At 38.3% G+C, this 72,089-nt stretch overlaps 1 protein-coding gene and 1 long non-coding RNA gene across 12 annotated transcripts; both read left to right on the top strand.

Moving 5' to 3' along the window:
• Positions 1-21,278: 21,278 nt before the first annotated feature.
• Positions 21,279-36,514, top strand: LOC133807257 (uncharacterized). Of its 11 annotated transcripts, XR_009879235.1 has the most exons (12): positions 21,283-21,646; positions 22,290-22,358; positions 22,524-22,619; positions 22,758-22,911; positions 23,712-24,103; positions 24,384-24,418; positions 34,584-34,720; positions 34,814-34,889; positions 35,161-35,267; positions 35,356-35,456; positions 35,635-36,097; positions 36,179-36,514. It is a non-coding gene; the product is annotated as an uncharacterized LOC133807257 (long non-coding RNA). The 11 variants fall into 11 exon arrangements; XR_009879232.1 differs by having other exon boundaries at positions 21,281-21,646; positions 34,814-35,267; XR_009879236.1 differs by having other exon boundaries at positions 21,282-21,646; positions 34,814-35,456; positions 35,635-35,771; positions 36,023-36,097.
• LOC133804952 (uncharacterized) lies at positions 28,040-29,599 on the top strand. Its single transcript, XM_062243059.1, has 2 exons — positions 28,040-28,741; positions 28,841-29,599. Exons 1-2 carry the CDS (start codon positions 28,211-28,213, stop codon positions 29,105-29,107), a joined length of 798 nt encoding a protein of 265 aa, XP_062099043.1. The 5' UTR covers positions 28,040-28,210; the 3' UTR covers positions 29,108-29,599.
• Positions 36,515-72,089: the final 35,575 nt, after the last annotated feature.

Raw genomic sequence — 72,089 nt, forward strand, 5'->3', positions numbered from 1 at the left:
CTGGCTCCAATCAAATGAGTGACTGCTGGGTAAGTCACTCGGGCTCAACACCCATAGCCATGTGACTAAACAGTCACTGAGGCTCTCTCTGGCCCTGGCTCTAAGTAACTAGCCTTTGGCTAAAAAAGCGCTTATAATTTTCATCGAACCTGAGGTTGGTCCGGCATTAATGCTCATTTGAGTCATTCAATGCAGATGTCGATTAGATCTAATCTTTTATCGGCTCTACATTCATGACGCTTATGCCGTTCTTGACTTTTAGTCAATACCAGGTGACTAGTGCTCAGTACTACTGCGAGCTTGACAAGTAGGTCACAACTTCACAGCTAATACTGACACCATTGCCAATTCTGACTACTTAGTCAGTGCCAAGCACAAGTAAGCAATGCTACCAGGCATATATCATATGTCAAATATCCAAATGTAGGGCATTCAACATGCTTACTTAATAGTTGCTAGCATAATTATGATCATGCACAAACACGGAGACTCAAGCTTTAATCAGTCTCAAATTCAATATTCATGGCATGCCCTAATCACATGTTTCTCGTGCATCACATTTAAACACTCGGCATGCCTCAATAATAACCATACACAAGTGAGCAAGGTTGCTAAGCATTCAAAATGATATCAATGTCCACATTTAAACATCCAACATGCATCAAGAATAACCATACATGTCACATATGGGGTGCAGCTTTCTTACCTTTGGTCCAAGCACAGGTTACCAATAAATGAGCCACAAGCATGATCCTGATTCCAAGCCGCTAGTGATAACCTAATCACAACCATAATATAAAACCTCATCAAAATGAGTAAATAAATACCTCCAAACCCAACCCAAGCCTCAGGGAGTTCCCACGACCAAAAACCAAATCTGGCATTTTTTTCCCTTAAGGGTTGCGGCCCTCCAAACACCATGCCGCGGCCCGCCCCCCAGACAGAGCCTCCTCCTCCTTCTTCAAGCTTGGGCTGCGGCGCCCTAGAACAGGGTCGCAGCCCAACCGCGAACCAGCCCAAAAACCATGTTTTTACCATTTTAAAACCTTCCAAAAACCTATCCAAACATCTCCAAATCCCAAAATTAAAGTTCCCAAATATCCCCATGATCCAAAATCATTAAACCCAAAGTCTCAAATCATCCAAAAACTTAAGTAGCCTCAACAAATCCTAACGCTCGGGGTCCCAAAAATGTCCCCGGGGCAAAATAGTCAAAACCTCCAGAATTTCCCCCTGATCTTACTAACTCCCAATTTATTATCAAATTCTTATTCCCAATACCCAATAACCCGGTAATGCTCTAAATACCCCTTAACTCACTCCAAGTCAAGTATAAATCCCGTTGTGACTTTCCCACTAGCTTACCTCCTAGGATCGTCTCGTGCTGAGTAACCCTGGCATAACCAAATAATAATAAAGCACCACACACATATCATATATATATGCCAATTATGCCCGAAATGGCCAAAATATGAAAATCACCCAATTAATCAGAAATGGGTTCACATGCATATTTAATACACCTAAAGATGCATATAATCATTTAATAACATAATAAATCAATTATGGCCTTCCTGGCCTCCTAATCAAGGTCCTAAACCTTATTAGGAAATTTTTGGCATTACAACTGTTTTGACATCCATTTGCCAAATCTCATAATCCATGCACGCAGCAATGGACAAGAGTATACGAATGGATTTTAGCATGGCTACAAGAGAAAAGGCTTCTTCATAGTCAACCCCTTCTTTCTGTGTGTAACCTTTGGCTACAAGCCTTGCTTTGAAAGTCTCTACTTTCCCATCCACTCCTCTTTTCTTCTTGAATATCCTCTTGCAACCAATGGGTTTGATATTCTCAGGTGGATCTTCAAGAACCCAGACAAAATTGGAATACATTGATTCCATTTCTTGGTTCATGGCTTCTTGCCATTTGTCCTTGTTAGAATCATTCATTGCATCTTTAAATGTCAATGGATCGTATTTGTTTGTGTCAGACACAAGCATTTGAACTTTGTGTTCATAGCTTGTGGGTTGCTTACTAACCTTCCCACTACGACGAGGCTCTCTACTATTCTGACTAGAACTAGCAGTTTCCTCTTGCCGTTTTTCATTGGTTGTTGCTGGTGACTTTGCAACTTCATTCGAGACCATCTCCTCCAGTACAACCTTACTGCGAGGTTTGTGGTTATTAACATAGTCATGTTCAAGAAAAGTTGCATTTGTCGATACAAATGTTTTATTTTCTTTTGTACTATAGAAAATTCCACCTCTAGTCTCTTTGGAATATCCCACAAACATGCACACTTCAGAGCGCGATTCCAACTTCTCGGTCTTTCCTTTAAGCACGTGTGTATGACACCCCCAAATTCAAAAATGGTGTGAACTAGGTTTACAACCATTCCATAATTCTATGGGTGTCTTTTGGATAGACTTAGATGGAACAACATTCAATATGTATAGAGCACATTGAATTGCATAGCCCCAGAATGATAGTGGTAATGATGAGTAACTCATCATTGATCTAACCATATCTAATAATGTTCTATTCCGTCTTTCTGAAACACCATTTTGCTGTGGCGTTCCAGGTGCTGTGAGTTGGGATTGAATACCATACTCACGTAGATGGTCCTCGAATTTAAAATCCAAGTACTCTCCTCCTCGATCAGATCGAAGAGCTTTTAGTGATTTACCTAATTGCTTTTCAGCCTCTGATTAAAATTCTTTGAACTTTCCAAAAGTTTCAGATTTTCTTTGCATTAAGTATAGGTAACCATATCTTGAATAATCGTCAATAAAAGTGACGACGTATTCATAACCTCCTCTTGCTTGTACATTAAGTGGACCGCAAACTTCCGTATGTACTAGCTGAAGTGGTTCTGTGGCTCTTGAACCTTTAGCAGAGAAATGTCCCTTGGTCATCTTGCCTTCTAGACAGGATTCACAACAGGGAAAGATCCAATAGATAGTTCTCTTAAAGGACCATCCTTTACAAGCCTATTAATTCTGGCTAGACCAATATGGTCCAATCTCAAGTGCCACAGATATGTTTCACTATCAGAATCAATCTTTTGTCGTTTAATAGATCTAGGATTAACTGTTTTAAATAATTCAGAATTTTAAAAAATTTGTCATTCATTATAAGTATGTAAATTTTGTTTATCCCAAAGCATTTGCATAACAAGTAAATAGATAATTTCTTTAAATAATAACTACTTTATTAATAAAAGAAATAAATGTTATTCAAAAATAGAAATAAGTTTCCAAACATTAATAATCAAAATTATTAATAACAAACTAAATTTCTAGATTGTAGTTTTCTTTGTTCAAAGAAATCTAAAATTGCTAAAAAAACAAACTAAAGGAATTTAAATTGTTCAACTAACAATAAAATTACTAAATAAAACTACTCTCCAACTCCTCTAGCTCTTTACTCGCTATCATAATCGTCATTAGTCTCTTCCTCCTTTTTAGGGTTCTGATTCTGTAAAAGGAAAAACAAAAGAAAAATAGATTAGTGGCTTTTTGAATCTACTATCCAAAAATTTGAATATGCTATTCATAGTATTTGAATCTACTATTCAAAATTGAAAAAATATATGTAAATCTTATTTACCTTTTTCATTTAATTCAAACGATGACACTCAGCAAAGACTTCCTCTATCATTGCTCGCCACATCTCATGTGCTGAGTCATAGTGTATATATTTTTCCTTTGTTTCGTCAGGCATGATTGAAAGCATGCAATAACGTGCCAACCGATCCGATTTCATCCAATTTGCATATTTTTCTTCTACTTCATTGCTAGTAGCAAAAGGTGGTTCTGTAACGCCCTAAACTCTAGGGACCGTTACGGTGCGCATTTTAAACAGTGCTAAACTCGCTAACCGAGTCATTTGGCCATAATCGTGTAACTAAGTATGATTAGCGGTTTAGGGATTACAAATTTTGGTTAAGATATAACGATTCACTAGAACATTTACTATATACATTGGGATCCCAAAAATATAATTTAAAGGTCTATTACAAGAAAATATTTACAACCAGCCGATCTAAGCGGCAAAATAGGGTTTAACCCTAGTTCCTCTTTCAACCCTCGGCTGTGATGGTCGAGCAGCCGCATATGTACACATCGCCACCTAAGCTCTCCAACTCAAGGATGGTGCAGCTTTCTTTTGCCTTTACCTACACCACATAGCACCCGTGAACCGAAGCCCAACAAGAAAACTCAATATGCTCATGAAAAGTAATAACATGTCATCAAATCATAAGGTGCATGCCTAAAAAATATAACCCTATTCAAGCAGGCAAATAAGTTCACGTAATGATGGGTATCCATGATAAGGAATCTTGCCCTTCTGAGTGAATGACTATCAAGTTAATCCTAATCAGATAAGTAATTTAACACTGGTTGTTCTGGTAACCATACTGGTCTTATAGCCCTAAATAGAAGAGTGACAGTTGTAAAAGTCACTAAGGTGGGTTCCGTTCCCTTTATAAATAAGTGATCCTTTCACTAGCTTAAACAAGATTGGTATCTGGTGAAACAGTCACCAGCATAAACCTACCGAGTGACCACAGGGTCACTAACATGGGATCCACTCCCTTAGCCATGTGACAAAATAGTCACCTAGGCCTTTGGCCCTGGCCCTGAGTAACTAGTCCTAGACTAGTCAAGCGCTTATAATTTTCATCGACCTTCAGGTCGGTCCAGCATTAATGCTCCTAGAGTCATTCAACGCTGATATTGATTAGATCTAATATTTTATCGGCTTTGCATTCATGACGCTCATGCCGTTTCTGACTCTCAGGTCAGTAAAACGTGACCAGTGCCGATTCTGAATTGTCAGTGCCATACACAAGTAAGCAATGCTACCAAGCATATATCACATGTCAAATATCTGAATACAGGGCATTCAACATGCTTACTTAACAATTGCTAGCATAACTAATATCATGCATAAACACAGAGACTCAAGCTCTGATCAATCTCATATTCAATATTCATGGCATGCCCTATTCACATGTTTCTCGTGTATCACATGCATCACATTTAAACATCCAACATGCATCAAGAATAACCATGCATATCACATATACACAGGGTGCATTTTTCTTACCTTTGGTCCAAGCATAGGCTACCAATAAACGAGCCACAAGCACGATCCTTATTCCAAGCCTCTAGTGATAACCTAGTCACAACCATAAACGGTGATCCAATGAGTTCAAGTTCTAAAACCAATCCCGGAACTAGGACCTAGCCTCCGAGACATCAAACCCCACTAAACCGGGTAGTAAGAATGATCCCGAGGCCTAAGGTTTGAGTTCCCATGCCCAAAACATCACTTAAGCCATAAAAACCCTCAAGCGTCGCGACCCCAACTCACTGAGTCGCGACCCCCAGCCAAAACAGAGCTGCCAACATCAAGCATCAGTACCAAGCATTGCGGTGCCACTATTCAAGCGCCGTGGCCCCCAGACCCCTTTAGCAACCTACACCTGCTTCATCGAGCCTGGGCCGCGGCGCCCAAGAACAGGGCCGCGGCCCAACCTCGAACCAGCCATTTTTCCTCGATTTCTCCATTTTAAAACCTTCCAAAAACATATCCAAACATCTTCAAACTCAAAAATCAAAGTTCACAAACATCCCCATGATCCAAAACCCATAAAACCCAAGCTTCAATTCAATCAAAAACTCATCAAAACACAAAATCCAATTCAAGCTTAAAAACTTTAAAAACTTAGAACTTAAAACCTGAATTACCTCTGATTGAGTTGTTTCCAACTAAATCCTTTGGCTAATAAGCTTCTAATATTTCCTAGGATCGCTATGCCTCGATCCTCGCTTGAATCCGAGTCCAAGAACTCAAGTTTCCTTCGAAAATGCGATCGGGTGTCGAAAATGGAACTTAGAGGGAGAGAGAACTTTCTGAATGTTCTTTTTATTTCTTAAAAGGTTACTTCAAGCTTAAGTAGCCTCAAACAAAAACCTAACGCTCGGGGTCCCGAAAACACCCCTGGGGACAAAATAGTCAAAACCTCCAGAATTTCCCCCTGATCTTACTAACTCTCAATTTATCATCAAATATTTATTCTCATTACCCAATAACCCGGTAATGCTCTAAATACCCCTTTACTCACTCCGATTCAAGAATAAATCCCATTGTGACTTTCCCACTAGCTTACCTCCTAGGATCGTCTTGTGCTGAGTAACCCTAGCATAACCAAACAATAATAAAGCACCACACACATATCACATATATGCCAAATATGTCCAAAATGGCCAAAATATGAAAATCGCCCAATTAATCATAAATGGGTTCACATGCATATTTAATACACCTAAACATGCATATTATCATTTAATCACATAAAAATCAATTATGGCCCTCCCGGCTTCCTAATCAAGGTCCTAAACCTTATTAGGAAATTTGGGGCATTACAAGTTCCGTTGGAGGTTTGTTACAGACGGTTGACATCATCTTTTTATAAGAAAAAATTGTCAACATGCCTCGAAACCAGTGTTGCATGTTTTCAGGTTCAAAAACCAAGGATTTGAGAAAGGCATCGGTGTGTAATTCACCAATAGACAGATTTGCTAAGAATAAATAAATAAACTAAAATGAATTTATGCATATAATAAATATCAGTAATTTTCGGAATAGTAAACGTGATGCATGAATGCAACAATTAAAGAGCACATAAAAAATAATTACTAATTCTACGATTAATTCATTTGAACATTAATGGACCAGCCTTAAGGTAGGTCAGACTAATTCCAAATTAATTTTGATACAAGTTCTCAAATTTATAAGTGAAAACTTAAATCAATATTTCTCTTTTGACATATAAACAACCGCTTGTTTGGTCAAGAATACACTAGTCCGCTCGAAAGCCTAAAGTACCTTGTGAGTGTAACTCATTATTTTAGATCAATGACTTAACTCAAGAGTGTGCCTTAGAGTCAGTCAAACTTGAAATACATCATTAAATCCTATTTTTGAAAAAGAAGTTTGCCTTGAGAATAACACAGTCAGAAGCCTTCCTTAGGGGGACACAAGCAATGGTGCCACGAGGCCCTCCATGCTACCTCAGTGCCAACTAATAATGGAGACCATGGGACTTATTGTCATAACTCCCTCTCCCACTCACTATTTTAGAATATGTGTTTTCTCAAAGCATCCTATGCTTTTTAATTGGTTGTAAAAATAAAGTGATATATTTTTACCAAATGATATTCTAATAATTACTAATCAAATTAAGCAAAATTAAAATTATAGAACTATGCCCTAATAATTCAATTTTAATTTGCCATAATTATTAGAAATATCATTTATAATTTAATAAAACAATTTATTAAATACTAGAAATTAAACAACTTTTAAAATCTATTTCCGCTCTTGAACTAGTTAAAACTAGATTTATTATTATATGGTTCATCACATAAAGCATATAATCACAAAGAACAATCCTAAGGCATGTTTCTACTTATATGAGATGCATGCACAATTTTAAATACTGTGTGGGTTATATATATGGCATGTCAAAAATGCATGATAAAGTATTAAATAATTTAATCACATTCAAATATTTAAATAATAAATGCAGGCCGGGTGTCTTGGGTATTTCTAGAAAAATTACAACACTTGCAAAAATATACACAAAAATGTAAGAAACTAAATAAAACCTAAAGGGATCTCTATCTTCAACTTTGGGCCTCACAGGTAGTCTTGATCCATTAAGCCACTTATCCATTTAATTTTGAATTAAAATAACTTTTAATTATCTTAAACAAATTTTAAGAATAATTAACTTGGGCTTTAATGCTCAATAAGTGTAATGACCCACTAATCTAGACTAATTGGACCATTATCGAAACTATACATAAAAACTTACATTTTACGAAAATACCATAATTTATTGAGTAACTTGAAAATAAGAGTTATTTACAAAGAAACAGAATACTAAGAAGGATTTTGGGATCCCATTGTCTTTAAAACCAAAACATGATTTAAAAATAAAAGACATTACATAATAATGCGGAAAATACATGTAAAACCATAAAAAAACATAAAAGGAGACTACATCCTCGAATCGATAACGCTCGGCCCCTTGACTCCATTCATCATCGATACACATCCTCCCAAGCATCACGAATCTTACCGCCTCTAAGCTTATTTTCCTGCACATAAACAGAAAGGAGTGAGCCTAATGCCCAGCAAGGAAAAACCTAACACATAGTCATATACACAATTTCATAAGAAAACATAAAGACTTAACATAATACATATAACATACACTTATTATAATGGCCATTATTACTTGGGGTCCCATAGACTAAACAAGCATATGCCCATGGGGTTAATGGGGTCCTACTAGCTAAGTAGGTCATATGCCCATAACCCATTTGGGGTCTTGTTAGTCATATGGGTCATATGCCCAAGCCTACATACACATATACATATCATAACACTTTTAATAACATAAACATATAGATAACATAAGCACATAACATATTAATTCTAGCCTATTTTCCTTACCAAAGTTACCGGGATAAAATGGACTGAGTTAGGACTTTTGGAACACTCCTAAAACCACAATGAACAAGGGTGAGTCTAAAGAAAGGAGATGAAATGAAAGAGAATAGGAAGACTAAACCATTAAACGAAAATATGCTTACCACCACTTAAGTGCTTAAGAACTTGGATTCCCTAACCAAAATAAGAATAAGGTTAGGGGACTGAGTAGAAGGTTTTGAGAAAAGAAATAACATAGAATACAGAAAGGACTAGAGTTTTGGGTTTACCTCAAAGATTGCAAGATCAATCTAACATCTACCGAAATACTATAGCACTCACTTACTTCCCAAGTGTTTGATAAGCTTATGATGTTTAAGCTTATAGTTTTTCCCCAAACCAAGTGTTTACACTCTCTCACTCACTTAACACTAGCAGCCTCTGAACTTAGAGCAAATGGTGAATAATGGCTGGGTACTAGGTCCTATTTATAGAGTTTGGGAATGAAAATATCTTGATTTTACTTGAATAAAAATAATGGCTTTTTAGGTGAAAATCATTTGAATAATCGTTCAGCAGAGGCTGAAGACTCGTTCAGAAGATGCTGGACTGTTGAAGGAGTTTGAATGGCTGAAGGGAAAAGAATTCAAATGTATTTGAATTCATCCTGGTGGAGGCGATATATCGCCCCCTATAGGCGATATATCGCCTGGACCTTTGTTCCCGAGGCGACCGTGCATCGATTCGTGTTTTCCGTATCTACGTGCTGCGACATATCGCCCCCTATAGCTGCGATATATCGGCATACGCTGAATATTTAAACACGAATTTACACATTTTTAGCTGAGTTTGAATGGAGTAAACAGCCTTGACTAAGCCCTCAACGTGCTCAAAGCTGTTGACTGACCCTATACATTCAAACTTTTACCCTTATTTAATTTAATCCTCAAAAATACTAAATCCTTAATTACCATTCAAAACATGTGCTTAAAATCCTATTGGTTGATGTCTAAACCTTATAATATAATAATATATTCCTTAATATCAGACACATTAATCAAACCTTAGGTTATACTTAATATTCTTAAACTATAGGTTAAACTTAGAAAATCTATAAGTACTACTATGAGTGTCCAAATAACTCCCGGTCTGAACCAAAAATCCAAAGTAACAATGATAACACTCAACATACTATAATACTACTAAACAATTAGGTAAGTAAAGTTCTTGGACTCTACAATAAGGTATTAGGCCCAGTTTTGAATTTGGGCTCATACAATTAATTCAAAATAAAACAATTTTAATTATGGGCTAAAATTAATTAGGCCCATAATTTAAATGAAGAACAATGTGCAAACTCTAGGATTAAAAATTCTAGGGCTCGCGGCACAAGAAGGCTCGGCATGGGGCATGCGGCTGGCAGCTAGGAGGTACGGCTGGGGTGCGCGGGCTGCTGCTGGTGCCACGGCATGGGCGTGCAGCACGCAGCTGAGTGCGATAGTAGCTGGTGCAGGACGTGTGTGCGCGCGGCTGGCATAGGCCCAGGGGCGTGCTAGGCGCGCAGGCGAGGTCCGCAGAGGCGCGGGAACTCGACTGGGCGAGGTGCGCAGGGGCACACTTGGCAGCAGTAGGCGCTGGGCACGGATGGGTATAGGCTCGGGCTTCGGGGCACTAAAATCGAGGCTCAGGCCTTACAAAATTTTTTCCAATAATTTAATGCTGAAACATAAATTAAAAAAAATTCCTATGCCCCAATATGGCTTACATTTTTCATCTAGAAATTTAAGAGCAATTCCTAAACCCAAAACACTATATAATTAACGACCCTTAAGAATAAACTATAATCATACATACATCCATTCATTCACATATATTACAATAACATAAGAATGCATGTTATGCCCACACAATAATTAATGTATGAAGAAATTAATGACCGCTCTGGTACCAATTGTTAGGAACGAGTTTCCTAATACGCAGCGAAATGGTGGTGGGGTTGGCCCAGTGTACAACAAAATTTTTGTAACATATTTAAACTACCTTTAAATATGCGGATCCATTAATATACATACATTAATCATACCTCTTGAAGCCTATCAAGTGTCCTTGCTATCTTTTCGTAATAAAAACGATCTTCCTATCCAAGCTGCTCTGAGGTACTCACACCAAGATCTTCCACAACGTTCTCTACACCTCAAGAAGTGTGTGGGCACTTAGAGAATAAATGATAGTTTATTTGTGATTCTACTTGATGTACTCAACACATGAGATCAAGAGAATAAGCCTGAGAATTGGTTCTTTATCTTTTCAGGGAAAGGTAGAAAAGTATCGTTCTATTTTTCACAGAGCGAATGACTGAGATAAAATTGTCTGTATATTTTTTGATAAGTCTTACTTAAATAGAAAATGTTTAATTTAAAAAAAATAAATCTGTAACCAACTTACAATTTATCTTTTAATTAATTAATTATCTTATTAATGAAAATATCCAAAAACTAATTTTTTGAATTATCCATTAATTAATTAATTAAATAAATAAAATTGAAAAATTTGTCATTGAAATATGCAGTACATGCCACACACAGTCCATGGACCATGTGTGGTTGTTTACCACCCTAATTTCTAGGGATATTTGATTTTTCTATTTTTATTTAATTATTTATTCAAACTACTTTGCCACATAAAAATCTAACCACCTTATAACTAATTCAAATTTGAATTAAATATATTTTTAACTAATTATCAAATATAATTAATAGTTTGAATAAATATCAATCTTTTAAATTCAAATCCAATTTGAACTTATCAGATTATTATCTCCCACTCACATAAAAATATTTAATTAATTCTACCAATTAATTAAATCCAATATAATATCAAAAATAAACATTTAATTTATTATAATTTTGAAAATTATAATTAATTAATTATTTAATTAAAATTTGAAATTAATTTAATTATTTAATATAATTTCAAAAATTACATTATAATTAAATATTAATTAATTTTGTTAATTACAACTAATTTGTAATTAATTAATTAATCACTATTATCATATAATTGCATATTTGGCCCGAAGAACAAATTTCTTCTTAAATATGTCTTTCAACTATTTTTTCCTTTATATAAACTCTTGTCTTGAATAGTGTTGATAGAGCCGCTGTGGGGACCTATGGACCTATAATTCCAAGCTCCAATAAATTTGAGATTATTAATTAAACTCTTTAATTAAATAATCTTAATTTATTAATCTCATGATTATTCCACTATAAATATGAGACTACACTCTTGTAATTATAGACATTTCATTTACTGAGTATTTTATAATGATAAAGCATCCATTGATATAATCATTGCATACAAATTAACCCTCTAATAATGGTTCATAATTAATCAGGAATAAAATTACTGTTTTACCCTTTTAATTATATCTTGTTTCCTTAAGTACTATTTACTTTACTAGTGAAGGTTAATTCATAACTAAATTATGAATTTGAGCTCAATAACCTTTCAGTTCCAAAAGTCAACCCTTAAGAGAACCATTATTCAATCTCTTGGGAGAAGGCATAGATTCCATATCTGTATACTATGTCCCCAGCCATTTACATTAATGAGTTCCCAAAACAAAAGTTTCTAGCTTGATCATTTTGACAGATCCTAACGAGTGAATCAAAGAACTCAAATAACATAAACAAGAGTTCATAGTAACTTCAGGATTAAGATCTATTTGTATATGATCATCAGTTGATATATTTAATTAATACTTCGAAGCGGTATTTAACTAAGTATTAATAAACATATCTGGTCCAATTCTATATATTCTCTAATATATAAAGTACATCCACTAAAGTGTCCTACTACACTAGTTATCCGGATCTAGATCACATGCATTTATAATACTAGTGAATCGTACTTGCAGTAATTAATCTAAAGATTTCATAACTTTATTTTACCGCGAACTATTCAAGTTCATTTTTCTCAAACACAATCCTCTCGTACCAATACGTGTTTGAGATCACATATATGAACTTAGGAATTTTGTTTTTTGATATTTACATAATATTATCACAAAATAATATAGTCCATAAAATATATGCATAACAAATTCAATTTATTTATTTATTTCATAAAACAATGTCTACTACATATGCTTTTAGGGCACAATTCCCAACAATAGCTAGCCCTGAAAAGGAACTATGGTTCGAAGCCATGAAACAGGAAATGGAGTCCATGTACTCAAATTCTGTATGGGATCTTGTGGAAGCACTAGTGAATTTTGGGGGTGCAAGTGGATCTACAACAAGAAACGAGGTGTTGATGGAAATATTGAAACTTATAAAGCTTGATTAGTGGCAAAGGGTTATGCCCAAAGAGAAGGCGTGGACTATGAGGAAACTTTTAGTCCGGTAGCCATGCTCAAGTCCATTCGCATCCTCCTATCCATAGCAGCTGCTCTCAACTATGAGATCTGGCAAATGGAAGTGAGGACATCTTTTCTTAATGGGAAGCTTGACGAAGTCATTTATATGAATCAGCCATAAGGATTTAAAGTAGTTGGACAAGAAAGAAAAGTTTGCAAGTTGAATAGGTCCCTTTATAGACTTAAGTAAGCTTCTCGTTCCTAGAATCTTAGGTTTGATGAAATAATCAAAACCTATAGCTTTGAACAAAATATTGATGAGCATCGTGTTTCCCAACAGAAGGCAAATCAAATAGTGGTATTCCTAGTTCTTTATGTATATGATATCTTACTCATTGGAAACAATGTTAAGAAATTGTCAGATTTGAAGAATTGACTGAGCACTTAATTCCAAATGAAGGATTTGGGTGAAGCAAGTTATGTTCTAGGAATCCAGATCATTAGGGATAGAAAGAACAAACTCTTAGCTCTATCTCAAGCAACTTACATGGATAAAATGCTTGAACGTTTCTCAATGACAAATTCCAAGAAAGGGCATCTACCGTCCCGCCATGGAATTCATCTTTCAAAGAAGCAGTCTCCCCAGACTTCTGATGAGGAAGATGCAATGAGAAAAGTTCCTTACGCATCTGCAGTTGGAAGTCTGATGTATGCTATGTTGTGTACTAGACCAAATATCTACTATACAGTGGGAGTAGTGAGCAGGTATCAGTCAAACCCATGACCGGAACATTGGATAGCAGTTAAGCATATTCTGAAGTATTTAAGGCGGATTAGGGATTATATGTTAGTCTGCAAGGGTGGTGTTCTGAATCCTGTAGGCTGCACCGATTCAGATTTTCAAACCAGTTTATGCCAATCGACTAGCTGACATCAAGTAAGGGAATGATGAATCCCTAAAGTACTACATCCAAAGATTCATGAGAAAGGAAAACTGAGCATCCACAGTAGGAGATGAAGGGAAGTTCGTTGCCATCTCGACAGGAATAATTTATCGTAGTCCCTTGTGGGATAGCATACACATGAACCCCATCAACATTGTGCAGGAGTTCCAAGACCGAGCAGACAAATACATGAAACTAGATGATACTATCATGAAGGAAGAAAAAGGCATAAACCATCCAACCACTATCAAGGCAGACAAGAATGATGCAAACCCTTAGGGCGGCAATGGGGGCAACGGTAAGAAGAGGAGTACCTCAGGGGCCGAGTAGGGTGGAGAAAAGAAAGCTAAGTCAGCACCAGTTGACAAACAACCTAAGCATCAACCCTACCAGCCCAGGTTCACCAATTATATAGTCCTGACTACATCAAAAGTTGAGATTTACTTGGCAACATACCAGGAGGTACCATATCGAAAGCCACCACCCTTGCATTCAGAAGGAAAGAGGGACAAGAATAAGTTTTGTTGTTTCCATAATGATTATGGGCACGACACAAACGAGTGCAAACAATTGAAGGATGAGATAGATTTTCTCGTTTGATCAGGAAAACTCTCGAAGTACCGAGTCAAGACTGAAACCCCGAGCAGGAATCCAAAGTTTCGAAGGCAGAGGAGTCCACCACTAGAGCCAGCAGCCGTAGACTTCACATTGGATACCATATGTGTGGGGCCCCACATAGCAGGCAATAGTAACAATGCTCATGTGCGATATGCAAGGACCCTAAGACATGAGGTAGGGGAGTCTTCCCAGTGCATGGAAGTCGAGGAATGGTCTCCAAAGAATCCAAATTATGAAAGTGAAACTCTCACTTTTACAGAGGATGATGCCAGGCACGTGAGGTACCCCCACAATGACCCTCTGGTCCTTACCATTCAAATCGCCAATGCTAGAGTGAAGAGATGCTTGGTGGATACGGGAAGCTTAGTAGATATCATCTACAAAACATCCCTTGAGAAGATGAAGCTCACAGTTAAGGACCTGACACCATGTTCCTAAGTGATATATGGGTTCACAGGAGAATGCCTAGCACCAGCAGGAACTATCAAACTACCGGTCACGGTGGGGGATGCCCTAGGCACGAGACTGTGATGATAGAGTTCCTGGTGGTAGATTGCTCATCGGCTTACAATCTTGTCTGCCTTGATAGTGGTTGGATGGTTTATGCCTTTTTCTTCCTTCATGATAGTATCATCTAGTTTCATGTATTTGTCTGCTCGGTCTTGGAACTCCTGCACAATGTTGATGGGGTTCATGTGTATGCTATCCCACAAGGGACTACGATAAATTATTCCTGTCGAGATGGCAACGAACTTCCCTTCATCTCCTATTGTGGATGCTCAGTTTTCCTTTCTCATGAATCTTTGGATGTAGTACTTTAGGGATTCATCATTCCCTTACTTGATGTCAGCTAGTCGATTGGCATAAACTGGTTAAAGAGTAAAGTTAGTAAGTGAACATAATGAAGCCAATAGCTGGGGGCATATCCATTAACTAAGGAGCAAAAATGAAGAAATCAGGGGAAAAAATCTATATAGGGGGTCAGCCCAGTGAGACTAAGCTTAGGTCGACCACCATAGGACTCCCTAGACTTGGAAAAATTGATCGAAGACACAAAGAAGGGTTAACCTAGGCCCTAAGCTTACATAACGTGAAAGAAAGGGCATACGTGGTCGGCCAACCACCCTAGGGATGCAAACCTCAGAAAAATGCCAGAGGACTAAGGTTCAAGTCTCCAATAAATTGTACAGTACAAGGAAGACCCCAAAGAGATCAATAAAGGAGGATAAACATTTTTTAGGGGCCCAGGTGGTCGCCCTATGATTGGACCGACCACCCAAGACCCTGGATCCCTAGAAAATGCCCAGGGAGTGAGGTGGTCGGCCCATGATGTAAACCCTAAGGTGCTCGGCCCATGATGGGGTATGTGAGCCTGGAAGTCCCATAAGGCAAGGGAAATGCAAGGGAAGTCCTAGAGGTGGTCGACCCATAATGGAAACCCTAGGGGTGGTAGGCTCATGATGGAATTTATATCGCTAGAAATCACCTATGCCTAGGTTGTGAAACCCTGGAAATTGCCAATCATAGGGCACATAAGCCTGGAAATCGCCCTGCTAAGAAAACCCTAGGGGTAGTAGGCCTAAACCCTAACCCCCTAAACCTAGAAATCTTCCAGGCTAAGGAAAACCTAGGATGGTCGGCCTATGAGGGAATTTGAAGACCTGAAATCGCCTATGGCTAGATGGGGAACCCTGGAAATCTCCCAACCCTAATTTCCTAAGCTTGGAAATCGCCCAGGCCAATGAATCTAAAGGGTGGTCGGCCTATAGGGATCTAAACCCTAAGCATCACTCAAAAAGGGGCAAGGAACAAGCCAATTTTTTTTATTAAGAACAATCTTTGATTCAAACAAGTTAATTATTTTGGATCAAAATAAAACAAAACAAGGAGATTCAGACATATTCATCAAAAACGTAAAAATTGGGAAAGAATACTTACCAAAGAGGAGATGCGAAGAGTTGATGAAGAATTAGAGAATTCCACAACTCAGAACTTCCTGAAGGAGGCATATGGGTCAAGAGTCTGACGAGTGAGGCCCTGCTTATAGCATCTCAGGCTAACCATATTTTTAGGAATTTAAAATCCTTGAAAAATATCTAGTTAAAAATTCAAATTCATTGAAAAATATCTTATATTTTTAGGAATTCAAATTACTTGAAAAATATTTTGTATTTTTAGGAATTAATATCCTTGAAAAATATATTATATTTTTAGGACTTCAAATTTCCTTGAAAAATTTACTAGATTTTTAGGAAATTAATTTTCCTTGAAAAGTATAATTATTTTTAGGAATTACAATTATCCTTGAAATCGATAGTTAATAAAAGTACTACGGAATGTCCCGAGGGACTTTGCTGTTAAAGTACTACTACGATATGTTTCTCAGACCAGATTAAGTTTACCATAATGTTGAACACATTACAATAAACTTGGGGGGCAAATGTTATCCCTAAAAAATCCAGGGATGATGTGGCGAATGAGAAAGCGACACGTGCCATCACAAATCACGGAAAAATGACAAAGTATTGAAAAAAGACCGATGGGCAAAAAATATAGGTGCAGGACCTATAGAGAAGTCGACCAGGCCAAAACCCCCTACGGGTGGTCGGCCTGACCCCAACCCCTAGGGGTGGTTAGCCCAAGCATGTCCAAGAATCCCTCGGGGTGGTCAGCCCATCCTATCCTTCATAGGGTGGTCGGCCTACACTCCCAAAGACACTTCATGGGGTAAAACTCACGCTCGTTCAAACTGAGATCAACAGGCCTAGCACCCTGAAGATCAATAGGCCTAGCACCAAGAAGATCACAAGCCTAGCACCCAAAGGACCAACAGGCCTAGCACCCAAGCTCTAAAGGGTCGTCGAGCCTAGCACCTAAGTCTCATAGACCAATCAAGACTTAGCATTTTCTTGAAGGTCTCAATCATGCATTATCAACCACGATCCAAAGAAGACAACGGGAAGACCCACGTTCTCATAATCATGGGAAGGTGGACATGTATCTCCACTCCCAATGATCGTGTACCAAACCAAGATCCCACTCTTACTGAGTATGTAAACAGCCCTTGGGTACTATAAATAAAGGACCTAGGGCTTCGTTTCAAGGGATCTCTTTTTCAGGACTTTTTGGATCGATCCTTTGGGCGAATTTGTGACGAGTGAAATCTGAGTTTATCTTTGTAATTGTCTATCGAGCGATTCAATACAAATACTAAGTGGATTAGGTTATTACTGTTCAGAAGAGCAGGGCTGAACCACTATAAATTCCTGTGTGTTTTGTTTAGATATTTGTACTCTGTCGTATATTATATTCATTCCGTTCAAAAGGTGTCGTATATTGTACATACGACCGTTGGCCAATTTCACAGGTCAACATTATCAATAAAAGAATAGAAATCAATTTTTGACTTAGTCAATCACTTTGCTCACATGTTTTATTTTCATGATTATTTGTTTAATATAAACTTCTATTAAGTCCCGAGCATATAGCTAATCATATTTATAGTGATGTAATCACAGTCGAATATAAATATGATTATATGTTCAAAATAAGTTAGTTCTAAGATTAGTCAGTGCACATGATTTACACTGACTTGTCAATCTACGATATATTCTACTTACACATCGTAGTGTTATGTTCTTTCTAGAACATTAGCAAAGTAGACAAGATCGGATGTATTTGTTACATCAGACTGGACCGATATTGACAGTAGAAAGGATAAGTAAACATACTATTATTATCTATTCTAGTTATATCATATAGTTGATCATAGGTTAATTCAATCTCAATTATGAGTGGTTAGTATTCTACCTGATTGTATTATTTAAGTTCTTTGACTTGTTTGTCACTAACTTACCATACAGACTAGTCCATACTTACATCTTGGGAACTCGGTAGTATAATTGAGTAGGAGTGTTAATCATAGATATGAACATATATAGCTTCTGATGAAGAAGTGAAATGATGGTTTCCTTTTAGTTTGGTTCAAGGTGCTAAATGATAGAGATCTCATTTCAGTAATTAATATTAGTTTACTGAAATATCATTTACAAGGAACTAAGTGTTTTAAGGATAAAATTCAATGAGGGGTAAAACAATATTTTAGTCCCATCTCATTGTAGACCGTCTATAGAGGATTGAGTTACAATTATGGTTGTAACAATGTATAATTAATAACGTCTCTATATTGGTTATAGAGCGTTCTATGAATTCAAGAGTGCAATTCTGAGTTTTTAGCGGAGTCACGAGGAATCAATAAGTTAATAAATTTATTTGTTAAATTTATGATAACTTATTGGACCTTGATTTCATAGGCCGATGGTCCCCACTATACCTTGGATAAAATCATGTAGATAGTCTCAATTAATTGATTTAAATACCAATTAGAATTATCAAAGTTGACCAGGTCAATTTTGGAAAGTTTCACAGAGTTATGTAATTTAGAGAAGAAAAGAGAAATTATGGCTGATTTATTAATTAAAATAAATTGGTATCTAAATTAATGTTCAAATTATAAATAATTAATTTGATAAAAAATTTAAATAATTATTTAATTAATTAAATCAATAGAAAATAATACATGCTTTTATTTTAAGTCTAATGGACTTATAATTAAATGAGAAATTTCATGGGCCTAAAGCCCATGATAATTTCGACCATTAGGCTGATATTATCTATTATTTTATTGATTTTTTAATTAAAATAAATGACCTAATTGAGCCTATAAAATGAATGCCAAGTGAGAGTTTAAAACATATATTTTTAGATGACAGAAAGACTGGTTTTTGAGAAGATCTGAAGATCTAGTCTTGATGCTCTAGGTTTTAGATTCTCTCTACAACATAAGTCATTTTCTAAGCCTTAATTTTTCTCTTCTATTCTTCTTCTCTTTGTATCTATCTCATGTATTGAGAATTGCCCATTCTAGTCTAGGTGATTCTAAGGATACTTTGGAAGGTTGTGAAGAAAATTGAAGAACAATTCAGTTTCTTGGTGATACCCTACGACATAAAGGATACAAGGGTTAGATAAACTAAAGGAATGACTCAGTCATTCCATTGAACAATAATCTAAGTGTTCTTATCATTATCTCTGTATGAATTCAATTTTAGAAACATGTTCTAGGTTTTCTTATATTAATATATTTAATATAAGATTTATATGAAAATAAACAAGATCCTGAATAAGTTTTCCCAACAATATATATATATTTATATCTATATATTTTTTGAGTTCATCAAATTTATATTAATATTTAACATATTATTTATATTTATATATTTAATTTTGTAGTATATATTTTTATATTATTTAAATTTTAAATTATATATTGAAAAAATGACAAATATATATTGTAACAATAATGAATATACATTACTACAAAACTGTACTTAGATGACACACATGAGATGACGGTTTTAGTAGACATGTCTTCTCATGTTAAAAATAAACATATGATGACTGACTCTCTAGAACCATCGTGCCGTGCACAACAAAACTTACATTAGACAACAGTTCTTAGAAGAATTTCGTCACATGTTTATTTTTAGCATAATTAGACAGTTCTACTCAGAACGTTGTCTCGTGTGCGTCGTCTTATTATTTTTATTTTTTAAGGCTTATTTGGATTTTCCCCCCGAACTATTACCAATCCAAATCGTGCCCCCCGAATTTTTTAACTTGTTAAAAATTCCCCCTGAATTATTCACGATACTAAAATGTGGGACTTCCGTCCAATTTCGCTAATGGAATGGTGATGTGGCAGTTTGGTGGCCGATGTGGTATTACCACGTCAATGCTTCGTTTATAATATAAATAATAAATAGGATTCTTGCCCCCCGAATTATTACCATTACCAAATTGTGCCCCCTGATTTTTAAAAATTTAAAATTAAACAATCTTTTGAATATTAAAAAAAATGAAAAAATCATTAAAAAAATTTTAAAAAAATTGATGGTGACAAAAAATTGGCTTGGGTGTTGGGCATGCGTCAAAATGAGGGTAGTGACATCGTCGACAGACTGGGCTCATATGGGTCCCTTGCGACATTCAGCTTTGGTGTCGCCTTAAGTTTTTATTTTGTATGATTTAATTTAATTTAAATGGTTTTTTAGTTTAATGCTTTTTATATTTTCTTATTAATTTTCAAAATATTGTTTAAATTTTAAATTTTAGAATTCGAGGGGCATAATTTGGCAACAGTAATAGTTTGGGGGGGTAAAATTCTATATATTTTTTTAAATTATACACGTAGCAATCCACATCAGCACTCCAGTGTCGCCATATCACTATTCAGTTAGCAAAAGTGGACGGAAGTCCCACATTTCAATAACATGAATAGTTCAGGGGGAATTTTTAATAGGCCAAAAAATTCAGGAGGAACGATTTGGTAGTGGTAATAGTCCGGGGGAAAAAAATCCTAATAAGCCTTTTTTAAAGGGTCTTAATATTATTGGATCACATATATATTTTAATATTTATAAAAAATATTGTCTAGACATATCTATTAAAACTTTAATTAGTTGTTAAATTTTTATATATAATATTATACTTTTAATTAATTATATTATATTAATAATACTTAAAACTTAAATCAAATAAAAACATTATATGTCTAATATTAAGATATGTTACTCATGCATGTTTCTTATTTTTTTTAAACTAAAAATAATTTATATAAAAAAAATTTAATATTGTAAAAAAAGATTATTCCTTAGAAAGAGAAATTTTTTTTTACATGTTTAATAAGTGACATAATTTTTTTTTTGAAAGTAATGAGTGACATAAATTAATTGTGTATAACACGTCTAATAAGTCTAATAAAATAATGAAACTTTAGCCAAAAAAAAAAAAAAATTGAAATACACAGCCACTTAGCCCCAAATGAAATTAACAAAACAAGAAAAATCCCTAATTGTGTATTACACGTTTAATTATCTAGTCTCTACCAGTTGGCTTCTCTGGATCTCACTCAAACTCAGCCTCTCAATCGTTTTCCTCTCACGCTCACTCGCTCGATCTATTCTCTCTCACACTCAGCCCCCTCGATCCGTTCTCTCACTCAGCCTCTACAAGAACTCAGATCTCGTCTTTCTCTTCATAATGTCGAGCTTCTCTCCTTCACACTCAGCCTCGGCAAGAACCAGGCGACCCTGCCGATGCAAGAACCAGGCCACCATGGGGCAAACTAGGCAGACCTCCAATTGTTTATGAGGTAATTTTTTTTCAGATTCAATTTAATATGGAGAAAATACATTAAATATAGTCAATATATTTTTTTTGTGTTGGAATTATTTTTAATTAAGAGAATACACTCTGGTTCTTGTTGAAGTGCTGGTTCTTGTTGAATTTTAAAGAACTTGTTTGAAGAGTTTTTGTTTTTAATTCTTTTCTGTGCATACCAGCTGTTTGTTTCATTGTTTTTCCTGAGTTGGAGTGCATAAATATTTATTATTGGTGTTAAGGTGTCATTATAGGATCTTGATATTGTGTAGGAATTATTTTTGGGTGTTCATGGTGTCATTACAGCTGAGAGTTGTCTTGACAACACCAAGATTGATTTTTGTTTCTTCTTTGTTTGTTTAGATTGTTTTGGAACTATTCATTTTCTGTGCGTAATTTGGGTATGAGATTGTGAAGTAGATATTTATTTCTTTTTTGGGTTTGTTCAATTTGGTTCAATTACTTTGGTTTGATGTGTTTTGTGTTTTGAGTTTTGAAGATTTAACATATAATTCAATAATAAAACGATAAGAATATGTGTTTTTGATCATCACATTGGTTGTTGCATGTTGTATTAGTTAATTAATAGATTTATTCTTATGTGTTCTTATGCTATATTTGCTTCTGTTATGCAGATTCTTCCACCACAATGCTTATAGATGGTTTCCTGCATATGGGTTAGTTAATATCTTGTTCTGAAGGAGGTATATGACAATGTTAATAAATTGATGAAAGAACTCTGTTTTTTTTTTTTATTCAAGTGCTATTCATAAATTATTTCAATTATTTTGTTAGTCTCTCAATTAAAAATCAGCAAGTATGTACACATATTACTATAATAAGTGTCACCTAGTACTTTGTATCATTAGGGCCAATGAAAACAGATCAGGATCACAATTCGTTTATTGGAATCAAATCATTGATTGAGCCTACTCTTCGTGAACTACAATCAAAGATGAGAGAAGGTTGATTTTTTTTTTCAACACATAATTATATGTACTTATTTTCTCTGTTTTATGAACTTTTCGATGATTAAAAAACTTCTGAGTATTGACAAGAAAATCATGAAGCTCACATTTTGTTGTGTATTTTGTACTGTGCAGCTGAGAATGATCCCCATGATGGCAAGAGAAAGTGTGAGGCTTTGTGGCCTATATTCAAAATAGCACATCAGAAGAGCCGTTACATTTTTTACCTTTACCATCAGCAAAAGGAAATATCTAAGGAGCTGTTTGAGTTCTGTCTAGACCGACCAAGGTTACGCTGACCGTAATATTATTGCAAAATGGAAGAATTTTCGTTTATAGTACACTTTATTTGAACATGATACTGTTTGCACTTGCTAAGATCGTTATTTGTATTCAAAAAATGGCTGTTAATCTTAGGGTGGACTACATATATATATTTATATGAAAAAACAATGTAGAGTAGAATACTTTATAAGACTAACTAAGTATATAAGCCTGAACATATGTGTGTATGGGATTGGGTTTTGTCCCATTATGTGATGCATTCCGTTCATCCCTGTATGTCGAATCAATGGTTGGTTATTAATTATTGGAAGCCTGCATATCACACCATGTCTAGAGTATATTAAATCGTAGTCTAACACATAAAACAAAATATGTAGTATATTACGAGATGCATTCCCTTTTTTACAAAAAAAAAAAGGATAATTTTTACTTCTGCATATATAAAAATATCAGTGATAACTATAGTATTGTTTCCCCTCTTTGCTTTTGTGTTTGATCGTAGACAAAGTCCTTGTCTTTGCAAGGAAAAGGGGCATAAGTAGTGTAGAGAAAGAGGCATTAGGACGAGTTTAGTTTCTTTCTAATGTGTAATTGTGTGGAGATAATAACAACACTAAACGATAAATTTTTCCTATAACTTAAAACTTGATATATTTCTTTTTGTATCATCAAAACTAAACTGCCCACGTTTCCTTTTTATTTTTGCTTTAAATGCAGGCAGGCTTTTCAAGCTCTTCTCTTTTCTTTTCTCTTTTCAGATTATTTAGCTTCCATAATGTAATGGTTTTTTTTGTTGAATTGCAGCCTGGTTATGAACGCCTCTGCTGCTTGAGGTGCATGCAGCCCCGAGATCATAACTTTGCTACCACATGTGTGTGTCGAGCGCTGAAACATCTGAGAAAGGAGAAGGTTATAGAGTGTGTACATTGTGGTTGTAGGGGCTGCACTAGTGGAGACTGATTGGCTTCCACTTCTTCTGAGTGTTAACTATATATGCTAGGATAGTCTATTATGGTTAAATAACTAAAAACTGAATTTGTTTTGCTAATGCAACATCATCATGCTTCATACTCATTGAATGGTGCCAATGACAGTGAGAAAACAAAGGCGTTGTTGACAAGTACTGCACATGTTCATTTGAAGTACTCAGAAATCATCTTCAACTACCTCAGAAAGTGTACAACTTATATGTTATGGTAGAATTTCTTGTATTTTTTGCTGTGTTTAAAGTCTACTCCTTAAAAGAATCAATGTTCCTAGCCAGAATAAGAAACACTATCTTGTTTTATGTAACTACAATGCTCTCTCCTCCATTTATATTAGAAAAGCTATAGAGAATTAAATTGGAGGATTTCTTAGAGTAAAGCTTCTGGATACACACTGCATCTGCATGGATTATTTGTTTGTCTAGAAAATGCAAAAAGGTAAAAGCTTTGTAATAAGCTTGATTTTGATTTTTTTTTTTGGAAATTTCAGATGGATTTCAAGTCTGGGCTCTCTTACGTTTGATGGTATTTATTAGTTCTGACTGAAAGTTGTATTGATTAAAACTTGTATAAGCGTTTGATATTTGACATTTGGTGTTTGGTGTTTTGGTTTGTGAATTGAAAGCATGTATCTGTTTTGGTGTTTGGAATTTTCGGTGCTTGATGATCTGCATTTTTAATGGATATAAGTGGATGACCAATCTGAACTTTGAAATCATTTTTTTGGTTATGTTGACAGTGAGAACTCATCAACTAAGTTAAGTTGGAAAAATTATCAAATCAAGATCGCTAATTGGAAAGCAGTAAAAACAAAAACTCAAGAACAATGATGGAACAATAATGGAGAATTCAGTCTTTTATTCACACTCAAAACTCTGCTACAGTAAAATTTCCAACCCCCTTTCAGGTGGTCTTAGAGTTCATTTTATAGTAGGCTCTAATGGCCTTAGGTACATAGTGGTCCAGGAGACCATAGGGTACATAAGTACTATGTCAGGGGAGTGGCTCCAGAGGTTATGGTCGTACATCCAGCACAGGAGCAGGTGTCAGGAGAGTGCCTCCACTACTTGTCTGTACCCATGTCTGATGAGTGGTGGCAGGCGTAGTGGCGCAGGAGGTAGTGGTGTCAGCTCTGACCTATGGTCGTAGACGTACGGACCATGACTCTTACCCCAGCAGTCTCACTGACACTGGTATTCGTACTTAGTACTAGGTCGTACAAGTATGTCCCATTCGACTCGTACTGGATCTCCTAAGCATAGGGGTCTCCAGGTGTAAGGAATGGGACCCTTGGTGTGTGTTATGGCCCTGACGTGAGGTGGAGATCTCGGGCCCTTGGCACGAGATGCCTGAAGCACCCCGACGTCACCCACGAGCCTAGGCGATAGGCATGTGGCCTTGACGGATGTCTAAGGAGGCGTGGCGAAACGCCCTCCTTGTGACCCCCTTGGTGGTGCGGTTCCCTTGGTGCATGGTTCCGCTCGTGTGGCTGCCAGGTGGCGTGTCTCCTACTCCTTCGCGAGGCCCCCTTGGAAGGCCTACTGACGACGCGGCTCCCTAGCTGCTCACGAAGCCTTCTTCCTCTCACGTGGCCATGCGAATGCGTGGTTCACTAAGGGCGTGAGGCTGAACATCTGCTGAGGTGCGAGGCTACGGTGCCGAGGTGCGACGCCAAGGGTGCTTCACCGAGGCCACGCGCGCATCAGGGGCCTCGCTCGGACGCGAGGCGGAACACGCATCAGGGGCCTCGCTCGGACGCGAGGCGGGGCGCGCAGCAGGGGCCTCGCTCGGACGAGAGGCGGGGGCTCGCTCGGACGCGAGGCGTGGCGCACAGCAGGGGCCTCGCTCGGACGCGAGGCGGGGCGCGCAGCAGGGGCCTCGCTCGGACGCGAGGCGGGGTGCGCACCAAGGGCCTCGCTCGGACGCGAGGCGGGGCGAGAGCATATCAGGGGCCTCGCTCGGACGCGAGGCGGAGCGCACCAAGGGCCTCGCTCAGATGCGAGGCGGGGAGCGCGCACATTAGGGGGCCTCGCTCGGACGCGAGGCGGGGCGTGCGCACATCAGGGGCCTCGCTCTGACACGAGGCGGGGCGCGCAACAGGGGCCTCGCTCGGACACGAGGCGGGAGCTCGCTCGGACTTGAGGCGGGGCGCGCAGCAGGGACCTCGCTCTGACGCGAGGCGGGGCGTGCACCAGGAGGAGGTGGGGCCTCGCTCGGACGCGAGGCCACGCGAGGCCGATGCTGCTGGGCTGTGAGCTTGGGCACTCGGGGCCGTCTCGCAGTGCTTGGTTCTTTTATGGGCGCGGAATACTGAGCGTCTACACTTGCCCCCCAGTCTAGGAGAGGACCTTTAGGTGCTCTTGTAGACTATTCACCTTGATCCCTATAAATAGGCCCTCATGCATGGCCTAATATTTTCACCTTACTCCTTTGGCTTATTGGTTTGGAGAGTCCTTCTTTTTTCAAGAGGTGAGGGGTTCAACCCCTCACAACCTCATTTTTGCCATAGTTCCTTTTATTTTAATTTTTTTACTTCATTTTCATCATCATCTATTTACTTCATAATTTTTTTTTTTTTTTTTTTACATAGGAGCTAGTTTTATGGTGTTTCTATCTTATGACTAACACATCTTTCTGGTTCATCCTTGCAGACGCGCATTTTCGATTCTTTGGTGCTTTTCGCTCTTCGACCTCCTTTGGACCCCAACTTCGCTCTCTTAATCGCTTGAGGTACATTTTCTTTCCTTCTCCCTTTTATATATATATATATTTATTGGGTCTAAACTAGCAGTACTTGGGATGGGGTGCATTAGTCTGAGCTTGTAGTGAATTTGACCATATGCACGCCCCTCCTCTTTGTTTGTTTGTTTTTTTTTATCCTGTAGTAGGCCATTTAGGGCGTTTGCATCTAGAGGTATTAAGCCTATTCCTTTGTGTTTTGTAGCCTTCCACTCGTTTATACGTGAGCCCCTTTTTGCTGTTGGGACGCGGTTTCATGGCCAGTGACGGCCCGTCCGACATACCCCCAAGGGCTGAGTTTATTGACCTGTCCTCAGACTCAGAGTCCCCTGAGGGCAACCCTCACCAGGACTATGACTCTTTAAGACAAGCCCGCATCCGCCACCTTGAGTGCATGACCGAACTTAGACGTAAAATTTGGGTGGTGGAGAGCGAAATAGACTCGGTGTCGAGAGGGGATGGAGGACCTTCACCCCTGGGCCTTAGTGACCATATAGTGCGTCTTAGGACGACCCTTTTTGAATTACGGTGGGAGTTAGAATTTATGGAGGGACACATTCCGCCAGAACCTCCTACTCCCTCTTCTCCTGATGACAGTCATGGGGCTGCTAGCTCCTCTTCCCAGCCCCTAGTCTCAGTTTATCCTAGCTTAGTGCTTCCCCCATCACTCCCTCGATGGAAAACTCTTGCTAGGAAGAAAAAATGGAGGGTTAAGTGTTCTGCCCCTTCCTCACATATTTCTTTTGATTTTGCAGATATGTCGAAAGCACGCAGACAGGTGTCCGCCCAGGAAGAGGACGACGCCCCCCTACTGGCGTCCAGTCTAGTGTCACATGTGTCTCCGAACAAATTGAAGGCAATCGTGAAGCACTACCGGGCTCCTCCAGAATACGCCCTGCATGTTCCTCAGGAGGCCTGTTGGGCCGACCGCCCTGAGAAGGGCTTTGTGGCTTTGAGTGAGCAGATTTTGAAGGCGGGTGGCACCATTCCTCTGCACCCGTTCTTCGTGGCGGTTCTCAACTATTTTGATTTGGCCCCTCTTCAACTGTCGCCCAACAGTTGGTTGACTTTAAGTTGCCTCTTCATTTGGTTCAAGGATAACGTCCAACGCGCCCCGACGGTGCAGGAGGTGCACTCCTTGTATAACCTTATGGGAGTGCCCAAGTCCAAGGGCTTCTACTACCTGCAGAAGGCCAACAGTGAGCTTCCCTTAATAGAGGGCTCGGTGTCCAACACAGGGCCTTGGAAACAAGACTTTTTCTGGGTAGAGGGGCCTCTCTCGGTTCGTGAAGGCTTTCGCGCCGGCCCTAGTAAGTATCCTGGTCTTTCTCTTCTTCTTATTAGAACTTACTGTTTTGCACTCTTGCTTGTACTGACATTGCCGTGGTTCTTGTAGGGAAATTTGCTGATCCCTCGGTCATTGGGCCGGAGGCGGAGGCCATAGGAAAACTCCTTGCTGCAGACTCCGCCCTGAAGAAGGCAACAATCCTATTTACTGTGGCGAATCTCAACCGCCACCAATTGTCCCTGGTTTCTAACCCCAAGTTCCTGTGGTCAGTTACTGGGTCTAAGAAGGCTATGGCTATGCCGGCTGGGCCGTCCCTACACGATGGTGAGGTTGAGGTGGAGATGGAGGATGTTCCCCTCGAATGTGGGGGGTCTCATCAGCGCCCCCTGTCCCCCGGAGGATGCCCTCCTTACGATTCCCATGACCAGGACATGGCCTGTCAATCTCCGGACTCGCAGGCCGCAGCGGGATGTTACGCTCCTCCTGGCCTTGATGGCAATGATGCCTTCCCTCAGGTCCCTCATGATATTGGCTTTCCGGACGCTGATTATGTCAACCTCGCGGAGCCCCCTTCTAATGCACCAAGGTTCCAGTTTTTCCCTTTCACTGCGCCTCCTCCTGCTTCGGCGAGTGGATCATCCGTTCCTGTCCAACCAGATGTTCCTAGCAGGGAGGCGGAGCCTTGGGTGACTAGGATGGCCTCATCCTATGCCCAGCGTTTCATTCAGATTGCCTCGGATCTCCCTACCTTTGACTGGAAAGGTCATGGGAATGTGACCCAACCAGATCTTGGGGAAATCCTAAGGCGTGCCGCGGCCTGGGTGAGGTCTTGCACCTTGTGTTGACTAATATTATGTATAGGTGTACATGTGTTTTCCTTTTTGTTACCTATTGCTGACGCCATTGACTTTCTTGTGCAGGTCTACATCGTGTCTCTTTGGCATGCTGACTCGTCCGGCGTCCTCTCTGCATCTACTGCTGAGAGGGACGGCCTCATGGCCCAGGTCCAGGAGCTCGAAAATGAGCTTAGTACAACCAAGGTCCAATTGTCAAAGGCCCGGACTAAGTATGCCAAGTTGGACTCGAAGAGGGAGAAGCTGAAGGCCAAGATCAAGGAGCTAAAGGGCAAGGCTAGATGCTTGGAGCGCGAGCTCCGGGGGGCCAAGGCCGCTGCGACCGCGTCGTAGGAGAGGGTTACTCAACTGGGGATTGAAGTTGAGGCCCTTAGGGCTGAACTACAGTCGGCTCAGGAGAAGGTCGCTTCCTTGGAGGCGGAGAAGGCTTCCTGGGAGGCGGCGAGAGCTTCCTGGGAGGCGGGGAGGGCTTCTTTGGAGGCGGAGAGGGTCATAACCGAGCGCAAGTCTATAGACCATGCTCTTTACAATGTGTGGAAGCAGAATCCCAACTTCGACTTCTCCTCTTTTGGCGAACAGGTCGTTGCCCGAGCGGCCTGGTGGAGTGCCCACTACGGGAGACCTTGAAATAGTCTCGCTCCTTTTTTGTTTTCTTTTTATTTTGTAACATCATTACCAGTGCTACTTTTCTGTTAGTAACTCTTGTACTATCCCGAGAACACTTTTTTTTTTTAATGTATAAATACATATGTTGCTGTTTATCTCTTGTTCTATTGCATTAGAGGCCCTTTTAAGCCCGGGGTTTAGTTGGTTCCCCTCTTTTATCTATCAGGCTGGAGGTCCTTTGGAGCCCATGTGAAAGGGTTCGCTGGGACCTCTTTTGGTGCCTCTTGGTTGCTTTCATAAGGATATTTTGACCCCTTGGGTCGTAGTTATCCTTTTATGTTTTTCTTGCGCGCGCTTATTATTTGTTGCGAGAAGCGTCCTTCTCGTCATTATGCATAGTACTATTTTTACAAGGGTCTCTTTTGGGATCCTTTTTGGCTAGGCGGCTTGGCGGCCGCTCTAGACTTATTATTGTCGTCACCATATAATGGCTAGACTTATTATTGGCTAGACGGCTTGGTGGCCGCTCTAGACTTATTATCATCGATACCATATATTTTTCTTGTGAGTCCCTAAGGCCTCCTTGATATTCACACGGGTAGCTAATCCTTGTGATCTCAGGAGATGCCTTGTAAAGACTTCGCTTAAGGCCCTGATATAGGGGGTCCCCCTGGGATCCCTGTTGAAGGGTCCTTTTTGGGGTCCTCCTGATGGAGGGTCCTTTTTGAGGATCCTCTTGGTAGAGGGTCTCCCTTAGGAGTTAGGAAGGCAAGGGGTCCTTTTTAGGATCCTCCGTTAGAGGGTCCCTCTTTAGGAATTAGGAGGGCAAGGGGACCTTTTTAGGATCCTCCGTTAGAGGGTCCCTTTTTAGGAGCCCTTTTGCTGGCTGCATGTTCTTGCCCCCTGTCCTGCCCCCCAAGTGCTTGGTGAAATTTATTTCGGCAGGCACTTTGGCTGATGCTCGTGCAGCGAAGAAAATAAACACAGGAAGTAGCAAACGGTTTCATTCATAGAACGCGGTTTACATCTAACTTTGAAAATAAAAAAGGGGGGGGGGGGGGTTACATCTAAGTAGGAGGCTACCTAGGGCAGCCTCTTTGATTCTTACTACAATAACGAAGAACAAGCTAAACATAGGTTCTTTTGGCATTAAGAGCTGAAGCCTTGCTGGTAGTACTTCTCGAAAGGCTCCGTAGCCTGTCCCATCTTGTGCGGATCTAACTTGTGTGAGTTGCTCCTTCATGCACAGCCATCGTCATTGACATGGATGGTTTGGTGGCTGCGCGGAGGGACATGTTATAGCATTCCCTCGCTTCCTTCTGCTCCCCTCTCACACATGCTACTCCCCCAGGGCGTAGGGAATTTCATGGCTAGATGATACACAGAAGTTATCGCCTTCAATTCTCTCAGGGAGGGTCTCCCTAATACCGCATTGAAGGCCGAGGTGCAATCTACCACGACGAAGTTAGCCATTATGGTGGTTTGCCTGGGTTGCTCCCCCATGGTGAGGGCCAATTCGATTGTCCCCAGGGGTTGCATCGAATCTCCCGTGAACCCATACAAAGTCGTAGTGCAAGGCTTTAGGAGACGGAGGCTCAACCCCATCTTTTCCAGCGCCTGTCGATACAAGATGTCCACGGAGCTCCCGTTATCCACCATGATCTGATGTACCCTCATGTTAGCTAGCTGGGCGGTTAGCACTAGGGGGGCATTATGAGGGAAGTGCACCCCCTGTGCATCTTCTTCAGTGAAAGTTATTGAGTCATTCTCGCCCTTGAAGTTCTTCGGGGGGCGTTGTTCCAAACTTAAAACACAATGTGGTGGACTTCGTCGGGCCTCCTTGGCATACCTGTCTCGCCCTTTCCTAGAATCGCCTCCAAATCCTAGTCCTGACCTCTCCTTGCACTTCCGGGGCCACCTCACGTGCCCGCGGCGGGGACACTCCTCCTTCTGGCCTCTGGTTATCCTTGCGCACATACCTACTCAAATGTCCCCTACGGATGAGTTCCTCAATTTCTTCCTATAAATGGATACACTCTGTCGTGGTATGTCCGGTATCTTTGTGGTACCGACAGTATCTACTAGGATCTCTTTTGGACCGGTCCTTTCTCATTGGTGGGGGCCTTTTGAAAGGAACTCGATCTTCATTGGTGAGGTAAATGTGCTCCCTGGTATCTGGAGGTCTGTGTAGTAAGTGTAAGCCGCTAGCTTGTGATCATTCCCATGTTTGGTTCTCCTCTGGTGGTCATCTCTTGATCCATCGTATGCCCTTCTCTTCTTTGCTACGTTCGACCCGTCGTTAGTTGGGGGCTTCACGTGGGGCTCCTCCTTTCCCGCCTTTAGGTTTGCGTGGCCATCCTCCATACGGATGTACTTCTGCGCTCTCTCATAGAAGTCATCTAAGTCGGTGACTTCCCTCTTCAACATGTTTTCCCACAACTTGCTTCCTGGGAGCACTCCAGCGGTAATGGCCATTTTTAACTCTCGACGCGTTAGGCTCCCCACTTTTGCGGCCTCCATATTGAACCGGTGAATGTAGCTCTTTAGGCTCTCATTCTCCCCTTGCTTCACGTTGGCCAGGCTGGTGCCTGGCATCGTGTAGTCTCGCACGGCATGGTGCTGTTGGAGGAATTCGTCAGAAAACTGTTGCCAGGACCTGATGGACCCCGGCCTTAGTCTTTTAAACCATTTGTAGGCGGGTCCTTTCAGAGTAACAGCGAAGTAATGGCACCTGGCACCACTTCCAATCCCCCTCAGTTTCATCAGATCATTAAACGCATCCAGGTGGTATTTCGGATCAGTATTCCCTGGGAGAACTCGTCAACTAAGTTAAGTTGGAAAAATTATCAAATCAAGATCGCTAATTGGAAAGCTGTAAAAACAAAAACTCAAGAACAATGATGGAACAATAATGGAGAATTCAGTCTTTCATTCACACTCAAAACTCTGCTACAGTAAAATTTCCAACCCCCTTTCAGGTGGTCTTAGAGTTCATTTTATAGTAGGCTCTAATGGCCTTAGGTACATAGTGGTCCAGGAGACCATAGGGTACATAAGTACTATGTCAGGGGAGTGGCTCCAGAGGTTGTGGTCGTACATCTAGCACAGGAGCAGGTGTCAGGAGAATGCCTCCACTACTTGTCTGTACCCATGTCTGATGAGTGGTGGCAGGCGTAGTGGCGCAGGAGGTAGTGGTGTCGGCTCTGACCTATGGCCGTAGACGTACGGACCATGACTCTTACCCCAGCAGTCTCACTGGCACTGGTATCCGTACTTAGTACTAGGTCGTACAAGTATGTCCCATTCGACTCGTACTGGATCTCCTAAGCATAGGGGTCTCCAGGTGTAAGGAATGGGACCCTTGGTGTGTGTTATGGCCCTGGCGTGAGGTGGAGATCTCGGGCCCTTGGCACGAGATGCCTGAAGCACCCCGACGTCACCCACGAGCCTAGGCGATAGGCATGTGGCCTTGACGGATGTCTAAGGAGGCGTGGCGAAACGCCCTCCTTGTGACCCCCTTGGTGGTGCGGTTCCCTTGGTGCATGGTTCCGCTCGTGTGGCTGCCAGGTGGCGTGTCTCCTACTCCTTCGCGAGGCCCCCTTGGAAGACCTACTGACGACACGGCTCCCTAGCTGCTCACGAAGCCTTCTTCCTCTCACGTGGCCATGCGAAAGCGTGGTTCACTAAGGGCGTGAGGCTGAACATCTGCTGAGGTGCGAGGCTACGGTGCCGAGGTGCGACGCCAAGGGTGCTTCACCGAGGCCACGCGCGCATCAGGGGCCTCGCTCGGACACGAGGCGGAACACGCATCAGGGGCCTCGCTCGGACGCGAGGCGGGGCGCGCAGCAGGGGCCTCGCTCGGACGAGAGGTGAGGGCTCGCTCAGACGCGAGGCGGGGCGCACAGCAGGGGCCTCGCTCGGACGCGAGGCGGGGCGCGCAGCAGGGGCCTCGCTCGGACGCGAGGCGGGGTGCGCACCAAGGGCTTCGCTTGGAAGCGAGGCGGAGCGCACCAAGGGCCTCGCTCGGATGCAAGGCGGGGAGCGCGCACATCAGGGGGCCTCGCTCGGACGCGAGGCGGGGCACGCGCACATCAGAGGCCTCGCTCGGATGCGAGGCAGGGCGCGCAGCAGGGGCCTCGCTTGGACGCGAGGCGGGAGCTCGCTCGGATGCGAGGCGGAGCGCACCAAGGGCCTCGCTCAGACGTGAGGTGGGGTGCGCGCACATCAAGGGCCTCGCTCGGATGCGAGGTGGGGCTCGCAGTAGGGGCCTCGCTCTGACGCGAGGCGGGGTGTGCACCAGGAGGAGGTGGGGCCTCGCTCGGACGCGAGGCCACGCGAGGCCGATGCTGCTGGGCTGTGAGCTTGGGCATTCGGGCCGGTCTCGCGGTGCTTGGTTCTTTTATGGGCGCGGAATACTGAGCGTCTACAGGTTATAAAAAGCTATGATTCCTCTCTTTCCCTTATTAATTTAAGCAAGAACTTATGATCTATTTCAACTACTTCATTGATGATTAGCCTTTTTTATTTATTTGGGCAAAAGATAACTAGCTTTTTAGTTTGCACTTTTTTTGTGTTAGTTGATTATGTCTCATTAATTATGTACTGCATATTCAATGTCAAAACATATTTGGAAATATATTAGCAAATTCACAATGTATGGTTATCAAACTAAGCTACTACACATCGATATTGTATATGTATACATCATTTTTATCATTTGGTTTAACTTGAGTTTTTTTTAATCATTTTTCTTATTATTGAATTTTTTCCTTGTAGCTTGATTTTTTTTTCTCCCTATGCAATATAATAGTATTGAATTTGATTAAGAAAAATAAAAGAAAAAAAATAAAAAACAACATAATATTCAAAGTTGTAAATTTTTGTCTTATTAATGATATATACGAAGATAGAATTTGATAAAATAAAATTGTTATAAGTTTCTCAATGAGACATTATCTTTTGTTGGGTGGATTAATTTGGTTTTTGAATTAATTTTTCTCATATATATAGAAAAAAATTATATCATATTCTACTCCACTTTTCAAACATGACTTAAAAGTATTGGTGTGCTGCAAATATGTTCTGGACAACCTATATGATTTACTGGTTCACTTTATTCAAAACTTTTCTAATAGAATTTCTTCAGCATATCTACTTGATGTTTCACGATATAGATTAGCTATTAAAATATTTGTTTTAATAGATGGCAGGAATCTTTAAGCCATTTTAAGCACATTTTTTTATCTGGGTAAGCAAGGAAAGCATAGAGATGTCAAGGTTTACTTAATTCCTAGAAACCATGACATTGGCTATGAAAGTAACCTCATTCATAGTCTAGAGGTAATCAAGCACCTTAATTCTATAAATTGTCGTGCATTTTCAAACAATTATGATTATTTTGTTAATTATATTCCTTGTTCTACTTATAATCAGGAGTTTGGAAAGAGAAACTATCGATTTACAGCAGTAGAAGTAGAATTTACTGCCATTGATGCCCAAACTTTAGATGGTAAAAGAGAACAAGCAACTTTTTTTTGTTTATCTATCATATAATTGTTGTTTGAACTCTGAAATTTGGATGTGATAATAATGAATGTGACGTCAGCCAAGCAATTGTTTTTCCTGGACATGGAAGTTTAATATCAATTAACCAGTAAATTATTCCTTGTAGTTGGCATCTTTACTATAATTGATCTTAATTTCTCATGGAATTTGCATTCCTTGTATAATGTAAAATGATTTATTATTGCTCTGATGGCATTTAGATGACTTTGTATTAGAGTGTAGATGACTGGATTCTTTAGTTAACAATGGTAAATCATCAACATCATATCATCAAAAGAATCAAGCTTTCTCGTCTTGGAATTTGTCAAGAATGTATCAATTGGTATAGATTGTTGACTTATGTTTATTTTGTGTTATTAAGTTTGTGGTTACAATATAATTTACTCATTTATGTATTCTGCATGTTTTAGTTGTTTGATCTTATCCAAGGGTTTTATTGACCCATATTCCATTGTATCGACGTGATTGGACATATTGTGGGCCTAATTGCAAATCTCCAGTTATCAACTAGGTATTGATTTATCTGTTCTTTTTTCTTGATTTCCTATTAGTACATTTTTTTTTTCATTATTCATTACTTCATATCATAACCTTTATGTAGAGTGGTTGTGAATAATTGTTATGGTTTTATTTTTGTCAACATTTTTCACATGTATCTGATTGTTATTCTTTTTTGTTTCTGATTTCAGCGAGTGACGCACACGGCTAATAGAGAAATAATGTTTGATTATATTATTGCTTTTCTACAAAATGTGCACCTAAAATATTACTTTGAGTTGGTGACCTCGTAGATGCTTTCGGATTGATCTTTGTTTCAAATAAATAGGTACCAGAATTACATTTCTGAGGAGTCATTAGATTTCTTACTGGAGTTGATCAAACCTGTACAATACAGACTTTAGGCAGATATTGACACATTATAGACACGCAGGCAACTATCTTGACCTCATGTGCAACTATGGTCTCAACTTGCAATGAAAAAGCATGAGCTAATTTATTGATTTTAGACATTTTATATTGTGTCCATGAAAAGTTTAAGTTCAAGTTGAGCAATCACTAACATGTACTTCTTTTCAGGTACTTATCTTGTCTGGTCACGATCATGATCAATGCACTATAACTCATAAGTCAACATCCGGGCCTGTAATGGAGGTATGCATCCACTTTATTTGGTTTATGTAACTCTTATCAAGGCATGATATATCGATAACAATAGTCTGCAACACACTGTAGGAACTGTAAGTTGGCAGGAGGGAAACCTGTACCCATCTTTCATGTTGTTGTCTGCTACTAATGTTGTACTTTCAAACACTTCAAGTCCTGATGAAGAAATATCAACTCAGCTGTGCTTTCTTCAAGCAATTGTTTATCTATCATATACTAATTGTAGTTTTTAGATAACACTTACATAGTTATTGTAAGTGTATATTTTGATATTGTAATTTTTAGATTTGAAACATACTGAGTTCTATTGATTTTGTCTGCTTGTTGATTCTGTCTTCACTATGTTGTAATTATACAGGAAATTATGAATGAATTAGTGGTTGAAAATAGAGAAATGAAAAAATTCTCATATTCTACATGGGACGTCGGTCTCCACAAAACTGTCGTCTTATGTATTGCAGGAGACGATGCTTGCACATAAATTGTCATCTCATGTATTGCAGGAGGATGACGCTTGAGTAGGAACTGTTGTCTCATTTATTTCAGTGGATGACACTTGCACAGAAACTGTCGTCTCATGTACCATAAAAGACAAAGTTTGTATAGGAACTATCGTCTCATGTACGACATGAGATGACACTTTTATTTAAACCGTCGTTTCATGCTTTACATGGCATGACATTGCATGGGACGACGGTATTAGAACCGACGTGCGAGAGTCCATACGATGGTTTAAAACCATCGTCCTATGTCAATTTTGTAGTAGTGATATATGACATAATAGTGTAACAATAATTTTTTTTTATATATATCTATATATATTGTATCACCTATTTTTTTTAATATGGTGTGGTGATATTGAGTCTGTTTGGAAAAAATATGCATGCTCTAACATATTAATAAGTTCAAGATACTCAAAGGAAATTAAGATTCTATAATATTAATTTATTTTTGTCGTGTTATAATTTATCTTTTGTATTGATCGTATAAGAGAAAAGATAAAGAATAAAAAAATTATGATACTTTATATAGTTCCTAATTTTTATAATATAAGATTTATAAAAAGTATTAGGTAATTGAAAAAAAAAATTGAGACAACATTAAATGATGATCTTACTTATATTATATTATTTTTATAAAAAATATTATAAAATAATTAAATAAATATAATTTTGTATTATTATCAAACTACGCAAAGCGCCACTATATTTATTAGTGATTTATGCAATAACTTACTTCTTTTTTGGAAGGGTTTATACTTTTTTGGACTCTGTATTTTTTTCCATTACTTGTTTGGATCCTGTATTTTGACAAATTACTTTTTGGACCCTATGTTTTGTAAAATGATTAAAATAGAACCCTAAACCCAATTTTGGTCAATGTTTTCCCAACTAAATCACAAAGAATTTACTAAACTAACAATTCAGAACAAAAATAAAATCATTCTGCTTAAAAACAATGTTGTTATATTCAGTTTTTTCTTCATCAAAATTGAGTTTAGGGTTCTATTTTAACTATTTTACAAAACATAGGGTCCAAAAAGTAATTTGTCAAAACACAAGGTCCAAAAACGTATAAACCCTTTTTGGAAAGATGAGTTTCACTATGTCATAATTTACAACACTCATTTTAACTTCTTTTCACGAATAAGTAGTGGATTTATCCCTGATTTTTTTTTATTGAAACGTTTGTTAGTAGTTATAGGGAATTCACTCATTTGGTATCCTATGTTTTTGTAAAGTATCATTTTGGCACCCTCTGTTTTTAATAATACTCATATGGTACCCTGTATTTTAAAATTATACATATTTGATACCCTAGACTCAGATTTGATAGATAAAATTTTGTCAATGTGATCAAACTGTCATCAGTTATATGTAATTAAGTAATTAAATTTAAATTTGGAACTTACATAATTGACAACAGTTTGATTAAATTAGTAAAAATTTATTAATTAAATTTGAATTTATGGTACCAAATATGTACGATTTTAAAATACAGAGTACCATATGAGCATTATTGAAAACAGAGGGTACCAAAATGATACTTTGCAAAAATACAGGGTACCAAATGGTTACCAACCCGTAGTTATATTAGTGTTAGATTTTTTCCCCACATATATAGTTAGAATATGATTTATTCATGATTTTTACTCTCTTTTTTTACCAAAATAACTACCTAAGGAATGATCTCTTATTACATTTATAGGTAGTTTATAGGTATACAATTATAAGCCTATTGTGAAAGAGGTGAATATTTTAATATATATTATATAATTTAAAAAATAATAATTCCTAACAATTTATCTAAGGGTAAATACTATTTTGGACCTTGTGTTGTGCAAAAGTTAATGATCGGACCCTCTGTTTTGTTAAATGACAATTTGGACACTATGTTTTGCAAAATGAATCAAAATAGTACCATAGAACCAATTTTAGTCTAACTTTTTTTTAATATGACGAAAATACCCTTAGGTTTTGTTAATAATTGAATTTTAAATTATATTAAAATAATTGTTCATATTAAAAATTAAAAATAAATAAAAAAACATAATATTTACTTCAAAAATTTTTAAATAAAAATTAACACTTTAATGTTTAACCTAAACTAAATTAATTAAACTAAAATCTTAAATAAAACTTAATTAAAATTAAAATTACACATAACTAAAACTAAAATAAAAATAAAAACATCAACATAAGCCACAAATAAAATAAATCTAATTAATTATTTTATTTTCTTCCTCTGCCAGTCTTCTTCTTCTTCTTCTTCTTCTTCTCTGGTACATCTTCTTCTGCTGGAGTTTGGGACTCTGTTAATGGCGAAATCTGACGAGGCAATAGGAGGAGGCTGAGATCTGAGGACTATAGAGGTTCGGCAACACTTAGATCCGACGCAAAGGCAACTAAGGGAGGCAAAGATCTGACGATGCGATGGGAGGAGGTTGAGATCCGAGGACTATAGAGGTTCAACAGCTTCTTCTCCGAGATGGGCAACACGAGATGGCACATATCTGGTTATGGAGCATAGAGGAAGAATAATTGTCCTTATTGTTCAAGAGTTTACAAATTTGGTTTTGATAAAGATATTAAAGATTGATATTGTTGATTTTTAATAATTTGAGTTTAGTTTTAATGTTTTTTAAGATTGTTGTTGATGATATTTGAGTTAGATTCAAAGTTTTGGTTTTAATTATATTTTATTTTAAAATCAATTTAATTTATTTTCTATTTTAAAATGTATTTTGTATTATATAATTAATTCATTAATTAAAAAACTCAGGAGTATTTTGGTCACATTGAAAAATATTTTGACTAAAATCGTGTCCAGTGTTTTATTTTATTTCGTTTTGCAAAACGCATAGTACGAAGTGTCATTTAACAAAACATAGGGTCCTATCAGTAACTTTTGCAAAACACATGGTCCAAAATTGTATTTATCCTTTATCTAATCTTAGGTAAATAAATAAAGAAAAAAATAAGTTAAAATTTAATAATATTTTATATGGTTAAAAAATAAAGCATAAATTTTTTCTTCATAAAATATATGCCACAAAATAGTCGTAATTATTCTAAATTATAAAAATATTTCATGACATTAATTAATTTATGAAAAAAAATTTAACCATGTAAAATATTATTATAAATAAGTAATTATGAAATATTTAAAAAAAAAAGTTATATATTTTATCTCTTGGGTGCATTGAATTGTATGACAATATACTGCCCACGATAATAAGAGTTTTTTTTTTTTGCATATTTATTTTGGTAAAAAATAATTATGGAATAAATATAAAAAAAATTATTAGATGCTTTAGTAAATAGTGTTATAACACTCTTAATGGATACTCTACTTTATCTTTTAAAATAAATCAGCAAAATACTATTTTATTTATTTTATCTATTATATTTTTTAATATATTTTATTCATTTTAAGTATTTTCTTTAGTTATTAATAATATTATTGTATTTTTTAATATTTATAATATTTGCCTATATATTTTCTCAAACTACTAATATTGCAATATTATTACAATATAAAGTATATATAATTGAATGCCAAATCAAATTAAAAAATAATAATATATTAAAATATTGTTTTTTAATGTCGGGTATTTAATTATATAGAGAAAGAGATAATATATATTGTTGACGCGATTTTTGGCCAATAGTAGATTAAGGGATCTGAAAAATAGAGATTAGACTTTTTGCCAAACCATAATTGGACAAATAAAAAGTATTAAGAGCATTCACACACTTTTACGTGGTTCAATGATTAAAATCCACCTAGTCCACGAGTCACTCTTATTGATCTGTTTTATTCTCACCATGAGATTGTTTGTCACAATTTCACTAGAGTTTCGGTATACAAGATGTTCATCCCCCTTTATGTTCATTCTCCCCTGTATTTATAGGGAATTATGCCTAGACAGTTTTGGGTAACCATGCATAAATATGGTAACATACATTTTTGGGTAACATCTCATTTATATAAATACATTAATGCCTATTGATTTTATGCCCCCAATACAGAATAATATCTGAGCATTAATGAGTGTATAAGGAATCTCCGAGTCTTTTGGGATTCTTCACTGTGCGTCATGATCAGGCTTCTGCGAGTTGAACACTTCCTTAGAGCTGGGGATCGAAGAACTAATCTGAACTGATACAGGTCACGCTCGGAATTTCAGGAAGGCGATCTGGTTCTCTCGCATCTCGAACTAAGTTGTTGGCACAAGAGGCGGTTTGGAAACTATCTGGTTGTCATAAGCTGTCAAGTTTGACTTAAGCTGCTTACTCCAAAGTTAGCTAGATGTTCTAGTTGCACGCTTTCTTCTTACGTTTGTCTGCCAGTTGTATCCCGTGCTGAGTAATTCGGCTCGTATTTTTGGGGTACAATATATATGTATATATATATCCAAAAATATCGAGAGGTAGAAAGATAGAGAGAGTAAATAAAATAAAAAGAAAAGAAAGAAAGAGAGTGAAATCAATGAATAAAATTGTTATATTTATGTATATAAACAATTATAATAGTGTACGTTTTTTATGCACTACTATGGTGAATCATACATTTTTACACACGTATATAAGTTATGATCCCAATTTTTTTACACGACGATGTTCATAGTAGTCATAATGAACATCCTCTAAATTTTCAGAAAAATTTGAATAATTTATAGTGCCAAAATAGGGTTCCAAACAAGGTGCTGAAATATTGTTTTATACCTTATTTTCGGTACCCTAAATTATTCATTTTTTCCTAAAAATTTGCGGGAGGTTCGTTGTGAGTACAATGAATACCATCGTGTAAAAAAAATTAAGGTTTGCATGTGCAAAATTGTATGATTCACCGTGGTAGTGCACAACCTATATTTATATAGTAAAACAATAAGTATTAAAATATTTTTGAAGTAGCTCTAAATTTTAGCTACATTTGATGATGTACTATATATGAGATACAATGTTGAGTCACTATAGCTCATATGATGAAAAAGGCATTTTAAGAGCACTCACACCATTTTCTCTACTCTATATTTAAAGTACCTCACGAAAACTTTTAGGGTTTATATATTTTTAGACCCTGTGTTTTGTCTCATTATCTGTTTGGACCTTGTGTTTTGACAAATTATTTTTTAGACCCTGTGTGTTTGTAAAATGGTTCAAATAGGCCCTTAAACTTGATTTTGATGAAAAAAATTGAGTATAACAACACATTTTTTAGGCAGAATGACTGTATTTTTGTTTTGAGTTGTTAGTTTGATGAATTATTTGTGATTTTAGTTCAAAAAACTTTGATCAAAATCAGGTTTAGGGGTCTATTTGAACTATTTTAGAAAACACAGGGTCCAAAAAGTAATTTGTCAAAATACAGGGTCCAAACAGGTAATAAGACAAAACAAAAGGTCTACAAAAGTATAAACTTTTTTTTTATTTTACCTCAACATTTTATATTACATCATATATCAGATTCTTTATTTTTTTTTCTCTACATCATTTAAATATTATATTTTTTAATATTTTTTATTCATAAAAAAACATATAAAATATAAGAAAGAGATGAGAGAGGAGTGAGAAATTAATAAAAAAAAATACATATGTAAAATACATTTGTAGCTAGATGTAGCTAATGAATAGTGCACATGTGAGTGCTCTGAGAGTTTTAAGCTATATTTTAGCTATGTTAAGTTTTAGCTCTAAAATACATATGATGGAGTTAAGTTTTAGCATTTTTTAGCTATATTTTAGCTATTCTAATGTGAGTGCTCTAAGAGTTTTGAGCTATATTTTAGCTATATAGCTACTATCCCTCCTCTAATGGAAGTGCTATATATAAGAGCACTTAAACTAGCTAATTTTCTAAAATATAGAGAAAATGGTACAAATGAGCTTCCAATGGAAGAGCTAAATTTGAGTTTTTTTTACACATTTTTTACCTTAATGAATAATATTACTCCACATGCAAAGATAATTATTCATTGAGTTAAAATTATTTTTATTATTTTTTCTTTCTTTCTCTTTCTATGTTAATTGTATTTTATTTATTTTGTTTCTTTCTCTTTCATATTTTAGTATTTTAATGATTAAAAAAAAATTAAATGATGTAGAAAAAATATAGAGAAACTGATGTATGATGCAATGTAAATGTTTGATGTAAAATAGAAAAAAAAAAAAAGGTTTTGGCAATGTATTTAAAAAAAGTAGAGTAGAAAAGCATTAAGAGTGCTATATATATATATATACTAGATACAAACAACGTGTAATGCACGTTTGTTTAGTTTTATTTATAGAATTTATTAATTATTTTTATTAAATTTGTATCATTGTCCTATAAATTTCAAATAAATAAATAATATTATATATAAAATGTAGCACACCAATTTTTTATTTTATTTTATTATTATTTGTTGAAGTGATTAGTTATTTTACTTTATTTATTTAAGTGTTAAGTGTTAATTGTGTGAATTGATTTTTAATTATTTTATTTATTTAATTAATTTAAAAATTATTGTGCTTAAGCTTTGATTGTATGTATGTGTGTGCATGGTTAGTAGTGATAGACATGCATGGTTGTGCGTGTGCAAGTGCATGACATGCATGGTGAGCATATGCAAGTGAATGCTATGAACCTAGACTAAATAGTGGAAAATGTTAGTAAATTCCATATTTATAGAAAACTATTAAGAGGGATAGTTGTAAAAGTTGTGATTCACAAAGTGTGAGAATGGAAACCAATTTGTAAGAGAGAGAGAGAGAGAGAGAGAGAGAGAGAGAGTAAGTGGCGTGAGCATGGAAGAGCAAGGAAAGATTAATTTTCCTTAATTATACATTGTCATCTTTTCTTCATCTAAATGAAAGGAAAAATCAATATTATTTGGATGAATATTATATTATTTGATGATTTTATTAGTTGTCCTTGGTTATTTCTGAGTAAGTAGAATTGTGAATTAAAGGGATAAGGTTCTAGAAATGCAGTGTTCATATTGTGAAAATGAAACAAAGAGAGATGTGGTGAGCAAAGAAGAGAGTTGCCATTTTTTGAGTTCTTGTAACTCTGGACCTAGCCTTTGTAAAATAGTTATAACTTAAGTTGTAGATGTCTAATTTAGAACCATTAGAAAGCTAATTAAAATATCTACAACTTTTGTGAAATAAAGGTTTTCCTAAAACGCAACGAATAAGGGTCAAAATTGAGTCCCAAGTGGCAAGACCCTAGAACTACGAAAATTTGACATTTCCGTATTAGTGTGGTGTGCCAGGGAAGGAAAGAGAGAAGTTAGTGTGCTGTCAATTGTCAAAGGGATTTAATTGGCCGAGTACAATTATTATTTGATTTTATTTTTTATTTATTGTTTATAGGATATAAAGGATTAATAGAAATTAGGTTGCCTTTTCTTCATATTGAAAAACCTAGTACACTATAAATAGAATCTTAGAATCTTAGAACCCTATACCACAGTCGCCCACCTAGAGAGAAAAAGAGAGAGGAGAGAGAAAGAGATCATGGAAGAGGGAAGGAAGAAAGAAGGAGAGAAAGAAAGCAAGAGGAAGAGGTAGTTAGGGATTTCGAAATCCCTATTGGTGAGTATTGGTTCTTAGTGTTGATTTCATTATTCTTCTTCTTCCATTAATTCTAAGAGTATTTTTTTCTTTTTCTTTTCTCTTTTCTTGATGTGGGTTTTGAAAACTCTAGTTGTGTTTAAGAGAGTGGCCATAATTTTTGGGTATTTGATTTCTATCAAGAGAGGTAATGAGAATTCCTAGCCTTTTTGTTGTTTGATTGTTGTTATATTTTGATTGTGACTTTGTAATATTGGTTTGTGTTTTGACAAGATATTTTATATTGAATAATGAAATGGTATATATAGTTTGATACTTGCACTTTAGAAACATGCTAAGGATCTCTTTGTTTTGTTATGGGTTTGGAATGATTAGTTTTTGTTTTGAGAAAATGGATTTAGGCTAGGGAATGCTTTGGAAATCATGATCTTGTTGCATGATATTATTATAGGTGTATTCTTGTTTTATTAGGAAGCATGCTTGAGTAGAATATGTGTTATTTCCATATTTTGTAACCTAATGTTTCTTGTAAATTGTTAAGAGTTTTATGTATGTATTTATTTAATTATTTGAACATATCTTTATGAAAGATTAGAATAGGAGCATAGTGGTTTAGAGAGATAATGGTGTCTTATGATAAAAGTTGCAAAAATTGATGCTAAAGTCATGATAGGGGTTTCAAACATAGGTGTACATTGTGGCCTAGACTTGTTTGAGTTATTGTTAGTTTTGCATGTTTAAATGTGGTGTGAGGTGCATATAAGCATGTGTTTCAATTTTATGGTTGCTGATTTTGTTATGCTTTCTATGGAAATATATATAATTTTGCAAGAGAACCAATCATGTTTTATAATTTACATTTTAAAACAAATACAAAAAAAGGAGTATTTCACATGAAAATATGTATTTTTCCTTCATCAAATGCATGCATCTTTTTTTTTGTTCATAATTTGAGAAAGAAACTAATTTTAAAAAAATGCTTACAAATGGAATTGTTAAAATTAGTATAATAAAATTCTCGCTGAAATTTTTAGTTTCTTGATAGAAAACTTCTTTTTAATTAAAAATATAAAGTATACACTCAAATAATTTAAGTCCTAGATTTTATACATGAAAATTTTGTTTTCTACACTTTTAGAAATGTAAATTCTCAATCTTAATAATGCAATTTTTATTTGTAAAATAGTTAATTAAGTGACACTATATTTTGTTAAAAAGAGACTAAGTAATCTTTATTTGAATAAATTGGAGTATTAATCAATTTTTCTAACTTATTAGTTATGACTCATATGTGGTAACCTTGAGATATCACTATTTTTACAAAGTTAAATATTTAAATTATCTGTTTGGTAAAGTGAGTGAGTGCCAAATTATTCAATACTAATTAATTTTGTTAAATTAATTATTTTGTGAGAAAAGAAATAGAAAAGAGTTACTATAGTTTGTTTTATTTTATTTAAGATAATAAATGGAATTAATGTTTGGTAAATGGCAACTAAAATAAAATAACTCTTTTTATTAAAATTTTGAGTACAATTTTAATGTAGCATTGCGGTATAAATCAAGTTGGTAACATATTTTTTTATTTAATAAAATATTATGAGATTACTAAGAAATAAATGGACTAAAATCTACGAACTTCTACTCGCGTTTTAAGACCCTTCCCACGTACGCATGTCGAATGCAAGTTTAGTTTTACATTCAAAATACGTCTTTAAATTAAATGTATGTTTGTTGCTTGGCATTCGTTGAGATTACATCAGTAAGATTGAGATTATTGTTTTATGATTTTATGTGTGATTTTGTGATTATGATTGAGATGCAACATGTGTCACATGTGCATGACCTATGCATACGTAATATATGTTTGTTGGGTATGCTTAGTCTTGCTTGATATTGAAACGAATGTTTGAGTTGTGATTCTAGGCTTGTTGTGAAGCATCCCGCTAGTTAATTTGCTTAGAATTGAGGTAAGGAAGTTAGCTAGAATTTCTATAAGTTTATGATATAATTAATAAATATTTATTTTTAATTAGTTTTAAATGTATATTTATTTAAATATTTAGAATATTATGTTAAAATTAATAAAACAAACCATTAATAGAAGAGGCATACGTATTTTACTATTTAAGGATAATAGAATACTAAGTTAAAAATGAGAAAGTAAAATCAAAAGTGATTGTCTATACATACAACACTTTATATAGTGTAATAAATATGAGATTCTAAATATTTTTTATGGTAACAGGGCATGCGAACTAGTGGGGATTATACGAGTAAAACGTAGGTCACATGGGAGATTTATGTTGTTTATTCATGGAATCGGAAAACACTAAATTCAATGGAACATGATCATCATCATCATCCCACATGTGACTTTCACGTGCATCTAAAACAAAAGAGAAATTCTATGTTATATGCATGATAATTTGGTGAAATTTTTTAATATGCCAACATCAGTTACTATCCCAAATAAATGACAATTTCAATATTTTAGACAAAAATACCCCTAACATTCAATTATTTATTTTCTCTCTCAATTCGAACTCTCTTTCTCTAATATCTCTCATTCGCTCACTCTCTCTCTCTCTCATTTTAATCTTGTAGATCTCGAAAAAATACCAAAATTTTAAAAAATCATCTGAAACGGAAATTTGAGTGAATAAATATGAACCTCCAAAGTTTTCGTCAAATTTAGTGCATAGCATCAAAATTATTTCGAAAAAGCATTGTTTTGGCAAAAAATCAAGGTTTCATGATTGCATTGCAAAAACATCGATTTTGCATCGAAAAAGCATCATTTTGGCCAAAAAAATAAGTTTTCATGATTGCATCGCGAAAGTATCGAAACACCATCGATTTTGCATCGAAAAAATAATATTTTGGCAAAAAATCAAGTTTCATGATTGCATCGTAAGAGGATCGAAAAAGCATCGTTTTGGCCAAAAAACAAGTTTTCGTGATTGCATCGCAAGAGCATCGAAACATCATCGATTTCGTATCAAAACACCATCAATTTTGCATCGAAACACCATCGATTTTGCATCGAAAAAGCATTGTTTTGGCCAAAAAATAAGTTTTCATGATTGCATCGCAAGAACATCGAAACATCATCGGTTTTACATCGAAATACCGTCGATTTTGGATCGAAACACCATCGATTTTGCATCGAAAAAGCATCGTTTTGGCCAAAAATCAAGTTTCATGATTGCATCGCAAGAGCATTGAAATTGCATGGAAAATGCATCGTTTTGGCCAAAAATCAAGTTTTTATGATTGGATCGCAAGAGCATCGAAACACCATCGATTTTGCTGACAATGTGATCCCATCTCTATTGACAATATAACCAAGGAAAGTTACTTGTGGTAACCAAAACTCACACTTCTTGAACTTCACATACAGTTTGTGTTTCCTCAGCCTCTGTAGAACCAACCTGAGGTGTTGCTCATGTTCTGCTTCTGACTGAGAATAAACCAGAATATCATCGATGAAGACGATCACAAACCGATCCATATAATCTTTGAACACCCTGTTCATTATATCCATAAAAGCAGCTAGAGATTAGTCAAATCAAATGACATGACTAAAAACTCACAATGCCCGTATCTGGTACAAAAAGTAGTCTTTGGTATATCTCCCTCCTTGATCCTCATCTGGTGATAACCAGATCGAAGATCTATCTTTGAGAATACCGTCTTATCCTACAACTAATCAAACAGGTCATCTATCCTTAGTAGATGATACTTGTTCAGTTCCCTATAATCAATGCACATCCTCAGAGAACCGTCTTTCTTCTTTACAAACAGGACTGGTGCACCCCATGGAGAGAAATTGGGTCTTATAAAACCCAAGTCTAACAACTCCTATAATTGTACCTTCATTTCTTTCAATTCTGCTAGGGCCATTCTGTATGGTGCCCTAGACACTGGCTCAGTCCCTGACGCCAGTTCAATAACAAACTCTATCTCTTTATGTGGCGGCAACCCTGGTAAATCCTCTAGAAACACATCCAGAAACTCACAGACTAATCTAGTCTCTTATGGTCCCACTGGCACGACCTGAGTGGTATCTACCACACTGGCTAGGAATTCTATGCAACCACCTCGCAGTAGGTCTTTAGCCCTCAATGCTGATATCCTAGGTGAAACTGGGTCCATGCACAGTGCCAACAAATACAAAGGCATCCTCACCCTCAGACTCAAAGGTTACCATCTTCCTTTTGAGTTAAAAGAATGGCCCCAACTGAGTTAAAAGAATTGAAAGTACAGTTGCAAGAGCTGTTGGATTTGGGTTTTATCAGACCTAGTTTCTCACCTTGGGGTGCACTAGTTCTGTTTGTGAGGAAGAAAGATGGTTCTCTGAAGATGTGCATTAATTACAGAGAAATGAATAAGTTAACAATTAAGAACAAGTATCCTCTGCCAAGGATAGATGATCTGTTTGATCAGTTGCAAGGTAAAAGGGTATTCTCAAAGATAGACCTTCATTTCTGGTTATCATCAGTTAAGGGTCAAGGAAGGAGACATACCAAAGACTGCTTTTCGCACTAAATATAGGCATTATGAGTTCTTAGTCATGTCCTTTGGATTGACTAATGCCCCAGCTACTTTTATGGATTTGATGAACAGAGTGTTCAAGGATTATCTGGACCAGTTTGTGATCGTCTTCATCAATGGTATCCTGGTTTATTCTCAGTCAAAGTCAGAAAATGAGCAACATTTGAGGTTGGTTCTACAAAGATTGAGGGAGCACATATTGTTTGCAAAGTTCAAGAAATGTGAATTCTGATTATCTCAGGTATCTTTCCTTGGGCACATTGTCAGTAAGGAGGGGATTAAGGTAGATCCAGCCAAGGTTGAGGCAGTCAGAGATTGGCCTAGGCCAAAGAATGTGTAACGACCCAAAATCACTAATAAGGCTTAAGGGCCTTGATTAGTGTGCCGGGAGGGCATAATTGGTTTATGTGTGAATTTATTAGTTTAATGCATGATCATGAGATAAGCATGCTTGAATGGTTATATGAATATACATGAAATGCATGTCTATGAGTATTAGTATGCATGTAGTCCCCGTTTATCTTAAAGGGGTATATTTGTAATTTTAGCCCGTTGAGGGCGTAAATGTGATTATATGTTATAATTGTGAGGACCACATTATTATGCGAGTAAATCTGCAGCATGTGACTTGAGGCGATCCTAGGGAGCTAGTTAGCAGGAAAGTCACAACAGGACCTAATACTTGACTTGGGGCAAGTCAAGGGGAATTTCGAGTATTAGATGATTATTTAGGTTATCGAGTTATGGAAATAAATAATCGGAGATATATTTGAGGTTAGGAAGCTTAGGCGGGAATATTGAGGAATTTTACCATTTTGCCCTCGGGGACGTTTCCGGTACCCCGAGCCTCGGGATTAATTTAACTGCTTAAGGGTAGATAGATAAAACTTAGAAAATAGTGGAAACATAAGGAACCAACCCTTTCCTCTTTCTCTCCTTCTTTCTTCTTCTCTCTCAAGGAAAATCACTGAAACTAAGGGGGATTTGGCTAGGAATTCAGAGGTTTGAGCTAAGGATTTGGAGGATTAACTTAGTGGAAGCTAGGGAATCAAACTAGAAACTAAGGTAAGCATTGAATTACATTTTGATCAGTTGATTATGAGATTTTGGGGCTGAAATTCTAAGAGTTCTTAGGTTCTTAATTTCAAGGTTGAATTAAGGCAGAAAGCTTGGGAGTTAGCTCAGAATTTGCCTAGAGAAGTGGTTCTGAAGTGAAGGTAAGCTCGAATTTATGATCTAATGTTTGAATTCTGGTGTTTTCATGGCTGGTTTTTGTGTTCTTGAGCTTTTGGGTTTCAGAAATTGAAATGGGATTTTGATGAGTTTCTAAGCTAGGTCTTTGCTGGATTATGTTGCTGGAATCATGTTAGAATTTTTGTGATCAATGGGTTTTGGAATTAGGATGGTTTTGGGTGGTTTTGAGCAAGGTTGGGATGTTAAAAATGGTGGATTTTCTGGGCACGAGGGGCTGGGCCGCGACTCTGTTCTAGAGTGCTGCGGCCCTGCAGAGCAAAGAAGAGCCAGGGAGGCTTTGTGGCAGGGAAGCGCCGCGGCGCCACAAGGCAGGGCCGCGACACATGTCTATGACCAGAGAGGCCTAGCCTCTATTTTAGGGGGCGGGCCGCGGCCCTTAAGGGAATTTTTGGTTATTTGGAGGTTTTAAGCGTGGTAACCTAACCTAGGGTGCTCGGGATCGATTCCACCACCGTGCTTGGTGGAATTCGATGACCCAGAAGCTAGAACTTTACCCAGAAACCTTTATTCGAATATTAATGGAATCCCTTATCTTGGTTGTGACTAGGTAAAAGCTACAGCCCGGGAGACGGATTGTGCTCAAGGGGCATTTCTCGTAATTAGAGTGTTTGGAAATTAAAGGTAAGAAAACTGCACCCGGTTGTGGATTTGTAATGGGACTAAGGGTTCCTTGTTTTGTATGCTTTATAAAGGATGGTATTATGCCATGTAAATAGTAGACAAACGGCCTAAGAGTGCCAGAGTTTACATTAGCGCACAGGGCGCGGCTCGGCCACTGGTAGCTGAGGACAGCTTATTACGCACTGAGCTCGGTTTAAGCGGGCTGGAGTCAGTGGGGTAAACAGAGGGTGCGACCTAAGGTGTCGACCCTGACTATCATATGACTTGATCGTTATTATTGGTTGGTGGATTTGTCATGCTGAATAGCTGAGTGTTAATTGGTTGAATCATTGGATGTATCTACATGCTATGTGATTAGTGTGGAATGTTAAGTACATGTTCATGCTTAAAGGGTTATTAAATTGTTACTAGTGTTTGTTATATAATGTGATGTTTTCTTGCTAGGCCTTGGCTCACGGGTACTTCATGGTGCATGTAAAGGCAAGGGCAAGCTTGACCAGTCTTGACTCAGGGAGCTCTGGGAGCATAATGTACATGAACAACTGCTCAGCCGACACGGTTGAGGGGAGACAGGGACAGGAGAACCATAAACGTCTGTTTTGCCTTTAGAATGGCTAGTGGTTGTTTGTGCTCTAGAAATTTTGTAAACTGACTTTTAAACGCTGTTTCTTTTGGGATCCCATGTGTAAAAATGTTAAGTTATATGAAAAGTATCTTTTGAGACCAAAACCTTTTAACCCTAGCGCATTAATGATTTTAGCAAACACATTTTTAACTAAATGACTTGATTAGCAAGTCCTGCACCTTTATAAACACACAGTGTAATAGTCTTTGCTATCCAGGGTGTTACAGAATACTTCTGAGGTTAGAAGTTTCCTTGGTTTGGCAGGTTATTATAGATGTTTTGTGGAAGGGTTCTCTAAGATTTCTACTTCATTGACTGAGTTGAAACGCAAGAATCAGAAGTTTGTGTGGTCAGCAGGTATGAGAACAACTTCTAGGAATTGAAGCAGAGATTGATTACAGCTCCATTTATGAGCCTTTTAATAAATCATGAGAAGTTTGTGATATACTGTGATGCCTCACATCAAGGTTTGGGCTGTGTTTTGATGCAATCAGGCAAGGTGATTGCTTATGCTTCACATCAACTGAAGGAGTATGAACAGAGATATCCCACTCATGATTTAGAGTTGACAGCTGTGGTCTTTACTTTAAAGGTATGGAGGCATTACCTTTATAGGGAGAAGTGTGAGATCTACACTGACCACAAGAGCTTGAAATACTTCTTCATGTAGAAAGACCTGAATATGAGACAAAGGCGTTGGCTGGATTTAGTAAAAGATTATGATTGTGAGATTTTGTATCATCCAGGAAAGGCCCACGTGGTAGCTGATGCTGTAAGCCGGAAGGGTCCGAGCCAGATTTATAGTGCGAGGCTGATAGCCAGAGAGTTAGCAGAGGATATGACCAAAGCTGGTATAGAGTTGATGGTGGGCCGGTTGGCCAATATTACGCTACAGTCTACACTGTTGGAGAGGATAAAAGAGGGTCAATTGGGTGATCCACAACTGATCAAGATTAGAGAGGATGTTTTGGCTGGAGTATCCAGAGATTATACAGTGTCTGATTTGGGCTTGTTGAGATTCAAGGATCGGATATGTGTTTTGTTAGACACTGCTATGAGACGAGAGATTCTGGATGAATCTCATACTACTCCTTATTCTTTGCATCCAGGCACCATGAAGATGTATCAGGATGTGAGATCGTTGTATTGGTGACCTGAGATGAAGAAGGATGTAGTGGAATATATGGCTAGGTGCTTGACATGTGAACAGGTCAAGGCTGAGCATCAGAGGCCGTCAGGGCTATTGCAGCCTCTGGATATCTCATAGTGGGAATGGGAGGACTTCATGATGGATTTTGTGGTGGGGTTACCCAGGACTGTTGGTCAACATGATTCCATTTGGGTTATTATGGATTGCTACACTAATGGTTTATTATGCTTCTCGTCAGCTGAAGGAGTATGAAAAGAGATATCCCACTCATGATTTAGAGTTGGCGGCTGTGGTCTTTGCTTTAAAGATATGGAGGCATTATTGATGAGTCAGTTTTTAGAATAGTTTTTAACATGTGTTTAGGGTAAGTGTGAGTCATTTTGGTGGAATGTTATGCAGTATTATGCTTGTTTTGCTATGTTTGTAGGAAATAGAATAAGGAAACACGAAGTTGGGGAAATGAATGAAAAATCAGCACAGTTTGGGAAATTTATGCTAAAAGTTGACAAGAAGATAGTTGATGATTCAATTGCAGAGAGAATTGTTCATTTTGGAGTTTCGGAATAAGTTTTTGGGGTCAATATGAAGGGCTGCGACGCTTACATGAAGAGCTGCAGCGCAAGATAAAAGCAGAGAGAGCCATTTTCTAGGATTTTCAAGGGCCGCGACGCATGTGGAAAGGGCCGCGGCGCTTGTTGAAGTTAGAGAGCTTAGTGCACAAAGGCGCGCCACGGCACGTGTATTTTTTTTCGTGGCTATCAGAAGGGCGAAATCATCATATACTTAGAAAAAACATTTTAGGGTTTCTATTTAAATACGTTTTTAAGAGTTAATTAGGGAGATTTTTTTTCATTAATTTTTGATGTGGAGAAATTATTAGAGACTTGGGAGAACATTGAAGATCTGAGAGTTTGATTTCTTGATCTCTTCTTTATTTCTCTATTCTTGAGTTTATGTTTATATTTAATTTGATTGATTCCATTATGTTTGTTTTGAACTAATCTTGTTATTAGGGTGTTAGTGGATTCTTCTTGAAGCTTTTGATTTCTTAATGAAATTTTTTCTGAATTTCTTTCTCCTGCTGTGGATTATTTATCTTATGCTTAATGCTTGTGAATGTTTGATCACCATTTACATGTTTATATGATTTTAACCTATGCTCTGAAAAGAGAAGGCTAATTATGCTATAGGTAGATAATCTCAATTTTATATTAGACGAAAGTACTTCTATGAATTGTGTAGTTTAGGGATTATGTGTTTAAAGCCTGCAATATATTGATTTACCAGAGAGATGTAGGAAATAGTATGTTGGAGAGAATTATAGATCTTAGCAAGACTATAATATATAATTATAATCTGCTATCACATTATAATTAAGAAATATTGAGAATTGGTTAAAAATCATAAGTGGATGGTTGATGAAACTAAAGCCCTAACTTTTACATCCATTGAATTAAATCAAATTTTTATCTTTGAATTTCTCTAGTGCTTAATAGTTTCCTTAATTTTTAGTAATAATTATTTTATTCATAATTCTGAAATTATTATTTAAATCAATTAGAATTAGAAGTTAATTATTGGAAATTAATATCAGTCTTCGTGGGATCGACACTTTACTTATCGTATATTACTTGATTTGACCATGTATACTTGCGTGTTAATTTTAAAGAGATCAATTATCTTTATGGGGAGAAGTGTGAGATCTATACAGACCACAAGAGCCTGAAATACTTCTTTACCCTGAAAGATTTGAATATTAGACAAAGGCGTTGGCTGGAGTTAGTGAAAGATTATGACTGTGAGATTTTGTATCATCCAGGAAAAGCTAACGTGGTAGTTGATGCTTTAAGCCGGAAGGGTCCGGGACAGATTTATGGTGCGAGGCTGATAGCCAGAGAGTTAGCTGATGATATGACCAGAGCTGGTATAGAGTTGCTGGTGGGCTAGTTGGCCAATATTACGCTATAGTCTACACTGTTGGAAAGAATTAAGGAGGGCCAATTGAGTGATCCACAACTGATCAATATCAGAGAGGATGTTTTGGCTGGAGCATCCAGAGATTATTCAGTGTCTGACTTGGGCTTGTTGAGATACAAGGGTCGGATATGTGTTCCGTTAGACACTGCACTAAGGCGAGAGATTCTGGATGAATCTCATACTACACCTTACTCTTTGCATCCAGGCACCACGAAGATGTATCAGGATGTGAGATCGTTGTATTGGTGGCCAGGGATGAAGAGAGATGTGGTAGAGTATGTGGCTAAGTGCTTGACATGTCAGCAGGTCAAGGCTGAGCATCAGAGGTCGGCATGGTTATTACAGCCTCTGGATATCCCAGAGTGGAAGTGGGAGGACATCACGATGGATTTAGTGGTGGGCTTACCCATGACTAATGGTCAACATGATTCTATTTGGGTTATAGTGGATCACTATACCAAGCCAGCTCATTTCTTGCCAGTGAGGACTACATACACAATTGATCAGTATGCATATCTCTATGTGAGAGAGATCGTGTGCCTCCATGGAGCGCCAAGGTCGATCGTGTCAGATCGGGACCCCACCTTTACTTCTAAGTTCTGAGGGGAGTTTACAGAAGGCCATGGGAACACAGTTAAAGTTCAATACTGCTTATCATCCTCAAACAGATGGGCAATCTGAGAGGACGATCCAGATATTGGAAGACATGCTGCGAGCATGTGTGCTGGGCTTTGGTGGATCTTGGAATAAGTATCTACCTTTGATAGAGTTTTCCTACAACAACAGTTATCAGTCTACCATTGGAGTTGCACCTTATGAGATGCTGTATGGTAGGAAGTGCAGATCTCCCATTCATTGGGATGAGATAGGTGAACGGAGATATTTAGGTCCTGAGGTAGTTCAGAGGACCAGTGAGGCCATTGAGGAGATTAGAGCTCGGATGCTCACTTCTCAGAGTATGTAGAAAAGCTATGCAGATCCCAAGCATAGGAACGTGGAGTTCCAAGTGGGAGACTATGTCTTCCTTAGAGTCTCTCCATGGAAAGGGGTGAGAAGGTTTGGGAAGAAGGGCAAGCTAAGCCCTAGGTTTTTAGGTCTATTTGAGATCCTGGAGAGGATTGGTTAGGTGGCTTACAGGTTGGCTTTGCCACCGGCATTGTCAGCCGTGCATAATGTGTTTCACATTTCAGCTCTTCGGAGGTATGTATCTGATGTGACTCATATTTTGAGCTATGAAGATCTGGAGCTTGAGGCAGATCTTTCCTTTGAGGAGCAGCCAGTCAAGATATTTGACAGAAAGGACAAAGTCCTCAGGAATAAGACAATACCTTTAGTTAAGGTATTGTGGAGGAACAGCAAGGTCGAGGAAGCGACCTGGGAGCTTGAGTCGGATATGCAGAGTCAGTATCTCGAGCTGTTCAGGTAAATTTTGAGGACGAAATTTCTGTAAGGAGGGGATAGTTGTAATGCCCCGAAATCCCTAATGCGGTTTAATGGCTGGATTAGTAGGCCGGGAGGGCCATAATTGTTTCATTATGCCATTAAATGATTATATGCATGTTTATGTGAATTATATTATAATATGATGTTAAATGCATGCATGTGGGTCCACATTTGATTATCATGGGTATTTTGGTAATTTGGTCCGTTGAGAGCATAATTGTATATATGTATGCATGTCGGTGATATATTGTTGAGGCCACATTATAATGTGGATTTGTTCGAGCTATTCAGCATGAGACGATCTTTGAATATTAAGTAGCAGTTTAGTCATAACGGGATTAAGTTCGAGGCTCGGGGTGAGTCTCGGGGTGATTTAATGATTAGAGCGTTGCCGGGAATAAAAGGGTAACGAGATATAAATTATTGGTATTTGGGAATATCGAGAATAGCGGGAATTGGAGGGTGTTAATTATGATTAACGAAATAGGTTGGAAAGGACGATTTTACCCTTGGGAGTTTTTAGAAACTTTTACTTGACTAGGGGCAATTTGGTCATTTGGCAAGGGATATGTATGACCTTGGTAAGCTGTAGAAGGCCATTAGCATAATCAAAATAGAGCAAGGTTTCTCCCTCACCCGTACACCATTTTCCCTCTTTCTTTCTTCTGATTTTTGAAGCAAAATTGGGGAATTAAGCTAGGAAACTAAAGGTTTGAGCTTAGGAACTTGGTTCATCCATTGAAGAGGAGTCAAAACCAGTTTGAAGTAAGATTTTATCCATGAATTTCAAGAGTTTCTCTGTTTTTCTTATAGTTTTCAGCCTATGGATTTTGATATGGATAGTTGTAATCAATGTGAGTTTTTGGGTTTGGATGCTTGGGTTTTGATGAGGGTATGATGTAGATGAAGTTTAGGGATTAAATTGGATGTTTGGATGAAGTTTGGGAGTGGTTTGAAAGCTTGGTTTCAAGGAGAATCGCAAGGAGGGAAAAACAGGGATGTTGCTGGTCTGAAGCTGGCGCCCCAGCGCTAGGCAGGGCTGAAATTGGCCTTCTCTGGTTTTCTGACAGCGCCCCAGCGCCAATGGGCAGTGCCCCAGTGTTAGGCCAACTTCAGGGGATGTCATTTTTTGGGCTCGAGATGGTTTTTTACGGCTCGGGGGTTGGTTCCTTTACCCCTTTTGAGTAGATTGGGAGTCCCGAGAGTGAGGGATTGATCCCGGGAGTGTGGTTTTAGATTGTGAACCTTTTATTAATTTACTTTTTTAATGGATTATAATTGGTTATGATTAGGTAACCGCTAAGGAATCTAAAGGTTAATCGTTTTCAAGGGTCATTCTTATATTAACTCTCGCTCGAATCAGAGGTAAGAAAACTACACCCTGTGTATATGACATGCATGATTGTTGTTGAGGCATGTTGGTTGTTAAATGTGGACATTGATTGCATATTAAATGCTTAGCAAATCTTGCTTACTTGTGTATGGCACTGACTAGTCAAGGTCGGCATTGGTCGCGTATTATTGACCTGAGAGCCAGAAAATGGCATAAGCATCATGAACGCAGGGCCGATAAAAGATTAGATCTAATCAATATCAGAGTTGAATGACTCTGGGAGCATTAATGCTGGACCGACCCTAAGGTCGATGAAAATTATAAATGCTTGACTAGTCTAGGACTAGTTACTCAGAGCCAGGGCCTAAGGCTTAGGTGACTGCTTGTCACATGGCTAGGGAGCGGAATCCCACGATTATGACTCTATGGTCATGCGGTAGGTTATATTGGTGACTAGTTCAATGAGCACCTATCTTGATAAGCTCATGAAAGGATCACTTATTTATAAAGCCCAGGTGACTCTATCGTCACGTGGCTAGAGGGAACAGAACCCACCATAGTGACTTTTCAACTGTCACTCATCTGTTTTGGACTGAAAGTCTTGAATGATTATTATGATCATTGTTGAGATTATATTCAGGCTATATTGTGTTTTCTTGCTGGGCTTTGGCTCATGGGTGCTATGTGGTGCAGTTAAAGGGAAAGAAAAGCTCACCCAGCCTTGAGTGGAGAGCTTAGGTGAGTTGTGTACATATGCGGGCGCTTGACCACCACGGCCAAGGAGTTCTCAGAGGGACTAGGGGGTTTACCCTATTTTTGCCGCTTAGGTCGGCAAGGTTGTAAATTTAAAATGTAATGACCATTTTAAGTTGTAAAGAACTTGTAAGTGTTTTTTATGGGCCCATGAACAGTTTTATGTTTTAAATAAAATATATCCTTTCCTTTTGATTGGTTTCCACCTTAGCCTGTTAATAATACCTAGAAGCACGTTTTTAACCAAAGAACTCGGGTAGCGAGTTAAATTTCTGGTTCACCGTAACTGTTTTGGGGTAACCAGGGCGTTACAATGTGTGTTGGACTTTGGTGGATCTTGTAGTAAGTATCTACCTTTGATAGAGTTTTCCTACAACAATAGTTATCAGTCGACCATTGGAGTGGCACCTTATGAGATGTTGTACGGTAGGAAATGCAGATCTCCCATTCATTAGGATGAGACAGGAGAAATGAGATACTTGGGTCCTGAAGCAATTCAGAGGACCAGTGAGGCCATTGAGAAGATTAGAGCTCAGATGCTTACTTCTCAAAGTAGACAAAAAAGTTATGCAGATCCCAAGCGCAGGAATGTGGAATTCCAAGTGGGAGACTGCGTCTTCCTTAGAGTCTCACCGTGGAAAGGGGTGAGAAGATTTGGGAAGAAGGGAAAGTTGAGCCCTAGGTTTGTAGGTCCATTTGAGTTCCTAGAAATGATTGGTTAGGTGGCCTACAGGTTGGCCTTACCACCGGCATTGTCAGCCGTGAATAAAGTATTTCACGTTTCAGCTCTTCGGAGGTATGTATCTAATGTGACTCATGTCTTGAGTTATGAAGATCTGGAGCTTGAGGCAGATCTCTCCTATGAGGAACAGCCAGTCCAAATACTTGACAGAAAGGACAAGGTCCCCAGGAATTGCTCTTCGATCTGGTTATTACCAGCTAAGGATCAAGGAAAGAGACATTTAAGGAATTACTACTTGTATCCAGTGGAGTGTGATGGATTAGCAGTAAAGGTTCTTAATTGATTTATGTTTAAAAACACAGGTAAGTTTGACAAGCAGAGAGTACAAGAACAATATGGATGAGGCACATTCAGGTTCGTTAGAGATGTGTTGATCTACTCTCCGGTTGGAAGCAGAATGTGGACGACTACTACACTGATGATACTAAGACTGAAGCAATAGGGTCATAGGTAAGGCTCCAGAAGGTATCAACTTTATTTCTTCAAGGGTATTCAAGGTCACGCTACAGGAAGAGAAGGGATCAAGTATGAAGAAGTTCAAGCAGAAGCAACAAAGAAGTTACTGAAGAACACCTGATGGGTAAGATGCACAATGAGACCGGTGGACATGTCATCTACTATATAAGTATCTTCGAAGGAAGTTACACTAGAGATTAGAATGACAGAAGAACTTAAAGTTAGATTGAACGGACAACTTTGTATCATATTTTCAGAAGACAGAATAAGGATTGGTTAGCACCCTGTGGTATAGGAATCTGCATGTAATGAATGGATACGGAAGGGTAACGTGAAGGACCTTGTTTTTTTGTTAAGACATGAAACTGTGAGTGATGCATCAAAGGCTGAGACGCACCCAGACATAGACTGAAAGGGTGATAGTTGTGCCTTGCGAGAGGTGAAAGAATGGGAACATGGCCAGTATACATGGAACATTAAGTTAATGATGAATTCATAACGTAAGGGATTTGACCATTAGGTCATATGTAAGAAAGATAACCCTATATTCAAGATTCAATGAGACTTAATGGGTGATTCATGTTAGAAACCCTTGACTGTACAAGGAGAAAATTAATTTGGAAACTGACCTCTTACTTGGGAAGGCCTATGTCGGTTGGGATAAGACGTCACAGATTATAGTAAGGTCAGACAAGGTAATGATTGAGATTGGTATGGAATCTGTGATTGGTTATGGATATATATATTTCTTTGGACAATGAAATTCAGAAAGAGAATCTTGTGGAAATGGTGAAGAACCCTACTAGTATGGTATGAGTTAAGGGATGAAGATCGGATGAGTGATCCGATAGAATCTTGTGTGGAGATGGAGATCCCAAATAAACATCATACTACCTTTTTAATTTTATGATAGTCAAGAAGTTTGAATGGATGATAAGGTTTAAAATTCGTATTTTGAAGGTAAAATGGTATAGTAGTGGATTGTAGGAGTGGACCACAATAGACTACAAGTGAGATGATTGGATGTGGAAGGTCGCAACTCAGCAGAATGAGTTAACACATTTTGATTTGTGTGAATGGGTGACGTGGCATGATAATTGATAGTGGCGGGTTGAGACCCTTTAGTTTTCCAAGTTTTGGAGAGAAATTAGAGAACAAAGGGAAGAAGGTTGGAACCTGGAATTATTGGTTGACTACAGATAGTATGGCAATCTGAAGAATTAATGGTGGTTCTAAGGAATCATGCATTGAATATGAAAATGATTGGGATATTAAGGAAAGTATAGTCCCTTGATGAAATAGTCACAGTGATGAATGCTAAATTACGACTAAGGTGACATGGCATAAGATATGATAAGATAGAAGTAAGAGGTACTGGTTTTAAGTAAAGAAATGAAAGGTGGTGAGTATCTTGGTTCAATTTTGGTTCAGGGGGAGACCAATGAAGTTGTTAGAATTATTAGGGCAGAAGTATCTGCCTATTTGAAAGGACACAAGAGTTTGCAAGTTGTAAACTTTGGAACACGAAGTTCCAAGACGGGAGATTTGTATTTCTCCAAGTATTGCAGATAAGAAAGAATATGATATCATGGGAAAGGAATGGGAGTTTCACCTCCCGATTTAATAAGAGTTCTGAGATCGTACCAAGGTTTAGGCCGAGGGCCTACAAGCTAGCCTTACCCTAGTATGGGTGATGGCTTGTGAGTATTGTTGGCACCAATGACATGACAGGAAATGATCGCTGATGAGATAAGCAGGTCCTGAGGTTATAACATAGTTATTGTGCAAGAAAGGGTTAATGAAATCATAGTCATAAGATGAGACCTTATGGAACAAGATTGTCACTCTAATATGAGTACTGTTATCCCCAAAATTTCATTCAATGACGTGGCAATCAAAAGTGACACGTGGCAATGCATGGTAGTGAATGGCACATTAATAGTCAATAAATGGGTTGACCAAGAAGTAGGGGTGAGCATCGGTCAGTTTGGGCGGTTTTTTCACAAAAAAAAAATCCAAAATTCGGTTTTTGGTTCGGATTGGTGCAATCCAAAAACCGACTGAACCAAACCAGTTTAAAAAAAAACCGACCGTTTTGGACCGCGGTTTGGTCGGTTAAACCGACCAAACCAAATATGATTATTTTTTTATTATTTTATTATTTTTTTTGAAAGTTTTAGTTAAAAAATTAAAAAATTTGGATTGTTATAATCCATTTTTGTGTGTTTTTACAACATAAATATATAGAACATAATTACATTTACAAGTGCCCTAAGTTTTTTTTTTTTTTATTAAAAATTTTAATAATTAATAATTATATAATATTATATTATTATTTTATTGTGTTCGGTCGGTTTCGGTTTTATTGGTCGGTTCACCCAAAATTTCCAAACCGACCGAACAGTGGCGGTTTGCACCGTCGGCGGTTTTTTCGGTTTTCGGTTTAAACGGTTTCGATTTTTTCGGTGTTCGATAGGTCGGTGTACACGGTTTTTTCGGTTTTTCGGATTTTATGCTCAGCCCTACCAAGAAGTGCAAATGTTTGAAATTAATCTTTGGAGTTGTGATATTAATGGTCAAGAAATTGATTTATCTGGTCAGAAAGTAATTTGACTGCAATGCCCCAACTCCTGGGACCGTTACGGTGTGCCTTGTAAACAGTGCTAAACTCGCTAATCGAGTCATTTGGCCAAAATCGTGAACTAAGTGTGATTAGCGGTTTAGGTATTAAGAACTTTGATTAGGATATAACGTTTCACTAGAACGTTTAATATATACATTGAGATCCCGAAAATATAATTTCAGAGTTTATTACAGAAAATATTTACAACAGGCCGTTCTAAGCGGCAAAACAGGGTTCAACCCTAATTCCACTTTAAACCTCGGCCGTGGCGAACGAGCAGCTGCATAAGTACACACCATCACCTAAGCTCTCCAACTCAAGGATGGTCCAACTTCCTCTTGTCTTTACCTGCACCATGTAGCACCCGTGAGCCAAAGCCCAGCAAGAAAACACAATAAGGCATGATATAATATCAACAACGATCGTAATAACCATCCAGGACTATCAGTCCAAGCAATATAGGTGACAATAGCCAAAAGTCACAATAATGAGCATCGCTCCCTCTAGCCATGTGACGATAGGGTCACCAGGGCTTAACTGGTAAGTGATTCTTTCTTGGGTTTGATTAGGACAGGTGCAAGGTGATTAGTCACCAACATAACCTTCCTCACGACTCTAGAGTCAAAACTATGGACAACGTCCCTTAGCCATATGATAAACAATCACCGAGTCATATACCTTGGCTATAGTCACCTGGTCGTAGACCAGGCAAGCGCTTATAAATTCTTCGACCTTAGGGTCGGTCTAGCATTAATGCCATAGGGCCATTCAATGCGTAATCATCGACCTTAGGGTCGGTCTAGCATTAATGCCATAGATCCATTCAATGCGTAATTCTCGACTTTAGAGTCGGTCCCTGACTAGTCAGTGTCATACACAAGTAAGTCATGCTGCCAATCACATATCACATGTTCCATATCCATAAACGAGGCATTTGGCATGCCTACTAAACATGTATTAGTGCTATTAGGACCATGCATAAACACAGAGACTCAAGCTCTGAACGATTTCATACTCAGTATATAAAGCATGTCCCAAACACATGTTTCTCATGCATCATAAGCAATACATCCAGTAACCCAACATGCATCAATAATAGCCATGCATGTCACGTTTAATAGTCAGCCAACATGCTCCAATAACAGCCATGCATGTCATACATAATAATCAACCGACATGCATCAATACTAACCATGCGTGTCATACTCAATAATCAACCAACATGCATCATAATAGCCATGCATGTCATGCTCAATAACCAACCAACATGCATCCATAATAACCATGCATGTCACATATACACAGGGTGCAGTTTTCTTACCTCAAAGTCGAGCTAGAACGATTAAAGGAACGACCCTTGAGAACGATCAACTTTTAGTCCTTTAGCGGTCACCTAGTCATAACCAGATACAATCTCCAATTAATGAAAATCACCAAAGATAGGGTCTTAACCTAAACCCCACTCTCAGGACCTCGAAACATGCCCACACGGTGAGTAGATTCGATCCCGTGCCTTAGGGATTGAAACCCCAAGCCAAAAGCCCTTAAAAACACCCAAAACAGGGTTCTGAAGGAACAGGGTAGCGCTACAGCACTGCCCTTCTAGCACCCCAGCGCTCAAGACAGAACCACAACCGCCCTACTGAAGCCCTGTGTAGCGCTATAGCGCCCTCTGATGGGCGCTGTAGCGCCCTCTGATGGGCGCTGTAGCGCTACCCCCAGACAGAGCCACCCCTGAAACTTCCTTCTTTGACTCCTTCAATTCTAACTCAATTCCAATGCTTCCAAATCCCACTTTTGGTGCCAAATGAACCCAAAAACCATCTCCACATGTCCTAGGGACCACAACCCCAAGAGCCCTAGCCAAAACTCCAACCAATTCCCAAGTTTCCAACCCAAAAACCAGCTGAAACTTAACTTAGAAAACAGAGCAAAATCAAGAGTTCTAGTGGCTAGAAACTCACCTTAATCTTGGCAACACACCCTCTTCAATGGTGGAGCACAACCCTAGCTTGGCTAAGCTTGGTTCCTTGGCTTAATTCCTCAAACTGAGCTTGAAAATCCAAGGAGAACAGAGGAAGAAAATCTATCGGGAGAGAAGGAGGAGAGACTCTATTTTTGTTACTCTTCTATAGCCTTAATGGCTGATATATATCTCATAGGGTAAAAAGAACTAAATACCCTTAGGTCTAAAATAAAACCTTAACAGCCACCAAGGGCAAAACCGTCCTTTCGCACCTATTTCATTAATCACAGTTAACACCCTCCAATTCCCGCTATTCTCAATAACCTCAAACACCAATAATCCATATCCCATTACCCTTTAATTCCCGGTAATGCTCTAGTCATTAAATTCACCCCGAGACTCACCCCGAACCCCGAAACTAAACCTGTTATGACTAGACCGAACACTTACACCTCATGATCGTCTCATGTCGATAGCTTGAACCAATCCACCTTATAATGTGGCTATATTAATTAATCACAACCATGCACCCAAAATATACAATTACGCCCAGAATGGCCAAATTACCAAATTGCCCTCATAATTAATATATGAGCCCATATGCATGCATTCACCATCATATAATAATATAATCCACGTAAACATGCATATAATCATTAAATACTATAATAAATCAATTATGGCCCTCCCGGCCTCCTAATCAAGGTCCTAAACCTTATTAGGAAATTTGGGGCATTACATTGACCGACCAGGTAAAATTTCTGTCCGACCAGTAAGGTTCTTGACCGACCAATAAAATGTTATGTTCGACCAATCACTTCAGAAAATAGTATTATCCGACCAGTAAAATGTTTTGGCCTACTAGTAAAGTGTTTTGGTCGACCAGTCACTTTGGGAATTAGGTTTATCCGGCCAGTTAGCTTATGAAGATGTTTTGCTATACTAGAAATGTGTCATGCTAGACCAGAGATGTGTCATGCTAGACTAGAGATGTGTCATGCTAAACCAGAAATGTGTCATGCTAGACCAGAGGTGTGCTTTGCCTATACCAACCAAAGGTGTGCTTTGCCTATGTCGACGAGAGGTGCTTCCTTGTGCCGACCGGTGAGTTGTCTTGGCCGACCAGACACTTCGGGGATGGATTTGGTCAGTCCACGGATCAGAGTCTTAGAAGTTACCGTCTAGTGACTCTTCAGTAAAACCTCGATAACAGATTTCAACCCGAATCATTCTCAACTGCCACAGAAATCTCTCAAATATCTCGAATAACAGCTATATTATTGTAATTTAAATTTGTTTATTCTTTTATTAATTAAAGATGGTTGAAACAACCAAGGACCCCGTCAAAGGGATATTTTTGATGTATGATCCATGAGTCTATAAATAAATGGCTCATGGCATCATTATGAGGGGCGGGTCTTTTGAAAGAAAAAAGAGCTCGCTGGTTTCGAGAACTTAGGACTGTTACTTGGGGAATTCTTGGGGCATTTTCTAAGAGAGCTTAGAGAGAGAAAGCTTGTATTCTTTAGAGAGAGAAACTCTGTATTTTTCTACTTACAATTGAGAAACTCAGTTGGCTCAGGTCCATCTAATCTTAAGTGTAGGCCACATATATCACAACTCCAAGTGGATTAGGCTATTACCAACAAATTGGGGCTGAACCACTATAAAAATTACTTTTGTTATTTACTTTATATTCAAGGTTATTGTCGTTTTTGCGTTTACTCGCAGTTGGCCAAATCGTGGTCAACATTTTTGGTGCTTTCCTTGAGAGCCTGAAGAGAAGAAACACATTGCTACCCTACCAATATGGCTCCCAAGAATACGAGTATGGCCTCAAAAAAGCCAAGTACGTCAAAAGAGCCTGCTAGAATAGAAGGTCCTGGACCGCAGAACCCAGGGACTGAGCCCAGGGTCTTTCTCGAGGAAACCACTCCAAAAGTTGAACAACTCCAGGAAGCAATAGGCGCTTTCTAAGAAGAGATGATGCAATTCAAAGCTCGACAGGAGTCTTTTGCCGAGGAAATGGTCAGGCAAAAGGCTGCATTGGAGCAGCAAAAATAGGAGATGGATGCCAGGAGTGAAGAGATTAGACGACGACAGGAGGAGGCCGGTCGGAGACATCGTGAAGCAGCATTTGCTCTAGAAACGGCTACCCAATTGGCCCAAGCCAATGCTCAAGCCGTGGCACAAGCAGCTGCCTAAGAGCACGAAAGGACAATGCTAGTCGGAAGTCCCCTGCTGGAAGGACGGACTCTCAGGGACCTGACCGGAGTCGAAGCAATCAGACTGGTCGAGCAGATGACGGAGTCCGCTCTAGAACTGCATCAACACAAAGGGAGAACTCTAAAACCCCTTCTAGAAGTCACCGGTCAGAAAACTCCCGATTAGAAAGTTATTGGTCGGATAGTAAGCACACTCCACCTGCAAACAACCAAACCAAAGCTCCTCGAGATAAAAAAAACTCCTAGCTACAAAGATGGACATGGTCGAGACGAGGGGGACAGTCATCAGACCGATTGGTTAAGAGAAAAGGAAAAGGAAGGCACTGACCAGCAAGGAGGAAAAGACTACTCAGGACATATCGAGAAGCCTCCACTACATCCCGGCCAGCAGCGTAGTTGGAGAGAGCAGGTCCCGCGTAGTAAGCCTTCTGAAAAATTGAAAAGTACAGTGTTCGATCGGCTAGGAGAACATGCTTCCCAGAAGGATGTCGTTGTCACCAACAAGAGGAAGACCGTCCCGGTCGAAGGGCAAGATCTGAACCGCCCTGCCAGTCAAGTAGAAACACTTGACGACAGTGCACCAGACAGAAATGCCCGACCAGGCGGTCAAGACCTTGAGACCCCGACGGTCGCCCCAGCTATCCAAGCCCAGCTTGACGCGCTAACAGCTGCAGTGCAAGGTTTATCAAAACAACCTTCCAGAATGGATGCGGTAGACCACAGGCGAGGCAGTCCATTTTGTGCTCGGATTAGAGTAGCCCAGCCACCGGCAAAATATAAAGCACCAGTACTGCCAATATATACAGAAAAAGCAGATCCCATCAGACATGTTGGGAAATTCAAGGACCAGATGGAACTACTCGGGGTAAGTGACGATTATCGGTGTAGAGTTTTCCCAACCACATTGTCAGATACTGCCCAGGAGTGGTATTGGATGTTTAAATCAAATTCCATTACCTCTTGGGAAGCATTTAGGAAGGAGTTTTGTACAAAATTTAGTCCTGCTCGGACTCCACCAGTTTATGCCAACCACTTGGTAGATATCAAACAAGGAAAAGATGAGTCTTTAAAGAATTATATACAGAGATTCATGAGAGAAGCCAATAGAGCAACTACTGTAGGAGACAAGGGGAAGATGGTTGCCATATCCTCTGGGATAACTTATCAAAGCCCTTTGTGGGATAGTATACATAGAAATTCAATTTCAACACTTCAAAAATTTCTTGACAGAGCGGATAAGTATATGAAATTGGATGACACGATTGAGAAAGAGGAGAAAGGCATAAAAAATCCGGGCGGATCTGCTGACCCTCCTAAGAATGGTGGAAACGGTCAAAATGGTGGAAAGAAGCATGGGAATAATGGGTCTGACCACCATGAAGAAAAGAAGGCTAAGTCGAGTTCAAACGAAAAACCAACCAAGTATGAGCCTCAGTTCACTAATTACACCACTCTCTCGGCCAGCGGGGCAGAAATATATCTTGCTAGTCATGAAGAAGTTCCCTACAAGAAACCTCCACCCGTCAGGAAAGAGATGAGTAAGAGAGACGTGAATAAGTATTGTCGTTTCCATGGAGATTATGGTCATGAAACGAATGAATGCAATCACCTCAAAGACGAGATAGAATTTCTTCTCCGGTCGGGCAAGTTGAAAAAGTACCGGGCAAAGACACCCCAAGGAGAAGGAGGCAGCAACAATCCTGAGTTCAAATGATAGAGATCTCCATCCTTGCAACCCGGGCCTGTGGACTTTACCTTAGACACTATATGTGGAGGTCCACACTTGGCTAAGGATAGTAACAAAGCAAGGGAGAGGTATGCCCAGACACTTTGACATGAATGGGAGCGCTAGGATCAGATTTGGTGAATGGAGCCTGATCAGGAACCATTGGAACGGCGAGCGTCCGTGGATATATTATTTCTAAATACCGCTTTCAGAGTGGTCGCTTGATTTCAAGTTGTTTGACTTGTTATTTAAGTTTGGTTTATGAGCTGGTTATTTGCTAACCAGTCATTTATTTTTTGAACAATTTTTGTTGTTTTAGACTCGTTATTAGACACGTTTTGTCCTTTTTTAATTTACGAGTAATAAAAGAGACTACGCGCTGCATGGTCGATTCTTGCTACAAATGTGCGTGTGTGTTAATTATCCAAACAATGTTCAACTAGTCGGTAAAATTGGACAGTGTTCAACTGGTCGATACATTCAAGCAGTGTTCAACTGCTCGAATGTTTTCCATATATTCTATGTGTTTCACGAGTAATTAACTGCTCAAACAGATTCAGTCAAGTAGCAAGTGACCAAGGATCTTTCAACCCTCGATCACATGGGGGGGCACATGGGGTATATTGGTATATAATTTAACACAGGCAATAAGAGCACGAGTTAAGATATTAGTTTTTAGGCTGACTTGTAAAATTTTGTAGTAAAAAAAGGCCATTAAGCTAACTTGTTTGACAAAGCTTAAGTAACTTGGAATTTTTCAAACTTTCAAGTTAGAAGAAAATATTCGTGTGACAATAAAAATTATGCTCATAAAATGTTAGAGCAATAAGAGTGTGAGAAATTATACTTAGTAGGGACTTATGAAATGTCTAGAATTTCTAAGTTAGAAAACTATTATACTTAGTAGGGACTTATGAAATGTCTAGAATTTCTAAGTTAGAAAACTAAGTACTCATGCGAAAATATAAGGCATATATCAGAGTGACTTTACTATTCACAAAAAACTTATAACTTTTTAAGTCTAAAAAGACTTAGAATGTTTCAAGTTAGCAAAGAAAATTAAAGTATAACTGCCAACAACTCGGCCTTACGAGAAAAATATCAAAGCTGCTAAGCAGCAGTTGTCTTCATGAAAGTATAAGAACAAAGAGTACACTACTAGCTAGATAGAAAGTTTAGCTAGTCAGGTGTAAAGTTTGCCTGGTCGGGAGAGCAGATACAACTTCCCTGGTCGGCTGAGCATGTTTCACTGGTTGAGTAGGAAACTTTGTTGATGGATAGGAAGTTCTCAGGTCGGCTAAAAGTGTCTACTGGTCGAGTAAACTAGTCCCTAACTGGTTAACACCATCGTCAACATCTAGGACCTCCTCTTGTTGATTCTTCTTGAGTCTTCTCCTTCAGTTGGTCAGTCAATGTCTTATTGGCCTAGATTTGCTTGTTGTTCTCATCAACCAACTCCTTCAATGGTCTATCTCAGTCATCAATTGTTTTCTCAGCCTGCTCAGTCTTTTCTTGGAGATATTTTTCAGACTTAGTCAAACTCTTAATCTTTGCTTGGGCTTCCATTAATTGATCATTCAAGACCTTGACCAGCTCCTTATAGTCTACTGCTCGGCGTTGAGCATGACTAACAGTGATGAGTCCATGGAGTAAACTAAACAGAAAATGAGTGCAAAGCAAAAATATTTACTACATAGTGAAAAAATTTCTTTGAGAAGAGAAACCAATTTTCCCTAAAGAAAGACATTTAAGGAAGTAATAATACTTTTGAGAGATTTGAACAAGGTGTTTTAAGTGCCGAATGGTGTTCAGAGGGATAAGTTTTAGGCATATGCTTAAGTAGCTATGCCATATGCCCGAGCGGCTGTGCCGCATGTCCGAGGGACTAGGAGGGCCATGTGTCTGAGAAGTTCGAGGGGCACGCCGAGGAGCTGCTGGCACGCACGCATCTGAGGAGTTCCATATGACCGAGCGGCTGCATGTGTTCGAGCAGTAGAGTGCACATCCGAGTGGCTGCATGCGTCCGAGCGGCTGGGTGGTGTCCGAGTGTTGGGGTGCATGTCCGAGGAGCTGCTGGCTGGCCATCTGAGGAGCTCTGTGTCCGAGCAGTTTGAGGAGGACATCACGAGGCTTCTTTCCAAAGAGATTGCATGCTGTAGAGCTGGGCACATCCGAGGCTGCATGTCCGAGAGGATAGACATATATGAGGAGTGGTGTCCGAGGAGCAAGGAGGTATCCGACCAGCTTGCAGGAGTTTCAAAAAGCGAAGGCAGCCGAGTAGATCCGATCTGCTAGCAAAGTCTGAGCGGCTAGGGGATGAGGAGGCAAAACATCCGAGGAGCTACTTGGGTCGTAGGGCCAAAAGAAGTTTGGTTGGCTAGGTATTTTCTTGGTGGTCTGATCGGTTTAGTGGAATCCGAGCAGTTAAAACCTCAAAAGGGGATGGCTAAAATGAAAAGTTCAATCGTGGGTTTACTTCAAAAGTGAAAGTTACAGACCGGGTGGAAGCTTTTGGACGACATGAATAACTATCAGCTAGAGAAAAAGTTTATCATATGAGAAAATCATATAATAAACTTGAGGGGCAAATGTTATCCCCAAAATTTCGTTCAATGACGTGGAAATCAAAAGTGACACGTGGCAATGCATGGTAGTAAATGACACATTAATAGTCAATAAATGGGTTCACCAAGAAGTACAAAGGGTTGAAATTAATCTTCGGAGTTGTGATATTAATAGTCAAGAAATTGATTTATCCGGTCAGAAAGTAATTTGACCGACTAGGTAAAATTTCTGTCCGACCAGTAAGGTTCTTGATCGACCAGTAAAACGTTATGTCCGACCAGTCACTTCAGAAAATAGTATTATCCGACCAGTAAAATGTTTTGGCCAACCAGTAAAGTGTTTTGGCCGACCAGTCACTTTGGGAATCAGGTGTATCTGGCCAGTCAGCTTATGAAGATGTTTTGCTAGACTAGAAATGTGTTATGCTAGACCAGAGATGTGTCATGCTAGACTAGAAATGTGTCATGCTAGACTAGAGATGTGTCATGCTAGACCAGAAATGTGTCATGCTAGACCAGAGGTGTGCTAGAGGAGTGCTTTGCCTATACTAACCAGAGGTGTGCCAAAGGTATGCTTTGCCTATACAAACCAAAGGTGTGATTTGCCTATACCGACGAGAGGTGCTTGCCTGTGCCGACCAGTGAGTTGTCTTGGCCGACTAGTCACTTCGGGAATGGATTTGGTCAGTCCACGGATTAGAGTCTCAAAAGTTACCGTCTAGTGACTCTTCAGTAAAACCTCGGTAACAACTTCAACCTGAATCATTCTCAACTACTGCAGAAATCTCTCAAATATCTCGAATAACAGCTATATTATTGTAATTTAAATTTGTTTATTCTTTGATTAATTAAAGATGGTTGAAACAACCAATGACCCCGTCAAAGGGATATTTTTGATGTACGATCCATGAGCCTATAAATAAATGGCTCATGGCATCATTATGAGGGGCAGGTCTTTTGGTTTTGAGAACTTGGGACTGTTACTTGAGGCATTCTTGGGGCATTTTCTAAGAGAGCTTAGAGAGAGAAAGCTTGTATTCTTTAGAGAGAGAAACTCTGTATTTTTCTACTTACACTTGAGAAACTCAGTTGGTTCAGGTCCATCTAAATCACAACTCTAAGTGGATTAGGCTATTACCAACAAATTGGGGCTGAACCACTATAAAAATTACTTGTGTTATTTACTTTCTATTCAAGGTTATTGTCATTTTTGCGTCTACTCGCAGTTGGCCAAAATCATGGTCACCAAGTATTATTGAAAGATAAAAGGTAAAGAGTTGGGCTCTGGAGTTTGGTCAGAGGTATGAGATTTATTACCTGATGTGTTCGAATAAATTTTGAGGATAAAATTATTGTAAGGAAGGGATAGTTGTAACGACCCAAAATTACTATTAAGGCTTAAGGGCCTTGATTCATATGTCGGGAGGGCATAATTGGTATTTATGTGAATTAATGAATAAATGCATGATTATGTGGCATGCTTGATTTTGTGATTATGTGAAAATGATTAAATGCATGTTTACGAGTATTAAATATGCATGTGGGCCCTGTTTAGCCTTTAAGGGCATATTTGTAATTTTGGCCCGTTGAGGGCATAAATGTAATTATGTGTGATAAATTGTTGAGACCGCATTATTATGTGGATATATTTGCAGCATATGGCTTGAGACGGTCCTGGCGAGCGGATGGGCGAAATAGTCACGGCGAGAATTAATACCCGGCTTAGTGGAGCTTGGGGCACTTTTGGGAATTTAGGAAATATATTGGAGATTATTAGACATTGGGTAAATAATTGAAGAGTAATTGGATGATGGGATTAAGTGGTAAATATTAGGAACATTTGAGGAATTAGCAGGAATTGGGAAAAATGACCATTTTACCCTTAAGAGTAATGAAGGTACTAAG

This window comes from Humulus lupulus, chromosome X, assembly GCF_963169125.1.
Source record: "Humulus lupulus chromosome X, drHumLupu1.1, whole genome shotgun sequence".
Lineage (NCBI taxonomy): Eukaryota > Viridiplantae > Streptophyta > Magnoliopsida > Rosales > Cannabaceae > Humulus > Humulus lupulus.

Coding starts and splice junctions, on each gene's coding strand:
- LOC133804952 (XM_062243059.1), top strand. CDS start 28,211: ATGGCTATGCCGGCTGGGCCGTCCCTACACGATGGTGAGGTTGAGGTG. Junction 28,742..28,840: donor TAAGGCGTGCCGCGGCCTGG/GTGAGGTCTTGC, acceptor TTTCTTGTGCAG/GTCTACATCGTGTCTCTTTG.